This window comes from Apodemus sylvaticus, chromosome 2 (genome assembly GCF_947179515.1).
Source record: "Apodemus sylvaticus chromosome 2, mApoSyl1.1, whole genome shotgun sequence".
Taxonomy (NCBI): Eukaryota; Metazoa; Chordata; class Mammalia; order Rodentia; family Muridae; genus Apodemus; species Apodemus sylvaticus.
In genome coordinates this window covers 81,925,908-81,989,012 of record NC_067473.1, presented here as the reverse complement: position 1 = coordinate 81,989,012, position 63,105 = coordinate 81,925,908, and the positions used below count along the sequence as shown (strand labels likewise).

Sequence of the window (63,105 nt, the reverse complement as noted above, 5' to 3'; positions counted from 1 at the left end):
GTTTTAATTTTTTTTTTCTTTTTGAGGGTGGGGAGGTTGCAAGGGCAGAGGGCCTTGATGTGAAACTCACAAAGAATCTATTGAAAAGAAGGGGGGGGGGGGGGTAGAAGGGAAGGAAGGAGAAGAAGATGGACTTCAAGAGCCCCAGTCACAATGCTGTCACATGGACCGTGGATTAACCCATGAAAGCCTGTTAGGTGCTTCTGCTGCATCTAACACAAGTCATGGTAGATTGTGCAGGGAGGGCCATGGAGTCAAAGCTGTGACTTGCTCACAGTAATGAAATGTGCTGGATGACCCACCTGTTCCAAGCTGTCCTGAGACCAAGGCAGACTCCATGCATAGCCCTTCTGCCCGCTCCTCTGTCTAGGTTTACCAAGCCTCCAGCTGCTTGCAGGGACATTTTTCCCTTCCCAGCCACCATCCCACTCCCTTCAGGACTTAACCAGATCCTAGCCCACTCTCCACCAGCAACACACCAGCCACCAACTGTGGTCTTGAGGCTCAGTCTCCTCCCTCCCTTTTACATTCATCAGAGCCCTGCTCACTGCCTGACTGGAACCCTCCAGTTGTCCTGTTCAGGCCTGTGACACATGACCAGTCCACACTACCAGGGAAAACTTGTTTCAACTAGTGCAGGCACCAGACTAGCTGACCAGCAGAAGACCTAGCCCTAAATAGAGGCTATAGCCCTAAATACAAAACAGGAGAATTACACACACACACACACACACACGCACACACGATACACATTATCTCCAAAAATACAAGTCCTACAATCATAACCCTTAATGAAAATCACCTGGAACTCACAAAGAGTTCAAAAGAATGGTTGCATGCTCTGGTCAAGCAACTAGAAGACAAAGGTAAATGAAACAGGAGTTAATCCTATGACATAAAGTTCTGGGGGGAAAGAATAAAGTACCTGACCTCTGCAAATGGACATAAGGACCACTGGGAGTAGAATAGATTCACAGAAGCATTTGAAGGTGGACATGTACCTGAAACTCTCCATATAGTGTCTCTGAGTTATGCCAAATACCGACTAAGTGAGCTAAAAGCTGTTCCAGGAAAAACTATAAAGTTGGCTGTTGACTTATTCTGTATAGTCAACCTTTCCATCAATATAAAAATAGATAATAAAGAGAAAATTTTGTGGGGGCTCAAATTTTTTGTCCTTTGAGCCTTGAAAAGGTAGACCACAGAGGCAGGAGTACATGACATAGAACATTTATACTTGTGGCCAGGAAATAAAAACACACCACCATTCTAGTCTCCTTGAAAGGCAAGCTCCCAAGGGCCTATAGGCTTCCCACTAAATCAGCTGTGGTGGTGCAAGCCCGTAATCCAACTAATGCAGCACTTGAAGAGCTGACTAGAGACTCAGTTCAATATGCAGCACTACACAAAGTGCATGTGATGGCACATATCTGTAGTCCCAGCCCACAGCTACATGAGGCATTAAAGGCCAGCCTAAGCTAAAGACCAATAAAAACAATAATAAAATATTTTTTAAAAACTCATCTTGAGTGTGACAGTAGGTATCTATGGTCAAACTTCTGGAAGCTGGAGGAGAATCACCTGAGTCTAAGAGATTGATAATAAACTAGAAACTTTAAGACCCCAGTCTCAAAAAAAAATTTTTTTAAATCCAGACTTCATCAACATTTTAAATATAAACAATGTAAGCTGGAAATAATTCTGTGACTAATCAAACTAATTTAAAGATGAAGCATCCACATAGTATTAAACACTAATTTTCATAAAAGATAAAAGTGTCATATTGGCAAGTGGACCTAATTGATTGCCAGCACTCTCTTGATTAAACAGAGGACCCCCCCCCCTTTCTCAGGAAAGCCAAGGGGAAAGGACTTTAAAATAAATAGCTGTTCCTGAAAACCTAACATAGTGAGTAGTGGATTGCACAAGAGCCAATGAGTGCTTAGGGTTATAGTCCTGCAGACAGGCCAATTAATAAAATCTCCCCTACCCACCCCCCACCATTTCTCTATGTCTGTCCTCACTCCCCTTCCCCTCCCCTTCCCTCTCTCCCTCCACTTCCCCCTCCCTCTCTTCCTCCCCTTTCCCCTCCCCCTTCTCTTCATCCCCTTTCCCCTTCCCCCTCCCCTTTCTCTTCCTCTCCTTTCCCCTCCCCCTCCCCTTCTCTCCCTCCCCCTCCTCCTTCCCCTCCCCTGCTCCCTCCTCCAGGTTAGAGGGGTCCTGCTATGACCTGACTGGCCTGGTACTCCCCACTCTGATCCAGGATAGCTTCAAACTCCAGAGCAGTCCGCTTTACCTCCTCAGCACCAGGATTCTCAGCACTCAGCAGCACATCCAACTTTCCTATGTGGGTTCTGGGAAACAAACTCACGCTTGCACGTCCCCAAACTTCATTCTTCACAAATTACACATTTCATGAGGCTAACCTGGGAGACCCCTGAGGTCCTTTCCGTTGGGCTTAGGTCAGGGTTCATCTGATGGGAGCCAATGGTAGGCAGCAGACAGGAGGGTGAGAAGAGATGGCTGTGCCAGCCATGCTCTGTGTGTAGCTGGATGCCTTAGCACACACATTCAGGCAGCTCGGCTCCAGTGATTCCCAGTAAACCCCAGACCCTGGAGTGGCAAACAGCTTCCAGCTGTTACTTAGCAACGCTATCTTCAGGGGACCTCAGCTTCTTCTGCTCCTCGGAGCCCTGCCCACACCTGTGAATAGCCCTGTCAGTGAGCTTGTCTAGTGAGTTTCCTTCCAGGACCTCCCCCCACCCCAAACCCCACCCCACCCAGATGCCCCACGGTCCTGCACAATGTTCTGCAATAAACGCAATGGCTGACCTGCAGGGTTGTTGAGGGGACTTCCTTCCACTGCACAGTGCATTTTCATAAGATCCTCTCAACCTTCAAATGAAACTCCATAAAGCCAGATAGGATTCCACATTTTATATCAGAAAAAAAAAAAGTCAGTTTTCCAACAATTCCACCGAAGGAGTGAGTGCACAGCATTTGCATGAACTATCTCAGGGCAACATCAGTACAAAACAGTTTAAATTTGTAAGAAAGCCATTTCAAAAGGAAACCACCTGATTACTTCAGGGTGAGTGCCAACACCATTGGGAACAGAGGACATAACAGAGGCAGGAGCATGACTACCACAGTGTGGGAATGGGCTGGCCTGAATAACATTATTGCTTTTCTACAGCAGGAGACCCCAAACTGCTCTCCAAGACACAAATGGGTGGCAGTAAATGTCACCTTCATTTGTTGGGATCACACATTCCACTTTAGTCACAGTAAAATTTTCTGTTGGCTGACAGTGAAACCCAGCCATCAGACCTACATGTATCTACCCAAAGGAATACAGAGAGGAGAGAGAGAGAGAGAGAGAGAGAGAGAGAGAGAGAGAGAGAGAGAGAGAGGGAGAGGGAGAGGGAGAGGGAGAGAGAGGGAGAGGGAGAGAGAGAGAGGGAGAGAGAGAGAGAGAGAGAGAGAGAGAGAGAGAGAGAGAGAGAGAGAGAGCCCTGCAGGAGAGTGTACCAAAGATAAGGAAGAGCCAAGCAGATGATCTTATGTAGCAAATGTGGGTCAAATCCTCTACTCATGGGCTAAGACAGACTCCATTTGGTCTGTTTTTCCTGTCCAGGAGACTCCTGTGAACCTGTAAGTGACAGAGCCTACCAATTGGAGGGCTGCCAGTGTAGAGCGTGAACTGGAAAGCATGAAATGGAGATTGGCAGGGAAGGTGACTGGGTGGTTGTTGCACAGGGCCTGTTTTCACCCAACTTTGTGCAGAACACTGAGAAGAGCAATGGCTGCTGTCAAGGACTCTTGCTGGAACAAATGTGCCCTTTATCTTTCTGCCTGTGGTGAACACTTTTGAAGACACCAGCAGGATTTAAAAACAAATCGTTTCTTTAGGTAGACACCTGGGTACTTCTTCTGTTTCCTCCACAACAGCTACATCTTCTATGAAGTAATCTTCCTTTATTAACAGAACATCCCAGAAGACCCATAAATACAATTGGTGCCGCAGACTTTGTCATGCCAAGGCGCTCTGTACAGATTCTCTTTACTGTTACTGGAAATCCACCCAAGTTCTCACCATGGGCATCAGCCAACCCCACTGTAAGCACCAGGACCTACATGGCCCACCTACTACTGGCTACTCTCCAACCTTCCTAGAAATCCTCACACCTTGACAGCATGCTCGGCCATGGCAGGTCGCTTGGTGTCATGCGCTCCTTGGCACAAACCGGTCCGTGTCAGGCTTACAGTTCATCATGTTTGGCTTCCTGATCCTTGAGTTTAAACTCCTCAGCCGTGACCTTCCCATCTCCATTCCGGTCTTGATTGGTGAACATATTCTTCACGATCATTTCAGCATTAAAACCAGGAGCCAGTTTCCCTTTGCCAGTTGCCACTTGGGCATGAATGTACTCGGAGAACTGGAAAGGGGACAGGACAAATGTGAGAGTAGCAGAGCTGAGCATGCAGAACCAAGCCTGAGAACAACATGACCTGGGCTTCTTTCCTTAGATGCAGATGAGAATTCCCCGGGCTGCGGACTGGAGAGATGGATAAGCAGTTAAGAGCACCTGGGTCCCAGGATTCAGTCGGATAGTTCACAACCACCTGTACCCCCAGCCCCAGGGGATCTGGTGCTCTCTTCTGGATTCCTCAGGTGTCTGTCATGTACATGCACATACTCCCACATACATACACATACTTTTACAAATAAAATATTATTGAAAGTTTTTTAAATCCCTTGACTAGAGGACTTAAGAGTCCTTGGGATCAAGATATCCAATATGCTTCACCACCAGAGCAGCTTTGGCTTCCTGCAAAAACAGTGTTAGACCCACACATTCATTCATTCGCAATAGAAACCTACCAGCATCTACCATGTGCCTAGCATCATTCTAAAGTCACGGGATACAGCATAAACAAAACTGCGTTTGTGATGTTGACATTCTACATGAATATAGTAAGTAGATTATACTTTAAGTTATAAAATAGAATGTTCCACCAAGAGAGATGGGGGGTGGGGAGAGAAAGCAAGGTAATGTTAACATGGGAGGGCGAGTTGAAAGAATGAATTTGGTGGTCAGAATAGACCCTCTGAGGCCAGGGAGATTTTGTGCAAAGACTTGAAGAAAGTTGGGGAATGAGCCAGACAGTTTTCTGAGTCCAGTCTAAGCATAAAGAACAGTTGGTTTGGAGGGCAGACGCCTGCCTCATGGGTTCTCAGAACAAGGCAATGGACTGCGCCAGCTAAGGGGGTAGCTGGTGAGGAGGCGGCAGGCAGATGGAGAGGGCCCTGACAGCCATAGGGGAACTTCGGAGATGGGCCTCTGCAAGGAGCTATAGCAGCTCACAGAGAAGCTCAGGGTGAGACAGCCTTAGGGTGTGGCTAGGACAAGGACCGAGGTTCAATAACCAAAGAGGTAAAGCCAGTGATTAGAATGCAAAGTGGGGAAGTAAGCCTGGTGCAGACATTTATGCAGCAAAGCACCCATACACATAAAGAATGAGGGGACGGTCACAGCGGGAAGCTGAAGTCCCAGCTACATGAAAGGAAGATGGTTTGAACTCGAATATTCAGGGCTAGCCGGGACAAGAGACAAAAAACCTATCTCACAAAAGCAAAATAAAGCCAGGCACAATGGTGCCTACCTGTATTTCCAGCAGTCAGGAGGCTGACCGTGAGTTCAAAACCAGTCTTGGCTACAGAGCAAAGCCTCATCTCAAAATAAAAGAACAAATTTTTTAAAAAAAGAAGAATGCATTTAAACATACACACACACACACACACACACAATCAGGAACAGAAGAGGAACAGAACACATCTCTTGAGGTTTTGCTATAAAAGGAGCAAAGAAATGAAAACTCTGGGACGACATATCAAGATGACATGAAATACCTGTACTGGGCTTGATGGTATGTACTATCACCCCAACACATGAGGGGCTGAAACAAGAGGACACAAGTTCAAGGCAACCTTGGCCACATACTGAACTAGGTCTGAAACATAAAGGAGAATAGGGAAAACCAAACCAAAACCATGTGTCAACCTCAAAGGAATGTCTCAGGTCTAGGAAAAGCCGAGGGTGTAGGAAGACAAAGGGTGAGACCGGAGTCGGGCTTGAGCAGGCAGACAAGCCGAGGGTGTAGGAAGACAAAGGGTGAGACCGGAGTCGGGCTTGAGTAGGCAGACAAGCCAAGGGTGTAGGAAGACAAAGGGTGAGACTGGAGACAGGCTTGAGTAGGCAGACTGGAGGAGCCTGAGCTCTCATTCCATGCCCAGTGGCAGCACAACAGACGCTACCGCTCAGCTCCACCAAGGAGCTGTGGCCCCAGCTCAAACACTGGGAAGTTGAGACCTCTCTGCAGGTTCTTCTAAAACTTAGGAATGCTGTTCAGGTGGGTGTTGTGAAGGTAGAGCTGGAAAATGTGGAGAAACCATGAGCACCCAGTGACATAACCGGGGGCTGAACCCAGATCTGTGTATTTGAGACATTCCCAACACCTCTCGGGAGCTCTGTTCCTTCACACAAGGATGTGTGTAAAACACATGTGCTAGTTACCACCATTATGAGAGATCTGCATGGCCAGCTCTGTCCTTGGCACTCTGACTGGACCCCTGTCCCCAGAAGGCCCCTGAACAATGGACCCTCCTACAAAGGTCATTTACCTCTTCCAGGAGGACTTCCCCATCGTTATCCTTGTCGATTTCTTCAAAGAGGTTGGGAGAGACTTCCCCATTCCATATGAACATGTATCCCTCCGGAAGGCCAGACACAAGCTCCAGCAGTTCGATGTCAAACACTAGGACAGCACTGCCAGGGACCTCGCCATCTGTTCAACACAGCAGAAGGAACACAGTGTTACACGCAGGCCAGTGGTTGGGAGCGTCTGCCTGCGCTGTCCTCCCAGCCTCCAGCCGCCACGCCCAAGAAGCATTGTTAAAAATTGTAGGTTATATTTTGAAATTCACTTTTTTTATTTTTTTATTTTTTGGTGCTAGAGATTAAACCCAGGGCCTCATATATGCCAAGCACGAGCTTTTCCACTAAATTATATTTTATATTTATCGTACGTCCTAAGAAAAGTCTTAGAGAATATAGACATACTGTTTGAGACATTTTTCTGGGAATGAGAGGAGAGACAGTAAGCGATATATTTAAAAAAAAAAAACAAAAACAAAAAAACAAAAATTACCCCAGCATGCCCATCACTTTTACAAACTAGTGCCCTATGCTGCCAGCTGTCAGCAGTGTGAAAACACCCCGAAGGGGTATTCTGTAATCACAAAATAATAAAGTAAAATATCACCACTACAGGGATGCAGAGGCTGACTTTCCCAGAACTCAAAAGCAACCTGTGCCTTACAACATCTCCTCTGCTGACTCACAGGCTCCGGAGCATTGCACAGCAATGGCCAGCAGCGCTGACCTGGGCCAGGAAATCGTGCCAAAGAAGCAGGCAGCCTAACCCCAAAGCACCCGAAGCTCTCCCCTAGGGCCTGGCCAGTGAACCTACAGACCAGTGGTGTATTTTCCTAGAGCTGGCTCTTTCTCAAGAAGTCAGGAACAGTGAAATGGGTATTTGAACAAAATTTGCATGGTCTTTAACTAAAAAATGCTCAAAACTCCTGAATTTTTCTTAATTAAAAAACAACAACAACAACAACAAACCAGAACCCACAAACTGTTCAGTTCAGCGTGGAGGAAGCAGACTGCGGCTTCACTTCTGACCCACACGTTCAGATGGTGACTTTCCCAGCACTCCTGAACGCCATCACCCACTCACCCACACCAGCTTCCCCGTAGCCCAGGTGGGGCGGGATGATCACGGTCCGCTTCTCTCCCACGCACATCTCTCTGAGACCCATGTCCATCCCCAGCACGACCTGCCCAGAGCCCAGCACGATGTTGTAAGTCTTGCCTAAATTCCACCTGGAAAAGAGGAATTGAGTTCCCATCAGTGGTGGCAGAGGGAGTGCTAAGAAAGACGTACAGCTCTGAAGAAATGGCTGACAGGCTCGCAGCAGGACAAACTGCAAAACAACCAGGCTGCCTGCTTCTAAACTGGCAAAGACATAAAAATCAAGACAAAAGAACACATCCCGCAGTACAGGAGCGTGCTGGCACACAGCCTACTGCCATAAGGGATCCTACGGAAGTTCTGGAAAATATAAAGTGGAACAGTGAACTCGCTACATGGGTGCATTCCTGGTGACAACTGACTCTACAGTGTCTCCCAAGGAGTAAATTCTTTGTACATAGACAGGCATTTTATGAGGGTATATTGCATGTAATGTACTAAGGAGCCTGAATTTTATTTTATATATTACTGATTTATTTTGGAACACTATGTAGCCCAGGATGGTCTTGAAATAATTTTACAATCCAGGATGACCTCAAACTCCTGATCCACCTCCCTCAGACTCCAAAGTGCTAGCTAGCCCTGCAAGTAAGCACTGGGCTCAGATTTGAGATTAAAGGCCCGAGTTAGAATCCTGGTTGTGGCATTGGAGAGGTGGCCCGGCTATGAAGCGCACTTGAAAGCGCCCTGGTTCTGCTGCTTCATTTGTCTTGGGAAACGTTAACTTTGGTTTCTTTGTCTAGAATAAGAGATAATAATAGTCAATAATAAATATCTCTGACATGCTGGAAAGCAAAGAAAGAGTGGAGGCACTGATCCTGCTGAGAATTTCATTAGGCACAAAGTTCAGGGAGCCTGGGGATACAAGGAAAGACATTGTCCCCATAGCCTCAGCCATGACAAAAAAATCTACCACTTCCCAAAAGGCAATATGACAACTATCATGTTCTTCATTCCCAAGGAAGAAATATCCTGCCATCCCTTGGTCCCCATCACCAGCTGGTGACAAAGGAGCAGATGTCTCCTTTGAGTTACAGTCCCCAGGGACAACCCCACCCCACCCCTGTAGCCTCCACAGGCCAGGACCTCCACTTCCTTCCCTCCCTTGCAAGGCCCTCTGATGTTCGGGGCTCAGCAAGTCCACAATGACCACATGCTTATCCAACCTCAGGAGAAAATGACACAGAACCAACACCAGCACAGGATGTCCTGAGGAGAGGCCTGGGGAGGAGCCACCTCTGACCTACTGGCTGTCAATCCTCTCAGCAACCAGGAGTCTCCACGCTGGCCTTCCAGGTCCCAGCTGGAGTAGTACAGATCTCTTACTGAATAGTCCAGACCTTGCTCATGCGATAACAAACACCCAGTTGAAATACACAGATGTTAGTAGAACCCTGTAAGAAAACTACTTCATTGCTACTTTTCTCTGGAATCTATTGATTTTTGGTCATTTACTTATTTTGTGAGATGTTCAGAAACTGTGCTCACTCCTTGTATTCTCCCAATGCTGACCCCAGGTTTCCTGCTTTCTGGATCCTTGCCCAGTGACCCTTTGAAATTTCCATGTCTCCTCAAAGCAGCATTGTACTGGCAAGTTTTATGTCAACTTGACACAAGCTAGAATCACTGTCGAAAGGGCGTCTCAATTAAGAAAGGGTCTCAATAAGATCCAGCCGCAGACAAGCCTGTAAGGCATTTTCTTAATTAGGGATTTACTGGAGTCGGCCCAGCCCAGTGAGGGTCACACCATCCTGGGCAGGTGCTCCTGGCTTCTATTTGAAAGCAGGCTGAGCAGGCCATGGGGGGAGGGACCAAGCCAGCCAGCAGCACCCCTCCACCATGGCTGTTGGGACCATGAACATCCTTGCACCCACAGATCTCCAGGGAACCCAGGAATGTTAAGCACACAGACTGTTCTTTCAAAACCAAGGACATAACCTGTTTTTCCAGAAAGCTTGGACCTGGAAGTGATTTTGTGTTATCTGTTGGGCCAGCCCATAGCAAACTCCCAAAACCAAGACCAGAGGTGGCTAATTATCTAAATGACCTTTATAGCCAGAGGTTCCCCCAAGCTCACTCAAACATGACCAGAGGTGGCCAATTACCCAAATGACCTTTACATTATCTGTATGACAGAGAACAGGCTACAGCCTTCCCTAGGCCCTTGAGCTAGTCCAGGAAGCATACCTCTAAAACCCATCTTCTTGGAAGAAATGACAAGTTTCTGAATCAAGTTATAATGTAGTTATTCTTCCTTGTACAGCAGGGATTATATGACACCAAGAAATTTTTCTCCAAATTATAACTGTGTTTAAATTTGTTGTGAATAAACCCTCTGATATTAGACTCCCTGAAGCCTTATCAGGGTTGATGAAGTCAATCTGAAAACCAAGTTTTCACTGCCATCTCTTTGTGGTTCACTTCCTTGCCTGAACGTCGACCTGCAAGGTTGTCCTCAAATGGCCTCTACATCAGCTCCTGCCTCCAGGTTCCTGCTGTTCGAGTTCCCATCCAGACTTCCTTCGATGATGAATAGTGATGTGGAAGTGTAAGCCAAATAAACCCTTTCCTCCCTCCCCAACTTTGGCCTTTTGCTTTGGTGTTTCATCACAGCAATAGAAACTCTAAGAGAAGCAGTTATCCCTTGCCTTGATAACAAGTACCCGCACCCGTGAACTGGTTTGTTGATTGTACCAGTAGGGTTTGAAGTGGCACCAGGAAGGTAGGTGCCTGTCACCCTTCCCATAATTCCCTTATTTGGAAACTTACACACAAAGACCAGCAAGGATGTGTGGCCACTGCTCCTGTCCTTAGATTTACAGGTAATACAAATGACACTCGAGGCATATTTATTTTGTCTTAAAAAGAAGGTTCTCGGGGCTGGTGAGATGGCTCAGTGGTTAAGAGCACTGACTGCTCTTCCAGAGGACCCGAGTTCAAATCCCAGCAACCACATGGTGGCTCACAACCATCCGTAATGAGATCCGATGCCCTCTTCTGGTGTGTCTGAAGACAGCTACAGTGTACTTACATATAATAAATAAATCTTAAAAAAAAAAAAAAAAGGTTCTCAACTCCTCCACTGCTGGTGGGGTTGCAAATTGGTACAACCACTCTGGAAATCAGTCTGGTGGTTCCTCAGAAAACTAGGCACCTCACTTCTGGAAGATCCTGCTATATCACTCCTGGGCATATACCCAGAAGATTCCTCGGCATGTAATAAGGATACATGCTCCACTATGTTCATAGCAGCCCTATCTATAATAGCCAGAAGCTGGAAAGAACCCAGGTATCCCTCAACAGAAGAATGGATGCAAAAAATGTGTTATATATACACAATGGAGTACTATTCAGCCATTCGAAACAATGAATTCATGAAATTCTAAGGCAAATGGATGGAGCTGGAAAACATCATACTAAGTGAGGTAACCCAGTCTCAAAAGATCAATCATGGTATGCACTCACTGATAAGTGGATATTAACCTAGAAAACTGGAATACGCAAAACATAATCCACACATCAAATGAGGTACAAGAAGAATGGAGGAGTGGCCCCTGGTTCTGGAAAGACTCAGTGTAGCAATATAGGGCAAAACCAGAACAGGGAGGTGGGAAGGGGTGGGTGGGAGAACAGGGGGAGGGAAGGGGGCTTATGGGACTTTCAGGGGGGGGGCAGAAAAGGGGAAATCATTTGAAATGTAAATAAAAAATATATCGAATTAAAAAAAAAAAAGAAGGATTTCTGAGTTCAAGGCCAGCCTGGTCTACAGAGTGAGTTCCAGGACAGCCAGGGCTACACAGAGAAACCCTGTCTCGAAGAAAAGAAAAGAAAAGAAAAGAAAAGAAAAGAAAAGAAAAGAAAAGAAAAGAAAAGAAAAGAAAAGAAAAGAAAAGAAAAGAAAAGAAAAGAAAAGAAAAGAAAAGAAAAGAAAAGAAAAGAAAAGAAAAGAAAAGAAAGGAAGAAAGAAAGAAAGAAGAGAAGAGAAGAGAAAAGAAGAGAAGAGAAAAGAAAAGAAAGAAAGAAATTTTAAAAAAGAAGGTTCTCTGAATCTTGTGGCTCCTGCCCCATAAAAACACGGCAATTCCACAAGATATCTCAGTGGGCAGGAAGTCTGAGCTCTGCCCCTCAGATGCATATCCTACACAGACAAGATAGAATTTCTTTGTCTCCCAGCCCCACTTCCCCGTTCTTGGTCTGAGCAGCAGAGCAGAGCCAGGAGCACTGACCGCTCGGCCATTTTCATGTGTGAGCTCCACCATCCTTCCTACTGCCTCTGAATGCTTCCACAACCAGCCGCAAGGTCTGCTGTGAGCCAGATCTCTGTGAATCTGGGCCACTGATGGGAAGGATATATTTTGTCAATTCTAAAATGTGCTATTTTTCCCTCCACATTTTAACATCTCTGTGACTATCACTGACTGACTGACTGACTGAATGGATTTTTAGAGGTGCATAAAATAGTACTTATAATAAGAAAGGTTTGGATTTGATGAAATAACACTGAATGTGGCACGGTTTGCAGGACCTCAGAGTCCGAAGCCAGACTCTCAGAGCTGAAAGGCAAAGTGGCAGGTAAAAGGGAGGCTCCTCCGTGCCCAGTACAAACGGCTCGCCAACTCTGGACTCAGACACCTAAATCAGGCTCAGCATAAAAGTGGATGTTCTTAGACAAAAATATGAAGCCTGAAAATGATTCTTTCCCAGAGAAGACTGATTCAATTTCCAGGCACACTTGAGATTCAGAGTCATAGGAAGCAAACTTGTTTTTTACACTAATTTTTATGATTTTCAGGTTTATTTCTATCAACTAACATTTACTATATGATTCTTCAGTACTACAGAAACTTGGGGCAAACAAAGGAAAAACTATGAATTAGAAATCAGGTGTCTCACGGGGCAGTGATGGTGCACGACTTTAAACCCAGCACTTGGGAGGCAGAGGCAGGTGGATTTCTGAGTTCGTGGTCAGCCTGGTCTACAGAGTGAGTTCCAGGACAGCCAGGGCTACACAGAAAAACCCTGTCTCCAAAAACAAAAACAAAAACAAAAACAAAATCAGGTATCTCTAAAGTATTCAGATCATAACAGACACAAAAGTAATTTAAGAATGGAGGATCAAAAATACAGAAAGTGTTAGGAGACAGTAGAAGCAGGAGCAGTGTTCCTCCCAGGAATTCAGGGATGTGTTCGAAAACAGGAAGAACATATAAGTGGGGACAAAAGCAGAGAGGCCAAGCAACCCCTGTGTGGGACACGATGCTGAAACGTCTAGGACAAAGAAAGCCTCATGTAGCAGACTCTGACAGGCTCTTACTTAAAGGGCTCACAATGTGTCCATGTTTGCCTCTAACTTTCTGTCTCCCTTTGCAGCACTGGGATTATGGGTGTTTGTCCCTGCATCTGACTCCAAGGGTTTACTAGAACCGGGCAGCTCTGTAGCAGGAAACTCCATTACAATGCACTGAGCACTGAGAATGCTTACACCATACAATAAGGAGGGCTGGAACAAACAGCTCCTACCCCACATCTGACGGAGAGAGATAGACAGTGGGAAGTATTTATTACCAAATGTTCCCTCCACATCTGGTTCCCAGTTAACCTTACGTGGAGTCCAGCAGAGTCCCATCCAGAAGTGAGGCATTGTAGTGGTATTTGAGGTAATCCCCCTTCTTACTCAGCACCGAGCAGTCTGGAGGCTTGTAGTGGGAAGTGATGCTGATGGAATCTGAAGGGTTGTGGAAGTCAATCACGTGGATGTCGAACACCAGCACAGCTGAGCCAGGAATGCTCCCTGAGGGCAAGATGGAGGGAATCAGGGAATGAGCCCACCACAGCATCCTCGGCTCCCCCGGACCAGCGGGTGCGTCCTGGTAAGGACCATGGGGACCCAGGGACTTCTCAAACTCAGAGGTTCTTTGTTGGTACTGAATTTGTTGGTATAAGAATTACTTACAGTTTACAGAGGGTTGAGGAGCAGCAGGCCAGGTCTCTGCATTCTTACCTGAATCCAAAGAAGACTGAGACCACTGTTAAAGTCTCAGAAGGAGGATCAGGCACTGATATTTTACTTTTAATTTGTCTTTCTGAGATGGGGTCTTTCTGTGTATATACCTTTTTTGGGGGTGGTCGGGGGTTGTTTTGTTTTGTTTTGATTTTTGTATTCTGCAAAGGTGGAAAATTCCATTCTTTGATTTTTTTTTTTTAACTCTCACATAGTCAAAATTTTTACATTTTTTTAAAGACGGGATCTTATTGTGTAAATGACAAACCTCCAGATCATGTCCTGTATAAAGGACCCCTGAATCAGCCTTCCACCCACAGCAGCTCTTCCAGACTGATCCTTCATCAGCTACTGGTAAAGTTAATAAAAATAAATCCCCTTTAGGGAGAGGCTGTGGCCACGACAGTTATGTCAGTGGTGGACAGAACCACACACCTTGAGCAGGCCTGCTCGGTTACACACACCTCCTGCCCTTCAGCCTCAGCCTCATGACAGAGCCACTGAAGCTGGCCCCTGGGAGGGAGCTCTCACACTTCCCGATCTGTTTCTCATCCCAGCGTGACTACTCAGAATGAATCTCACTCCTCTGCTTCCCGTCATTATCTTTCTGTGGTATATGGGGGATGAACCTAACTTCTCAGGGTTTCTTGAGCCCAGGCTTTGGCTCCAACAACTCCAGTGACATCTTAAATACATTTAATTCCTCTGAATTGTAAGCTTTCAATTGGTGAGAAGGAGAAAGGTGTGCACCACTACCCCCTTACTCCAGCCCTTGAGAGGCAAAAGCAAGAAGATTTAAGGTCACCCTGATCTATATAGCAAATCTCAAGCCAGCCAGTGTTACACAGTAAGACCCTGTCTAAAACAAGTAAAATTGTTGAGCATGTGATTTTTTTAAAAAATCAAATCATGTAATTTTTAACCTTTGATATTTTCCAGTTCTACCCACTTGCCTAAGCATTTCATGAATTCATTGTTTTTAATGGCTGAGTAGTATTCCATTGTGTAAATATACCACATATCCATTCTTCAGCTGAGGGATATCTAGGTTGTTTCCTGATTCTGGCTATTATGAATAAAGCTAATATGAACACAGTTGAGCAAGTGTCATTATAGGATGGTTGAACATCTTTTGGGCATATGCCCAGGAGTGGTATAGCTGGGTCTTGAGGTAGAATTATTCCTGATCTTCTGAGAAACCAATATATTGATGTCCAGAGTGACCATACAAGTTTGTACTTCCACCAGCAGTGGAGGATTGAAACTAGAAAATATCATCCTGAGTGAAGTAACCAAGACCCAAAAGAGCATGCAGCATATGTGTGCACTTATAAGTGGACACTAGCTAGAAAGTACAGCATAACCATGCTATCATCAACAGACCCAAAGAAGCTAAATAACAAGATGGGCCGGAGGGAGGTTGGTTGAATCTTTCTCAGAAGGGGGGAAAATAGATACCAAATGGAGATCGGTGGAAGTGGGAACTGGGAGGGGAGTAGGGGAGAGATAATATGTAGGGAGAGCAAGAGAGAGAGAAGGGAGATCATCTGGGAGGCAGAGGCAGTCTCTAAGACATGCCAGAGATCTGGGATGGGGAGAGGCTCCAAAGCATATAAGTGGGAACTCTAGCTGAGATCCCTAGCAGAGGAGGATACAGATCCTAAAGTGACCACTTCCTGTAGCCAGGCAGGACTCTCAGTGGAAGGATAAGGACAGCAAACTACCACAAAGCCTTCAACCCAAATTGTGTCCTGCCTACAAGATGTGCAGGGAAAAACAGAAGAGACTGAGGGACCGGCCGGCCAATGACAACCTCAAATTGAGACCCATCTCACATGGCAAGAGCCAGTCCCCAGCTCTATTAATGATATTCCATTATGCTTGTAGACAAGAACCTAACATAACTCTCTTCTGAGAGGCTCCACCCCACAGCCAATCGAAAGAGATGCAGAGACTCACGCCCAAACAGTAGATAAGGTTTGGAGACTCTTACAGAAGAGTTGAGAGAAAGGTTAAAGGACCCAAAGAGGACAGGAACTCTACAGGAAGACCAATAGAGTTAACTAACCTGGACCCTTGGGGGCTCCCAGAGACTGAATAACCAGGCAAACAACAAGCACGGGAAGGAAGGAGGAAGGCCTCCTGCACATATGATGAGCAGCTGGCTCTTTATGCAGGTATCCCAAACAATTGGAGCAGGAGCTATCCCTGAGCCTGTTGCCTACCTGTCTGCAGATCCCACACCCCTAAATGGACAGCTTTGTCTGGCCTCAGTGGAAGAATATGTGCCTACTCCTGCATTGATTTAACATGCAGAGTGGGGAGGTTGAGGGACAGCAAGGTGGGAAGTGTGGGGTGGGGAATGGGAGGTAGAGGAGAATGGGGGGTTAGGATAAGGGGTGACATGTGGGGAAGGCTTCCCCTTGTAAGGGGAATGGGGAGAGGACTTTCATGAGGAGGTACTAAGAGGAGAGGAAGGGCTGATATTGGGTTGTAAAGTGAATAAATAAATAAATTTAATTTTAAAAAGAATACTCATTAAAACAAAGGGGAAAAGAGAGAAAGAAACACACACACACACACATATACACAAATTTTAAAATAGTTTCAGCAGTAGTAGGGAGACTTATGGTTGAGTTCCAAAGTCATCCTGAGATACATAGACACTGTCTCAAAAATTAAAATTAAAAATGTCAGTGCCTGACCTTCATTCTGAGACTTTAATAGTCTTAATCTTTTCTGAATTCAGGTAAAATGCACAGACCTGGCCCACTGCCACAGAATGCCCTGTAAGCTATAAATAATTCTCATCTGCACCAATGTTCAAGAACCTCTGAGCTTGAGAAGGACCAGAAATTTTTTTCCTAGGTGACTATGTTTAAAACAAACAAACAAACAAACAAACAAACAAACTATGGCTGGGCATGATGGCTCATGTCTTTAACCTCATGCAGAGGCAGGGGGATCTCTGTAGCTTCTAGGTAAGACTGATCTACAAAGTGACTTCAGGCTAGTCAGAAATATACACTGTCTGAAAAAAAAAAAAACAAGAGAAAGAAACGACTGTGTTAATGGCATGTGGTTAACTTAACCTTTCTCAGACATAGATGAATAAGTAGGCAAATACTAAATTTGATTGATATAAATAAAATAACCCCTTAATGACACAATGGGCAACAGGGCCTGCTACAGAAGAAAATGGAATTGGTTCCAGACCAGTACATCACTGGGATCTGCCACAAGTCCACAAAGCACTCTGCTGATGACTAAGTCAACATCTTTGACACAAACATCTTGATGAGCTGAGAAACAGACTCACACCCACTCAGTGAGTACCATATTAACTCCAGGCTTGCTTGTCAGCTTCTAGGAAGTGAATGTGGGTCAGTCTCCCAGGTGCCTAGCTAATGCAGAGACAAACATGCTAGTGTGGCCCTTGGTGAGGAGCCAGGCTGTGTGGGCAGAGTTATTGTTTGTCTTGTTCTCTGATAGGATCACAACACCTACTCAGAATATGGGCATGAGATTGCTTGATGCATCTTTGATGGACCAGCAAATGGAGTTTCTTAGCTTATAAAACCAGAGAACAGAGCTTGAACACAAGACAGTCTTGAGCCCCAAAAGGGCCAGCAAGGCAGACACCAAAGATTGCTGGTGGCCTGGCCCTGCAGAAAACTCTCCCACTACCTGGTCCTCACTAATTCCCCTCTCAATCTCTGGAACTTCTGGTTTGAGTTCTCAGTTCACTACATATGGTAACCAGCAATTCATTACATAATGGAGACTTGCCCTGTGGCACAGACTCCTAATAAAGCTTTGGGTCTAATTGTGGCTCCATTCTGTGGCCTTAAGCAAATTGTTCCACTTTTGTGGGTCTTGCTATCTTATCTAAACAGTGATTATAGTAACCCTTTCTTCTGAGTATGGCTGTCTGTGTGTGTGTGTGTGTGTGTGTGTGTGTGTGTGTGTGTGTGTGTGATTATACATGAACATGTGTGCAGATCAGAGGGCAAACTCTGGTGTTACTGTCCCATGAGCACCATCCACTTTTCCTTTCTTCCTTTCTTTCTCCTTTCCATTCTCTCTTTTTTTCTATTTTTTTTAAAGACAGGGTCCTCCAGCCAACAGTGCATACGCATATACAACACATGCAACATCCAGTAGACGTGCATATGTGCACATCTACATACACAACAACATATACATACAGTCCCAGGTACAAGTGGGTAAAATAGCAATTATTTTCCTCACTCTCTTCTATGAAGTACTGAAAAGACAGTTTGGAAGGATAGAATACCACAAGGAAGCTCACTTCTATAACAAGAAACCCACCCTTCAGAATGCAAACACACACAAGAGTCCAAACTCCTGGGCTGTCCTCACAGAACATGCCAGGCCGCAGAGAAGGCCAGAACATCTGGAAGTCTTATTGTGCTTTTACTAACCCTAGAGGTGAAACAGCTTCAACAGAACAAAATGTCGGCAGAGGCTGTGACCACCACAGGAGGATCACTGCTGCCATAGATCTTATAGAGACCCTCTTAGTGCCTGGCACTCCAGTGTGCTGAAAGGGAGCCACAAGCTAAGCATGCTAGGCACTTCCTTACCTGTTTCTGGGCCAGTGCTCCAGGGATCACCATGAAGTCCTATGTAACCCTCACAGAAGCCACTGCACGCTGAGCCGGAGCACCTGGGTCTAAGCTTCAAGGCGCCCTCCCCTACTACAACGTGCGGCTTAGGATGGAGCAGTCTCTTTGGATATTTCCCAAAGCACCATTTAATTATATGCTGAGCTCAGTCTCATACTTGATGGACAGCCAAAAGGAAAAAAAAAATGCTTTAAACAAATGGTTTTCATCAGTGTGGTCTTTTTTTAAACGGCAGGAGGGATTATTCTTCAAGTCATAATGAAATAAGAAGGCTCAGAAACTATCCACTTCTATGTGTGGTTGACAGAAACTAAAATCTGGCACAATATAAAACAATAGCATCAAGACTCTAAACAGGACACGAGCAAGGCCTATTTTACATATTTATTAATTTATTCATTTAATTGTCCATCCATCCATTCTATTCATCCATTTCATTACTGAAGATCGAAGCCAGGGCTTCATAGAGGCTATGCAAGCATTTTACCACTGCGTAAATACCTCATCTTTTTTCTTTTCTTCTTCCTCCTCCTCTTTCTTCCTCTCTCCCTCTACATTGGTTTCTCTTTCCTTTCTTTTTTAGGGCAGGGTCTCATGTAGCCTAGTAGGCCTCAAAGTCACTACTTAGGTAAGTTTAATGGTTTAAATATTTGGTCCCCAGTGGATGGAAGCGTTTGAGATGGATTAGGAGGCGTGGCCTTGTTGGAGGAGGTGTACAACAAGCAGGCTTTAAGGTCTCAAAGGTCCATGTCATTCCTAGTTAGCCCTTGTGCCTCCTACCTACAGCTCTACGCTCTTAGCTGTTCGTGGCATCATGCCCTTGCACTGCCATCATGGACTAAAGCCTCTTTCATGAGTAGCAGATTTCACACTGGCCAGAAAGAAAAGGCATGTGGGGATGGGAAGCTGATGCAAACAATCAGCTCTAGAAATGAAAACCATCAGTGGGACGGAGTTGGATTTACTCCTTGTTTTGTGTCTAGAAGTGACAACAATGTGGAAGTAGCCAGTTTGTGAGGAGGGCAGGTAATACACACCTCTTCCTTCTTCCCCATAGCCCAGGTGAGGAGGGACCACAATCCTTCGCCTCTCTCCAACGCAGACACCAAGTAAGCCTTCATCCATCCCAGGAATCACATAGCCCTGCCCAATGTATGTGTCAAAGGTGTGGTTCCGTGAATAGCTGAGAAAGAGGAAGGGAAAGATGAGGTCATTCATTAGGGACACACACAGCGGCTGCAGAAATTACTCAGAATCCTGATGCCAAAGGCCACGAGTAACTCCATACCCTAGAACCGCTAAACCACAGAATCTGAGGTCACAGCCCCTGGAATGAGGAACATGTGAGCATCTGCAGGAACTGCTCTCTGTATGGTCACATTATAAAAGGAGTGTGGGTGTGAGAAGCAGCCATGCAGTGGAGCTGATGGGAGCTGCCTCATCCCCTTCCCAGGTAGTTGCCTATCTGCCCCCGCCCAATATTCACATATTTGCATTTCCTTCCTCACCCTTCCTTACCGCCCAATTCTACTAGTCTTACTCTGATCCTTCCCTTCCCTCTCACACCCACAGCTTGTGTGTACAAAGTACTATTCATGTTTCCTGCTTCCTAAAATAACTAATGCTTAAAAGATTATGTTTTGTTACAATTTCATAGTGAGCCTTCCCTTTGACAGAAATTGTTTGGGTAGATAGTATTCTACTCTGCAAAAGTCGCGGACTGAGTCTGGTGCCCTCGGTACCACTCTAGCAGACAAAAGTGACATGTTAGCGACACCTTGACTAACTGAAGCCCAGCCTCTCCTCTTGAACACAGCAGATACTTCCACTGGTAAAATAACAAAACCCACTGTAAAAAAAACAACATAAAGACTGTGTAGAATAAATACAACCTGACTCCACCAAAAATTACTAATTCCATAGGATGGCCTACAAAGTGAATAAGATGAAATCCCAGGAAAGAACTCAAAAGAATAATTATAAATATATTCAAGGAAATCAAACAGAACACAAACTCAGGAATTGACTGAGAGGGAATAGAAATAAATGAACATGAGGAAGTCAATACAGTATATAATAAATTAATGTTATAATAATTTAATAAAGAGAAACCCTGAATAGCTAGAGATGGCTCAGTGGTTAAGACAGCTCCCAGACCAGAAGCCTAAACCTTCCTGTACCTTCCGCTCCATGGGATTGTGGCCACTGTTGATAGCTGCACTTGTATATACATAATGCACACACATAAATACATACACATGATTTTTTAACATACTAGAAAAAATCCAAACCAAGAAACTGGAAATGAACATTTCAATATAAGTTGGAGAGACTTGCCAGCAGACTACATTAAGAGGAGGACAGACTCCTGGAGCCTGAAGACCAGGCGGAGGAATTGGAATATTCAGACAATATCAAAGATAGATCATGTAACACAGCATGAATAGAGCTTCATGTTCAAGGCCTGTGATTTTATTTTCAATAAAATCATAGCAGAAATTTTCCCAACCGTAAGGGGAAAGATACTCAGGAATAGGTTGCCCTCAAAATGCCAATTAGAGAAGACCAGAGAACTTTCCCATGTTGTATTATAGTCAAAACACTAAATACATAGAACAAACTTAAAATGTAAGCAGAGAAAATATTTTCAACAATATCAACCATAAAAGGATTAATTTCTTCATATCAATAAGAAAAGGACAAATTACAATACCATTAATATAAAAATAGGTAATAATAATAATAAAAGATTTCCAAATAAATATTCAGAAACAATAACCATCAAATAACTTCAGCTTAAAACCTTAGGTATGATTTTTCTCTTGAAAGTTAACAAAGTTTCATTTGTTTTGCTACATGATTTGAACCCAAGCTAAAACTTAAGACAATCCTCCTGCCTCAGCCTTTTAAGTGTTAGGATTGAAGACATAAGCAACCACACCTGGTTCTTACTTCTTTTTTTTGTCTGGGCCTTACTTCTAAATGATGATACCCAGAGAATGTTAACAAAAGATGATATATATGAGGGTGGAAAAATGAAAGCATTTTAATTAAGAATACATTAAAATTACACACACACACACACATAAAGTATATATATATATACACTTTAACCCAAAGATTCTTCTAAGAAATAATCTTATACATGAAGACCTAGGCACAAAAAAATCACTACAACTCTTTTTAAATGTCAAAAGGTAGGAAAACCATAAATGCCCCCCAAAAACGATTGACTGCATATGTTTAGGACAGAATCCATACAATGGAATATTATATTGGTTAGGATGGATGAGATCCCACTGCACTCAAGTAGAAAACTACTAAAAACCTGCAGAAACAACAGTTATATCACCTGGGCAGAAATCCAGTTGCCAAGAAAATGATCTCTCCACCTCCTTCCTTCCTTCCCTCCCTCCCTCACTTCCTTCTACATAGGGATGGCCCATCCCTATGTTGCCCAGGCTAGCCTCTGACACCTGAGCTGAAGTAATCCTCTTGCCTCAACCTCCCAAGTAGCTGGGAACACAGGCACATGCCACTCTGCCAGGTTGAAATGGTCTTTAATTAGAAATGTAACTGCAAGGTGAAATGTAAAAAGTAATAAGAAACATGCACTGAGAAGATTTTTCTTGTAACAGAAAAGTATAAAGATAAGTCAAATGCAATAGGATGATTATATGAACACTTTATACCTGCCCAGTGGGAAACTACACAGATGTGAAAACTAAATGCACTCAGTGCACCAATGTGGGAAAATTTCCTATCAGGGAACAGAATTATATGTAAAGTATATAATCTTTTATGACATGTTTTATATATATATATATATATATATATATACATACATACACACACACAGAGACATACCATATCCATAAGCTATAAGCCAAAAGGGAAGGAATTAAGGCAATATCTGCTTGTATTTATATTAAAACATAGACACACACACACACACACTGGATGATAACGAAAGTATTCAAGCTGTATAAAGGGATGTGCACCTATAATCCTAGAATTTGGGAGACTGGAGCAGGAGGACCACTTTCAGTTCAGGAGTTCAAGACCAGTCTGAGCTACACAGGAATATCTGATGTCAAAAAGAGAGAGAGAGAGAGAGAGAGAGAGAGAGAGAGAGAGAGAGAGAGAGAGAGAGAGAGAGAGAGAGAGAGAGAGAGAGAGAGAGAGAGAGGAGAGAGAGAGAGAGAGAGAAAGAAAGAAAGAAAGAAAGAAAGAAAGAAAGAAAGAAAGAAAGAAAGAAAGAAAGAAAGAAAGAAAGAAAGAAAGAAAGAAAGAGAAAATTCTAAAAGACTTAGGTTGTAGCACTCAATGTGAGACCCTGAGGTTTAATCCCAAACTGAACAGTTTTAAAAGGATGAAGTGAGGGAGGAGAGAAATGGAGGAGAAGGAGGATGAGGAAAGGAAAAGGAGAAGAGGAGGGAAGGAAAAGGAGGAGTAAGAGAGAAACTTATAAAAATGGCTCAACTGGGGCTAGAGAGATGGTTCAGCATTAAGAGTAGGTGTTGCCAACAAATTGGGAAAAGATCTTCACCAATCCTACATCAGATAGAGGGCTAATATCCAATATATATAAAGAACTCAAGAAGTTAGACTCCAGAAAACCAAACAACCCTATTAAAAAATGGGGTACAGAGTTAAAGAATTCTCACCTGAAGAACTTCGGATGGCGGAGAAACATCTTAAAAAATGCTCAACTTCATTAGTCATTAGGGAAATGCAAATCAAAACAACCCTAAGATTTCATCTTACACCAGTCAGAATGGCTAAGATTAAAAATTCAGGAGACAGCAGGTGTTGGAGAGGGTGTGGAGAAAGAGGAACACTCCTCCACTGCTGGTGGGGTTGCAAATTGGTACAACCACTCTGGAAATCAGTCTGGCGGTTCCTCCGAAAACTGGGCACCTTACTTCCAGAAGATCCTGCTATACCACTCCTGGGCATATACCCAGAAGACTCCCCACCATGTAATAAGGATACATGTTCTACTATGTTCATAGCAGCCCTATTTGTAATTGCCAGATGCTGGAAAGAACCCAGGTATCCCTCAACAGAAGAGTGGATGCAAAAAATGTGGTATATCTACACAATGGAGTACTATTCAGCCATTAGAAACAAAGAATTCATGAAATTCTTAGGCAAATGGATGGAGCTAGAGAATATCATACTAAGTGAGGTAACCCAGACTCAAAAGGTGAATCATGGTATGCACTCACTAATAAGTGGATATTAACCTAGAAAACTGGAATACCCAAAACATAATCCACACATCAAATGAGGTACAAGAAGAAAGGAGGAGTGGCCCCTGGTTCTGGAAAGACTCAGTGAAACAGTATTCAGCAAAACCAGAACGGGGAAGTGGGAAGGGGTGGGTGGGAGGACAGGGGAAGAGAAGGGGGTTTGCGGGACTTTCGGGGAGTGGGGGGGCTAGAAAAGGGGAAATCATTTGAAATGTAAATAAATTATATCGAATAAAAAAAGAGTTAAAAAAAAGATTAAAAAAAAAAAAAAACTTCAAAAAAAAAAAAAAAGAGTAGGTGTTGCTCTCGCAGAGGACCAAGTTCAGCTCTCAGCACCTACAGGATGGCTCACCACCATACATAACTCTGGTTCCAAGAGATCCAATACATTCTGTCCTCTGTGGGCATCAGGTATACATGGAGTGCACATACATAAATGCAGGCAAAACAAACATATACATAAAATAAATAAGTCTTAATTGATTAATTAATTAAAATAAGTAGCTAACTCTAACGAGTAAATCAAGTAAGGCAAAGACAAGTAAATTGAACATGTTAACTTACTACTTAGTTGTATTTTGAACCATGGGACTACTGCTTTTTGTAAGAAAACAATTAATTAAAAATGTAGACATGATCTTAAGAATAAGAAGAATGTGTTATCCCAATTAAAGAAGTAGCATAGGAAATTCCCTCATTGCTGCTTTGGATAGGTAAACAAATTAGAAGTTTATTGCCTCAGAGACATGGAGGCTCTGTCACTTCTTGTTTATAGGAAGCTAAAGGGGTGGTTTCCAAACTAACATGCCACCTGAATAAACAAGACATGCCATACTTTGTCACATGCCTTGTGCACTGAAGCCAATGTGTAATTGCTGCTGAAGGGGCAGAGTAATTAGCCTCTGGAGCATCCATTCACAAGGGAGCTGAATGCCTCCAGCTGTCTGTCCTCAACTTCTACACAGCACTCTCGAGAGCTTAACTCAGCCATCATGGAGAATGTGTTCAAACAAGAAATAAACAGAAGCTGATATTCAGGGAGCTCCAACACCATCGAACATCAGGAAGCTACGACAGCAGAGATGGGCTCTTTGTCCACTGTATCTCTTTACCTCACTTCTGACCTCTCCACATCCTAGAGTCTACAATGGGGTTCAGCGTGGGAAAGAGAACAATGGGTGTCTAGGAATATAAATCCCTCCGGTTTCCTAAACCATATAAACCAAGAGACCCTGGCACCCACCTTGGAACAAACTCGAAGTCTGAAAACTGAAACCTGTACTGATGACTAAAATGAGTCAGGACTGATGGTATATTTCTACCACAGCCGGCCATGGTTGCTCAGACATCACTTAGCCAGATGTTCTGGTGAGTGGAGTAGCTTCCTTACCTGGAGTCAAAGAGAGTGCCATCCAGAAGCGTGCCGTTGTAATGATACCTGAGGAAGTCCCCACTCTGACTTCTCCTCTCGCAGTTCTCAGGGACGACCTTGTTCTCAATGGAAATGGTATCCTTGGGGTTATGGAGGTCCAATAATGCGACATCAAACACTAGGGACGCCTGCCCAGGGATGTCTTTTCCTAGAGTGAAATGGAAGGACAATTCATCCCAGACACAAAATTTAGGAAGTGCTTTAACCACCACTCATGCCCTCTAGGTTGGTGTTCCTCATTCCTTGAAGTTTTCAAGCTAAGGAAACAAACGCTCTGTTCTCCATGGTGTGTAACTACAGTGTGTAACTGTGGGCATCGCATAATGCTCAAGAGGAGCAAACTGACAGGAGCCACACCATACCACCATGACCACACCTCAGATGCTCAGGCCGCAATGAGAAGCTCTCTGTGGAATCCAAATCCATAGCTCCTATGGGCTCTGTCTGAGCACAAACGCATTGTAAACATTCAACTGTGCAAATTCCAAACTTCTCTCTGGAAAATACTATACATTCATGTTCCTTGAAACCAAGAGCCACATTTTTTAAATGTGTTTTTAACTTCTTTATCCAAAATGAGCTATTAACAAACAGAAATTAAATAGCAAATAAAAAATGAGACACATAACCCATAAGTAGTTTTTTTTTTTACATATTTTCTACCTCATTTCTGCATGGCACTGTTTCTCTTGGATGTTTCTAGGATGGGACATACTGGATACAGCCTACCCTCTGTATTTGTGGGTTCAGCATCTATGGATTTAACCAATCTCAGAGCAAAAATATTGAAGACAAAAAGTTTCATTTGTAAAATCAGACATGGTGGCATACAAGTGTAATCCTAGCACTAGGGAGGTATAAGGTGATGAGAATTCAAGGTCCCCCTCAGCTACATGAGTTCAAGTCCAGCCAGCCCAAAAATAAAATTAAATTAAATTAAATTAAATAAATTAAAATTTTTATCTGTACTAAACACATACACTTCTATTTTTTTCATCACTTTTAATTTTTTCATTACTCTCTAAACAATACAGAATGACAATTTTTTTTTCTTCTGAGTATTTGAGACAGGGTTTCTCTGGCCTTAGCCGTCCAGAACTCACTTTGTAGACCAGGCTGGCATCAGAGATCTGCCTGCCTCTGCCTCAAGAGTGTTGATATTAAAGGCGTGTGCCACCACTGCACGACAACAATTAGTTATATATGTTGTATAGCCATTCCCCCTGGAATTGAAACATTCCCTCTAGGTGTGCGAAGATTCAAGGGGTAAAAAAACAAACTTTTCAAATTTAGTGCTTTTGGTTAAAGAAAATAAAAGGGAGTTTCTTTTGCATCTTCTAGACTGAGGCACAAATGAACTCATAGACCATGACAACGTGAGCAAGACCTGCACAGTTCAAACCAGACAGAATCCTAGCACTGATTAGGGGAAGTGAATGCAAGTCCCACCTCTAATCAAGAAGCTATTTGCAATTGGTCCTACTAAGAAAGGGGAAACCAGTTTTCTCAAACTCACTGTTGGTGGTAATATCAACCACACTCCAGGGCACACTCAATTCCCAGGAGTAGCGGGCCCACACAAAATACACTACAGGTTTTTTGTTCGCTACTTGTTTTGGTTTGATATTTGTGTGTGTGTGTGTGTGTGTGTGTGTGTGTGTAATTGGTTTTCCTTCTTTTGTTTAGTTTGTTTTGATTTCTCTGTTGAGAGAGAAAGAACATGAAGCTGGGTGAGTAAGAAGATGGAGAGGAGCTGGAGAAGGAAAAAACATGAACATATGTTGCATAAGAAATGTACTTAGGGGGAAGACCCTTGAGGACATAGCCACAGGGAAAAGTTCCTGAACAGAACACCAATAGCTTATGCTCTAAGATCAAAAATTGACAAATGGGACCTCATAAAATTACAAAGTTTCTATAAGGCAAAGGACACTGTTAAAAGGACAAAATGGCAACCAACAAATTGGGAAAGGATATTCACCAACCCTACATCTGATAGAGGGATAATATCCAATATATACAAAGAACTCAAGAAGTTAGACCCCAGGGAACCAAATAACCCTATTAAAAAATGGGGTACAGATCTAAACAAAGAATTTTTACCTGAAGAAATTCGGATGGCCAAGAGGCACCTTAAGAAGTGCTCAACATCTTTAGTCATTAGGGAAATGCAAATCAAAACAACCCTGAGATTTCACCTTACACCAGTCAGAATGGCTAAGGTCAAAAACTCAGGCGACAGGAGGTGTTGGCAAGGATGTGGAGAAAGAGGAACACTCCTCCACTGCTGGTGGGGCTGTAAGATGGTACAACCACTTTGGAAATCAGTCTGGCGGTTCCTCAGAAAACTGGACATGACACTTCCGGAGGACCCTGCTATACCTCTCCTGGGCATATACCCAAAGGATTCCCCGGCATGCAATAAAGACACATGCTCCATTATGTTCATAACAGCCTTATTTATACTAGCCAGAAGCTGGAAAGAACCCAGATGTCCCTCAAAGGAGGAATGGATACAGAAAATGTGGTATATTTACACAATGGAATACTACTCAGCAATTAGAAACAATGAATTCACAAAATTTTTAGGCAAATGGTTTGATCTGGAAAATATCATCCTAAGTGAGGTAACCCAGTCACAAAATAATACACATGGAATGCAATTTCTGATAAGTGGATATTAATCCAGAAGCTCTGAATACCCAAGGCACAAATCGCATAACAAATGACTCCCATGAAGAAGTATGGAGAGGGTCCTGATCCTGGAAAGGATTTATCTAGCGTTAGAGGGGAATATAAGGACAGAGAAAAAGGAGGGAGGTGATTGGAGAATGGGTGGGGAGAAGAAGGTTTATGGGACATATGGGGAGGGGGGAATCTGGTAAAGGGGAAATCATTTGGAATGTAAACAAAGAATATAGAAAATAAAAATATTTAAAAAAAAACAATCTGTTTTGGTTTTAATAAACTCCTATTTTCATGGTAAAAAAAAAAAAAATGTTCTTAGAAAGGAAGTTTCTGCCGGGTGGTGGTGGCGCATGCCTGTAATCCCAGAAGTAGGCAGATTTCTGAGTTCAAGGCCAGCCTGGTCTATAGAGTGAGTTCCAGGACAGCCAGAACTATACAGAGAAACCCTGTCTCAAAAAAACCAAACCCCCCAAAAATAAAAAAATAATAAAAAAGGAAGTTTTTTTCATTTTGTTTACTTCCCACATACTGTTAAAGAGCAGACTCAATCCTGCAGGTCCACAGTGAGTGATCTACTACTCTCCCAGTACCAAAAAGAAAGTCTCAAAATCAACTGCAGAGTTGAAATTTTCCTATCATTAACATATACTCACTGAATATTTTTGCAGCTTTCCTAAGATATAATTTATATACCACATAATTCAAACATCTAAAGTATATAGTTTGATAGCTGTACATAGTGAAGTATTACATAAATACGCAGTATTTTTAAATTGTTATTTTAAACTCATACGCACTAATTTTGTTATTTAGATGATATCCAAAATATTTTGCCAGCACTTGGGAAGCTGAGTTAGGAGGACAGGCAGTTCAAAGCCAGCTTTGGCTACAAAGCAAGATTTAAGAGCTGGAGTGAATGCTCCCCCATTGGCCAAGAATGAGACAATGTGAACATCAATAAGAATAATTTATGTCTGGGGAAAGGACTGAGGGACCCAAAGAGATAGGGACTCCACATAAAGACTAACAGAGTCAACCAACTTGGACCCTTGACTGAGACTGAACCACCAACGAAAAATCATACAAGGGCTGGATGTATCCACCCACCACCCCTGCACATAGGTAGCAAATGTGCAGTTTGATCTTCATGCAGGTCCCCCAGCAACTGGAGTCGGGGCTGACCCTGACTCTACTGCCTGCCTCTGGATCCTCCTCTCCTAACTGGTCTGTCTTGTGTGGCCTCAGTAGGAGAGGGTGTACCTAGTTCTGTAGTGACTTGAGGTGTCAGGTAGTGGCACCTCTTGTAGTGACTCAGAGGTGAAGGAAGGCAGGGGAGATGGGAAAAGGGCCATTTGTGTGGGGGGGTGGGGACTGGGAGAAAGGGGGACTGCAATCAGAGTATAAAGTGAATAAATAAATCCATGGGATAGAAGATTAAAAAAAGAATATTTTATATCTTCCAGAGACAAGAAGTAAGACACATATGTGGTGATATTCAAAGTATTTCTCTTTAGTAGGGTACTCCATTGCCAGACTCTTTGAAGAAACAATATGCAGGACTGAGTTTGTAGTCAGTAGGATAGCACAGTTTGCATGCACAAGGCCCTAAGTTTGATCACAAGCACCAACAAATAAAAATAGCCCATTATAGAGGTTTGAATGAGAAAGCCTCCCCCCACCCATAGTCTGAGACATTTGAACACAACCTCCCACGTTGTAATACTGTTCAGGAGGTTTAGGTGGTAGAGCCTTACTTTGCTACAGTAGTCTGTCCCTGGGGGCCAACTTTGAGGTTAAAGGCCTCACACCTTCTAGCTGTCTCTGTGGTTTTTGTAAATGCATTTGAAGAGGTAAGCTTTCACCTCCCCCACGGTGCCATGCCTGCTGCTTATTGCCACAACGGACTCTTATTCCCTGGATCTGTAAGCCTAAATAAACCCTTCCTTCTGTCAATTGCTTCTGGGCATAGTGTCCTACTCCAGCAACAGAAAAGTACAACCATAAGAGCTATTTGCCAGCCTCAAGCATGAAAATATAAAACATGGAAAGGCTCATCCCCTCAGCCTCCCCTCTCCTCTGCCCTACAGACCACAAAGGCAGAAAACAGTATGGGAGATATTACATTGGTTATTGTTAAGTAGTATACCATTCAGCTTCCTCAATAGCACCATGTTTTCATTTTTATTCTTTTTTACCCTGATTCTTTAAAATAGGTTCTTTTTTACCAGGCTAGCCTTGAACTCACGATCCTATGACTCAGTCTGCCAACTGCTATCACAGGTGTATGCCACCACACCCTGCTCTCATTTCTATTCTTTACTCCATGTAAACCTACTACTTAAATACCTAAAGGTCTCTGTTGTGTCTAACCATCAGTACAACTGAATGAATGAAACTTAATATGAATAACTAATAAACCTTATTTATCAGTCAACACTCTACTTCTCTTCAAAGGACACTAATTATTTTTGCTTTCGAGACAAGGTCTTATGTGTTCTGGCTAGGTTCTAACTTACTGTATAGCTGAAGATGACCTTGAAATCCTGAACTTCCTGCTCTCATCTCCCAGGTACTGAAATTAGAAGTTCTCACCCCACCCCACCCCACAGCCACCCCCTACCTCCCCCCCCCCACCTGTGTGCTGGGGATCGAACCTGGGGTTTCATGAACCATGAAGTCAGGCAGGAACCATGGCAGGCAGGAGTTGATAAACTCCACAATAGTCACAGCCAATGGTATGCCTTGAGTTTGTCCAAGTAGAACACACACACACACAGCAAACAAAGGGAGAAAGCTGGGAAATATGTTAATTTAGACATCAGTTGGCTAAACCTTTACTTTGACGTTCATAAACTGTCTAGATCAAATCTTGCTTACAGATAAGAAACTGAGAGAAGTTGGTGCCCAGGGCTGCAGATGGCAAGACATGGAGGGAAACATCATCACTTCCCATGATACCGATGTCCATGAGCAAATGCAAGTTCTAGACAGAAGATCATCCCACCTAGCACTGTCCAACAAACCTCTCTGTAACTACGGAAACAAAAGGTATCTGTGGAGTAGTTCAGGGCCCTTAGCAAGGTGTGGCTCTCGCATACCAGAAATGTGAGGCTGTGACCAGAATTAAATTTTAATATTAATTCATTTTTGCCTCACTGTAAACAACCACATGTAATAGCCAGTGGCTACCATAGTTGTAGTGTTGGCCTAGAGCAAAAGGCATGGTATATTTCAATGGACACAAATGAACTGATCACTACAAAGGACAATGAGGCTAGAAAGGTGCCTCAGAGCTGGCCCAGGAGTTAAGGGCACGAGCTGCTCTGGCTGAAGACTCAGCGTGGGTTCCCAGTACCCACATACAGCAGCTCTCAACAGCCTGTCTCTCCAGCTCCAGGAGATCTGAACCCTTCTCCTGGCCTCTATGCACAATGCACTCATGTACATGTACAGAGAGGCAGGCACACACGCATACTCATCAATGAAAATAAACATACAAGGATGAAGGAGTGAAGCTCTGAGGAAGAGAAGGACTTACCATCTCCCTCCTCCCCATAGGCCAGAAAAGGGGGGATGGTGATGATCCGCTTCTCCCCAACACACATGCCCAGCAGCCCTTTGTCCATTCCAGGAATCAGCCATCCAATCCCCACGTATGTGTCATAGGTTTTCATGCGATTATGGCTGAAACACATCAAAGAGGTAGTGAGCAAGTTCCACACTGTTCCTAACTCACCCCTTAGGAATTTTGTTTCCCAACTCTCAGGTAAACACAAAGCCCACAGTCATCTGTAGAAACAGGCACAGATCCCATTTTTGCTCCCTTCACGTTAGGAAGAAGTGAGAAGTTTCTATGGATACCAGCAGTCAGCCGCTCTCCTGCTCACTGAGCACTCTGACATTATAGAAAATCTCAGAGGGCTCCCTAGTTTTTATCCTAGCCTCAGGCCTCTCTATAGTTCTCCCTGTCCCTTTCCATAGACAAATCATGTAAATGATTCAAACACCCGTGAGCTTCCATGGCAACCTGGGCCTTCACTTAAGTGCAGATCTCCAACTATGGTTTAATCATTTAAATGAAAGTTTTAATGTCTTCTAAGGTGTTACAGTCTGACCCTAGCACCACAGGGTATCAAACACTAACCAAAATTATATGAGGAGGGATTTGGTACTAAGTGTAGTTTGGTAGAATACATTTTCTGGTTTCCTAATGAGCACAGAAAGAAGACATGACAGAAGGAACCAAGGGCATTTCACACACTAACACCAACAGTGGCACTTACCTGGAATCGAACAGTGTCCCATCCAGGAACGTTCCATTGTAGTGGTACCTCACAAAATCAGACACTTGGATAGTCCGAGGGCAACTGGGGGGCTTGAAATACGTCTGAATCTGAACCTGGTCTTCAGAATTCCAAATGTCCACCAAGAGTACGTCAAAATGAAGAACTGAATTCGGAGGGATCACACCAGCTGGAAATTAAAGTGCGTTCACACTGAGAGACTGCCATCTTCTGGTGACTCCGAGGTTCCCTAGAAAGCAGCTGTTGAATAGTTATTTTCTCCTTGTTGAACTGCTCCCCACAGGAGGAAGTGGGTACAGCAGACTGGAGAAGCTAACTGACAAAGATTTACTAGGTTTCTCCCCAAAGTTGGAAAAGCATAAACAGTGGCTAATCAGAGGAATTGTGCCCTAAGGAGCTGCCTCCAAGCTGTATGGAGACCTCCAGAGACAGAGTTTTTATCTGGCACCACCCGTACTACCGTGGACTTTTTTAGTGATATAGCTGCTTGCCCCTCAACCAAGCTCCTGTAAGTCACTCCAATGAAATCATTAGTTTACAGGCTGGATTTAGTGGGATTTTTGTTCTACTATCAATGACCCAAGTACCTAAGTGGGTTAAATAAACATTTGCTCACAGCCCACAAGTAAGAAATTAATTGACTATCAACCATGAGAACAGAAGCCAAAAGAATTCAAACCCATCACAGATGTACAATTACAAAAGGCTGATTCTTCTTCCAAATAAAATTAAAGAGAAAGAAGAACTCTCCTCTTCCCAAGAGTTCCATAGATACTCCTGTGTTGGCACTTTCTTCTATCTCTAAGAGATAAACTTGTACTGGAAATGCTAACCATGGATGTTGGGCCTTTCTTTTTCTCCTATTAAAGATCCCAAATTCTCCACTCAGATTGGCTGGAGGGCCTGCAAATGTGTTTATAAATAACAGAATGAAGACTTACAAACTCCTTCACTTCCATAGGCAAGGTTTGGGGGGATCGTCACAAAACGCCTCTCGTTTACACACATTCCAACCAGAGCCTGGTCCATCCCTGCGATCAGCTGGCCCTTTCCCACAAACACATTGAAGGTAGAGTCCCTGTCATAGCTGACGATCCAGGAGGAAGGAGAGAGAAAAATAAAAGCATAGTTATTGCCATAGTGAAAACAGTTTCATGACAGTCATAGCAGCAAACAAAAGGCCTGCCAAGGAGTTACTGACCTGGCATTTGTCATCACTGGACAGTATCTTCAGGGTTGAAGTTCTTAGATTAATGTGAATATTGCCAACAAATCCGCTTAAAATTGCTTGCCACTGGGCTGATCATCTCAGGCCCAGATCCAGGGCTTTGAATTATCTCTCTCCAACACCTCCCCCCATATGGATGAGCCACTGGAGTGCATAAAGGGGCCCTGTCCTACAGCTCCAAAACTATAGGCTCTCCATGACACAGGGTAACAACAGAAGATCCCTATCCAAGAGGAATCCTAATAAGGTTCCAGGATTGATAGAGTAGCAGAAGCCAGAGGCCTCATACCAGACCAATGACTCACTGCAGTGAGCATTTGCAAGAATGGACAAAAGGGTATACTGGGGGACACACTGGAACGCACTACGGCTTCCACCATGAGATTTATTTTCTGTGTTGGGAATAACGTTGCAAGGGTGGAGAGAGTGTATTGGTGTGGGGGGGTGTGAGTGGACTCAGGGTGCATGATGTGAAATTAACAAAGATCCAATAAAAAGTTGGTAAAAAAAAAAAAAAAAGTTTGCCACACAAGCCTGAAACCTTGAATTCGATCCCCCTGAGCCCACAGTGGAAGTAGAAAGTCCTGAAATTGTCCTCTGATTTCCTAGGCACATTGAGGCCCATGCAATAGAGAGGGGGTACACATAATTAAATGCTGACACGTAAGGCCATAAATAACAAATCATGGCTGGGACTTACAACATTGTTTTTCAACATTAAATTAAGCAACAATGATTTATCTTCCAGGAGATGTACTGATTATGTGCTCTGAGAGATATATAAATAAAGGCCAAGACAAGGACTTTGTCTATAACTACTTTATAAACTGGCAGAGAAACCCATAGTTTCAAACACTGTATGTTTGAAAAATGACATCACATCCAGGTCTGATAGCCCATGTGCAGCAGTATCAGCTACAAAGGAAGCTAAGGAAAAAGGATCACAAGTTCAAAGGTAGCCTGGGCAGCCTTGTGAGACTGCCTTGAAATTTAAAGGGAAAGAGGTCTGGAGACACTGCTCAGTGGTGGAATCTAGCATTGCAAGGCTCCAGATTTAATACACAGTCCTGAAGACTGAAGAAAAAAATCAAGGTGGGAAAGGGGAAATGAGTGCAAAACAGAGAAAAATGAGCAAAAGAGACCTTGCTGCAGATCTTGGTTTACAATAAGAAGCAATGGAAACAACTCAAGGGGATGGCCCTGCCTTTGTTTTAGTTAGAAGTACAATCAATTTTCCTGTGGCCATCTTATGGATTCCCACTAGTCCATATTGAAGAATGCTCTCGGTGTGAGCTCTCAGAGGGAGGGGTAGGCCAATGGGGTGGCTCAGATGGTGAAGGTACCTGCTGTCATGCCTGAGAACCTGGGACACTGGAGCTCACATGGTGGACAGAGAGAACCAACTGCCACAGGACATCCTATGACCTCTTTATGTGCTATGGCAAGCATATGAGCTGGCAGGACACACACACACACACACACATATACACTACAGGTAACACATCTACAGTCTCAAGTGATACCATTTTCCATTTATACATATATAGGTACTATGGAAAGATCAATTTTTTAAAATCTGAGAGAGGAAGGGAGTTAGTAACTGCTAGCATTCATGATTCTGTGCCACCCTTCCTTTTGAAACATCATGTTTTCATAAGGATCAATTTGGTCAAACAATGGCACCAGCTTCCTCAGATCTGCCCTCTGTCCCAGCTCTTTCTAAATTCATATGCCATTTTAATTCAAGGTCAGTGAACAGATCAGGATTTCTAGCCTAGGCCACACTGGAGCACAAAGAAGTGTGTACACCTCCTGCATATGTCAACCTCGAACCTCCATGCCGGGCAAATGTTCTGCACATGTGGGAGCAGCAACAGCATCCAGGCAGGACGTGGCTTTAGAAATTGGCGGTTCCTCCGAAAACTGGGCACTTCACTTTCAGAAGATCCTGCTATACCACTCCTGGGCATATACCCAGAAGATTCCTCAGTATGTAATAAGGATACATGTTCCACTATGCTCATAGCAGCCCTATTTATAATTGCCAGAAGCTGGAAAGAACCCAGGTATCCCTCAACAGAAGAGTGGATCCAAAAAATGTGGTATATATACACAATGGAGTACTATTCAGCCATTAGAAACAATGAATTCATGAAATTCTTAGGCAAATGGATGGAGCTGGAGAACATCATACTAAGTGAGGTAATTCAGACTCAAAAGGTGAATCATGGTATGCACTCACTAATAAGTGGATATTAACCTAGAAAACTGGAATACCCAAAACATAATCCACACATCAAATGAGGTACAAGAAGAATGGAGGGGTGGCCCCTGGTTCTGGAAAGACTCAGTGAAGCAGTATAGGGCAAAACCAGAACAGGGAAGTGGGAAGGGTTGGGTGGGAAAATAGGGGGAGGGAAGGGAGCTCATGGGACTTTCGGGAGTGGGGGGTCTAGAAAAGGGGAAATTATTTAAAATGTACATAAAAAATATATCGAATTAAAAATTTAAAAAAATCTCAAAAATAAAAAAAAATAAAAGAAAGAAATGGATTCCTCTAGCTGACCCTGAGCCACAGCACTCCAGACCCAAATACCACCGGGAGAGAGCTGGCCTCCAGGAGTGGGGACAAGCCTGTGAGAACAGGTAAGACCACCACCTCTGTTCCAATTCCTGGCCCAAAAGGGACCCACCCAGAGCCATCAGGACACAAGAACCAAGCAACAGCCAGGGGCAGGATCCATCTGGTTTCTATCTGCACCCCCACCCCCACCCCCACCCCACATCCCCCACCCACCCCCACCCTACCCCACCCTACCCCACCCCCATCCCTCCCCCCCCACCCCACCCCCACCCCCCACCCCCCACCCCCAGAGCTGAACCTGTGCCACAGATCTCCATACCAAAATTCCTCCTGGATAGAACTGGTCTCCCAGGAGTACTAGCACATGCGCTTTCAGGAAGGACAAGCCACAGTCAGAGACAGCAAGACCAGCTAACACCAGAGATAACCAGATGGCAAGAGGCAAGGGCAAGAACATAAGCAACAGAAAGCAAGGTTACTTGGCATCATCAGAACCCAGTTCTCCCACCACAGTAAGGCCTGGATACCCACACACACACCAGATAGGCGAGACTCTGATTTAAAATCACATCTCATGATGATAGAGGACTTTAATAAGGACATGAATAACTCCCTTAAAGAAAAACAGGAGCGCACAGGTAAACAGCTTGAACCCTTTAAAGAGGAAACACAAAAAATCCTTAAAGAATTGAAGGAAAACACAAACAAACAAGTGAAGGAATAATTGAACAAAACCATCCAGTATCTAAACATGGAAATAGAAATGATAAAGAAATCACAAAGCGAGATAACCCTGGAGACAAAAAACCATGGAAAGAGATCAGGAGTCATAGATGCAAGCAATACAATACAAAAGATAGAAGAAATAATCTCAGGTGCAGAAGATATCACAGAAAACATAGACACAACAGTCAAAGAAAATGCAAAATGCTCCTAACCCAAAACATCAAAGAAATGCAGGATACAATGAGAAGAGAAAACCTAAAAATAATAGGTTTAAAAGAGATTGAAGACTCCCAACTTAAAGGACCAGTAAATATCTTCAACAAAATTATAGAAAACTTACCTAGCCTAAAGAAAGAGATGTCCATGAACATACAAAAAGCCTACAGAACTCCAAACAGACTGGACCAGAACAGAAAGTCCTCCCATCACATAATAATCAAAACACCAAATGCACTAAACAAAGAAAGAATATTAAAAGCAGTAAGGGGGAAAGTTCAAGTAATATATAAAGGCAGACCCATCAGAATTACACCAGACTTCTCACCAGAGACTAGATGAAAGCTAGAAGATCCCGGGCAGATCTCATACAAACCCTAAGAGAACACAAATGCCAGCCCAGACTACTATACCCAGCAAAACTCTCAATTACAATAGATGGAGAAACCAAGATATTCCATGACAAAACCAAATTTACACAATATCTTTCCACAAATCCAGCCCTAGAAAGGATAATAAATGGAAAACGCCAACACAAGGAGTGAAACTATACCCTAGAAAAAGCAAGAAAGTAATTTTCTTTCAACAAACCCAAAAGAAGATAGCCACACAAACATAAAAATAACATTGAAAATAACAGGAAGCATCAATCACTATTCCTTAATATCTCTTAACATCAATGGACTCAATTCCCCCAATAAAAAAACAGAATAACAGACTGGATACGTAAACAGGACCCTCCATTTTGCCGCATACAGGAAATGTATCTTTGACCTCAGTGTCAAAGATAGACACTACCTCAGAGTAAAGGGCAGGAAAACAATTTTTCTAAGCAAATGGTCCCAAGAAACAAGCTGGAGTAGCCATTCTAATATTGAATAAAATTGACTTTCAACCAAAAGTTATCAAAAAGGATAAGGAAGGACACTTCATACTCATCAAAGGAAAGCTCTACCAAGAAGAAGTCTCAATTCTGAGCATTTATGCTCCAAATGCAAGGGCACCCACATTCATAAAAGAAACTTTACTTTAAAAAAAAAAAAAAAAAGCAGGCTGAGCAAGCCATGAGGAGCAGCAAGCCAGGAAGCAGAAGCACTCCTCCATGGCCTCTGCTTCAGTTCCTGCCTTGAGTTCCTGCCCTGACTTCCTTCAGTGGTGCATGGCAATGTGGAAGTATATCTTGAACAGTTTTCCTCACCAACTTGCTTTTGGTCATGGTATTTTATCAGAGAAGTAACAACCCAACTGTACTGGCTGGTTTTGTGTGTCAATACAAGCTGGAGTTATCACAGAGAAAGGAGCCTCCCTTGAGGAAATGCCTCCATGATATCCAGCTGTAAGGCATTTTCTCAATTAGTGATCAAGTGGGGAGGGCCCCTTGTGGGTGGTGCCATCCCTGGGCTGGTGGTCTTGGGTTCTATAAGAAAGTAGGCTCATCAAGGCCGGGCAAACAAGCCAGTAAGGAACATCCCTCCATGGCCTCTGCATCAGCTCCAGCTTCCTGACCTGCTTGAGTTCCAGTCCTGACTTCCTTTAGTGATGAACTGCAACATGGAAGTGTAAGCTCAGTAAACCCTTTCCTCCCCAACTTGCTTCTTGGTCATGATGTTTGTGCAGGAATAGAAACCCTGACTAAGACACCAACTAAGACAATAAAATTCTAAATGTCAAAACTGAAGGAGAAACCCTTTCTAGCACACAGAAATGAACACTCCCAATAAACACAAAAACAACACTTGCCGGCAGACCTGCCCTTCCAGAGAGACAAGGGAGAGTCTTCAAACAGAAGAAACATGGGACAATACTTTGATCTATCCAAAAATCCACAATGAAAATGGCAGATATAAATATAAAACTAATTTCCTTCATTTTAATTAGTTTTAAACACCACTCATTGTCTGAGGCAAAAACAGATGTGCTCCATTGTATATACATTGTGCATCCAGATGTAGAAAGTGGTGGTACAGAGAGGACCGGAGGGGGATGAAGTACTCACTGATCAAAGATCCCTAGAGATGTAGCCATGGGCCTCACGCATGCCAGGCAATTACCTTTATCCTGAAAATGATTCCAGTTTGTTACCAAGCATGACCTCAGGCTTGGAATCTCCCTGCCTCAGCCTTCCTACAAGGAAGGCTTCCTACAAGCCTTCCTACCGCCAAGCCCAGCTAAGCAAGGACTGTCTCATTTGCTGCTTTGGGCTCCACTGAAAACATCTAGGGTTTTTGTTTCTTTTTCTTTTTTTTTTTTTTTCCTCTTTTTGGCTTTTTTGAGACAGGGTTTCTCTATATAGCCCTGGCTGTCCTGGAACTCACTCTGTAGACCAGGCTGGCCTCGAACTCAGAAATCCACCTGCCTCTGCCTCCCAGAGTGTTGGGACCACCGCCCGGCTGGGTTTTTGTTTCTTATTTAAGCACAAGAGGTCAAACTGGGCTCAGAACAAGTAAATAGCATTATCTGCCATTCACTGATTCTGTGCATGTTGACGATACTTCCTAAACAATCGGGGCAGAAGATGAACCTGGCTTCTAAACTTGAGGGTCTAGCTTGTTTCCTGACATGAAGGCCCTCTTCTACCCTGAGGCTTTATTTGCAGCCAACACACTAGTGGATCTCAGTCTCCTCTGAAGCCAAGATGTCTAAAAGAGGCTCAAAAAACAATTACAATTGTCTACACAGATGCCTTGCTCCTGTGACACGTCTAAAGGGCTTAAACGGCAGCTCATGGAAGAACATTCCTGCATATTTCTCCCAGGTGGCTCATGGGTCTATCATTTCAAAGGCTCAGACTAAAAGGCTTTGTTCCCAACTCTATATAGACTATAAGCCCCAACCCTGAAGTCAGAGGACAGACCGGGTGAGCTTGTAGAATCTGACAACAGATGTCAATGGGAGGAGGGCTGCAGTGGGGGGCAGGGGACACAGGATCAGTGGCAGTGCAGGCAAACTTGGGGCTGAGGGGGTCAGTGCAGGTGATCTTCAGGGGTGACTGCAGGACATGTGGCCAAGCAAGTGAACTGGCGAGGAGGGGTGGAAGGAAGCTGTCCTGGGAGAACTGGTTCCTTGGGAGTAATAAGGCCTTTTCACCTTTTAATCACGATTGAGGCTATTTACCAGGTATCCCCTTTTTAGGGAACTTTTTCCTTTCATGGCTGAGCCAATTCATATAAAAGTTTAATTACTTTATAGTTTGTCTCATAACAAAGGCTAGACAATAAAAAGCAACATCACACACACAAAGAAAGAAAATAAATGCATTCCTCATCTGCAGAATGTGAATACAGTTCCAAAGCTTAATACAATTTTTCGAAGTGCACACACATCCTGTCGTAATAGTATTAATTCATTTTCTAAGAAGTTTACACATTTAGCATTGAATACTATTAAAAAGTCCATTAAACTGAAATTAAATATTCAAAGAATAGGTTTGGCAATAGAGAAACATTGTAGGCACAGCTAACAGATCACAAATCATTCCTCTTAAAACAACATTAAGCATAGAGAAATTGCAAATTAAATTGAAAGTGTTTCTGGGCTTTTATTTTATTTACTTGTTTTTATTTAATAACTTATTTTATATATATGAGCGTGTTGCCTACACGTATGTCTATATACCACATTCATGCCTGGTGTCCACCTCAGCTCACCTGGAACTGGAGTTATGGACAGTTGTAAGCCACTACGTGGGTACTGGGAATCAAACCTGAATCATCTAGAAGGACAGCTGTGCTCTTTGACACAGAGCCGTCTCTCTGGTCCTATTGTATTTTGAGAACTTCATACATAAGCACTGTATCTACATCTCTCCTACCCCTTTCCTCCCCCCCCCCCTCAAGTCCTCTCACACCGCCTCCCAAATTCACACTCCCTTATTTAATCATTATTGTTATATGTTATACATATTGGGGGCGAGCCAGGGGAACCGAAGCTGATGAGGAAACTGGGTGTAGGACCCTTTAAAGGGGGCTGCTTCTTGCTCCAAGGAGTTTGAGGGCCAGAGAAGGAAACCTACTCAGGTGAGGGACCGAGCCAGACCAATCATGGAAATGGAGCATGAGAAGGGAGGGAGCTAGGGAACCTATTAAAAGGGCAACCCAGACCTCCTGAGTGGCCTCTCACCTCTAGGGCCCCTTGAGACCACCTTGGTGGGAACTATTCGCTCTTTTGTTCTTTCTGGAGCTCATGATCCTTTCCCTGCAAATGCAGCTCTGAAAGCTCCACCTACCACTTTTACCTTCTGGGATCAAGCCAAGTTCTCCACTGTTGGGACCCTCTGACTCCTGTCATCCTCTTGGCATCTGCCACTATTCCTCCTGCCTGTGATTCAGTCTTCTACTTTTCCCAGAGGTCCAGTTCTCTGTCTGTCCCTGGATGACTGTGCCTTACCCTAATACTTCTGTGGAATTGTGTGTTCATGTGTGTGTATATATGTGTGCACGTGTGTATGCATGTTTATACATTTAGCATTTCTTATATAAACACGTTTTCATGTATATATAAGACCACTTAGGATTGGACATCCTATGTGGGAGCTCACCCATGGAAGAAACTGAATCTCTTAGCAGGCACTGACCGTGTGTATCTCCTTTACCTAGGGGTGAAATCATGTGACATTTCCCCCAATCAACACCTAGCGTGTCAGCTGCTATTGTCATTATGCTAGATTTGATCAGGCAAGCATTCTGCTGATACTTCATAGGTGTGTTTTCCCTAAAAGGCATTATATGATAGCAAGCACCCCCGGTCTCTGGCTCTTACAATCTTTATGCTTTTCCCTGAGCTTTAGGTATAGGGGCAACATTGCAGATGTATCAGTCAGGGTTGGACACCCACATTCACAATTCTCTGCACCATGGCCAGTTGTGGATCTCTATAATAGTCTCCATCTGTTAGGGGGAAAGAAAATCTTTTTTGATAAGGTGTGAGAGCTACAGTCATCTGTGAGTATAAAGGTAATTGTCTAGAATGCAGTTAGAAATTATACTGTTTTAGGAACATGGTGGTTGTAGGTTCTTCTCTCATGTCTAATAACCTCTTGAGCCCTGAGTAATTGGCTAGTTTTACTTTACCAGGCATGATTCCCTCCTGTTGAACAGGCCTGAAGTCCAACTAGACAGCCATTGGTCACCCCCAAGATAAAAGTGTCTCTATTGCACTACTAGAGATAGCAAGCCAGGCTGGTCATTATAGTTGTTTGTAAGCTTTACGACTGGATAGCACTACTGAAGGCTTCCCTCCCTTGACAGCTTGCACAGCACCTTCCTTCTACTCCACTGTGTCCTGATGTAGGCAGTGTCTTCAGCAATCGAGTCCTACCTTTAAAAGCTGCAAGGAAACCAAGGAAAATAGCAGTAGCCCATATTGTTCTAGGACTATCGTGCATCCCTTTGACCTACAACTTGTTGGAGGTTTCCCATTCTGGCACTGGGATCAGGTTCGATGAAAGCATGAATGTGCATATGCATGTGTGCGCATATATATGTTTTAAGGAAGCTCATATAGTAACATGCTGCTCTATGTCTTTTTCAAACACCCTTGGTGTTATTTATCTCTGCTTCTTCATTTCCCCTGGATTAACCGTTCTTTCTCTCCACAGCTGAAATCCCTGAACACATTTTTCCCATTATCCTTCTTCTCTCTCTCCCCTCCTGCTATGTCCCTTTCTACTAGTTACCAAGCATTTCATCTGTGTTAGGCTTACTTGCAAAGTAAGCTCTTCACAAAGAGCTTGACTCTATCTAATCCTTGAATCCTCATAATTCTTACACAACACAGGTTGTGTAATGCTTAGACATTCAGGCTCCCTGGAAGTTAATTTTTTTTTCCAAGCTCAAAAAGTTAGCCAAGTGGGGAAAAAACAAAGATGTTGGAATCCATGACTATCTAAGTCTCAGCTCCTGGCACAAACTCAGGAAGGTCAGCAGCCTCACAGTATTGTTAATTCCTTTGATGATTGGCCTCATGATGTTAATTCCTTCCTTTGATCGCATAGCACTGTGGAACAATGATGCAGAAATGTGTTACAGGCACTAAGGAACATAAGGCTCTAACAATGCAGGACCAGTGCTGTCTGTTGCTTAAAGGGCATTTGGAAAAACTGAAATTGTCCTAGGTAGATTTATGCTGATCATGGCAACTGGCACAAACTCATGTGAAGCATCAAGCCCAGAAGTGGTCATAAAAATCACTTCTGCAAATGCTGGAATAAGATTGTATGCAGCCTGTCCCACTGCCCAGCTCATTCTCACCTTTTATAGACGTCCCAATCAGGTCCTACAGGAAACAGATGGCTTACCCAACCAGGCAGTTCCAGGAAGGCTTAATGAAAAGACTGTGTGCAGCTGACATTATACTCAATGGTGAAAAAACCAGATGATTTCTCCCTGTGCTCAGAAATAAAGTAACGATGCCTTCTTTCCCACTTCTATTCAACAAAGCCCTGGAAAAACTGGCGAGGCAAATTCAGCAATACAAAGAAGCAGAAGCACCCACACTAGGGAGAGGCACAGTGTTCCTACATTAACACAAGAAACTGTAGAAACCCCTGAAGAGCTTGCTTTCTCTGAATTAATAAATTACTTTGACAGTGTGGCATTATACAAAGTCAATAAGCAAAAATGAGCTGTGTTTCCCTTCTACGAGTAGATAATAAGAAGTTAATAAACAATTCTATCTACAAAAGCAAAAAAAAAATGTTTGCTAGAAATTAAACCAAGACCCAAAAGAACTACACACAGAAAACTAGAGAAATATTGCTGAAAGAAATGTAAGTGGTCTGGCAAGGTGACTTACCTGGTATGGACACTTCAAACCAAGACTGACGACCTGAGTTTGATCCCCAGAACCCACATGGTAGAAGGAAGAACCAACTCTTGCAGGTTGTCCTCTGACCTCCACACATGACTGTGTGAACTGCACACTCGTGCACATATAAACTCGTGATAAAAAATATTAAAACAATTTTAAGCAAGAACAAATTAAAGAGGACAAAAATAAAGACACCCTACCTGTGTTCATGGATTAGAAGATTAATCTCATTAAAACACTTGTAGCACCCAGGTGACCTATCAAATTCCCACTGGCATCTTGCAGCAGGAGAAAAATATCCTAAAATTCACCTGGAAACATCTACTGATTCAAATAAGCACAATAATCCCAAGAAAGAAGAGCAGGAACGCTCTAGTTCCTGACCTTTAACTGTGGAAGACAACAGTAATGAGAACAGTGTGCCCCGCATTTAAATTACAGAAATGAATGAAACTGAACAGAGAGTCTGGAGTGAATCTTTTCATACATCAGCAAGGGATCGTGGATAAAATCACCTGGTGGTGACATTCTAGGTTCCAAAAAGTTGTGTCAGAAACTACAGATATTTAAATACAAAAGAACAAAATTGGGTCTTTGCCATTAAATGCAAATGATATTAAAGACATACACTTAAGATCCAAAGTTACAAAACCCCTAGGGGGAAAAGAAAAACATGGAACCAGGCATAATAGTACATGCCTATAAATCCCAGCAATGGGGATAGTGAGGCAGGAAGATCAAGGAATTAGAGGCCAGTTTAGGCTTCACCCTTAAAATGCATCTCAAAAAGCACAGGGAAAGCCTCTCAGCACTGATTCTACAATGATTCCTTGGATAGTACCAACGGCACAGGCAGCCAAAGCAAAAACAGTCAAGTGGGATTGTGTCAGACTTCAAAACTCTTCACAGTGCAGGAAATAATTGGCAGGGTGGAAAGACAGCCTGCAGAACAGCAGCAGAGAGACGCAAACCACTGTCAGGTTTGCCTCTGAAACGTCTCTCTCTCCCATAGACTCATGTGCTTGCATACTTACTCCTTAGCTAGTGATGCTACTTGGGAAAGTTACAGAACCTCTGGAATATGAGGCCCAGCAAGTAGGCATAGGCCACTAGAGGTGGCCCTTTGAAGGTTCCAGCCACTCCCAGTTCTGGTCTGTGTTCTCTCCTTCCTGATCTATGAGATGTAAACAGCTGCAAGCCCCACTGTCCAAAGCCACTATACTACCTGCAAATTAACCCTTTCCTTCCTAAAGTTGTTTCCGCCAGGCATTTTGTCATGGTGATAAGAAAGGTAAGCAATACACATACAAAAGATGAATGTTTAGAATATCTAAGAAGTCTTGCAACTCAACAACAATAAAACAACCCAACTTCAAAAAAAAAATGAGCAAACTACTTGAATAGACATTTCTTCAAAGAAGGAAAACAAATAACTAACAAGCACCTGAAAAGGTTTTCATTATTACCAAGCACCAGGGAAATACTAATTAAATCCATAATATATTTCCAGGGCTCTTTCCACATGCAAGCTCCCCTCTGGCGATTGTATGTGACTAACATACTCACCTCCAAATAGACAAGTCAGGTTTCAATGAGTGAGTATCTGCTAGTGACCAATCACTGGCCTTAATTCCCTTACCTATCATTCTGACTCAGAACAATGGCTAAAAATCAGTTTTGAAACCTGTGCTGTCTGTATGGTAGCCACTGAACAGGAATATGTAACTACTGAGTAGGAATGTGCTACGGTGTTGCCAACCAGGGTCTAACCCAGAGCCTAACATGGGTCTCAAGGAGCTTGGGTTCCCGGTTCTGCTGTGATCCACAGATGGCCCCTAGAACACCTCTCTAGAACGCAAAGACTATCTCCATCACCCTAGAGAGATCAAGACCTGCTGGCACTTCTCCATGGCCTTGGTTTTTGTACGAGAAAGTTCCACAGACAGCACTGAATAAGCCCTTCTCTCACTAAGGGCTGAGCGAAGTCAGGGTATGAAGCCAGTAGCCCAAACCCTACCCTTTCCCAGCAGGCTCTATAGCAGGTACATGGGGGGGGGGGGGAGCGGGGGCAGATACCAAACCATCTGGAAGCCAGGCCAGAGGACTTCAAATGCAATCTTCATAGGCAGCCCTCTCCTGCCTCTTACCTCAGGGCTATGCTGACACCACTACCCTCTTTCCCTCAACTCTACTTTGTGTACCCTCAAGATACTTTCCCTCAACTCAACTCTGGCTTTCTTTGAAAAGGTGCCCATTTCTGCCCCCTCTACTGCCCCTGGGTCCTGAATCCCAGGCTGACTTCAGTGGCTCTGTAGCTGACAAGCCAGGCCAGTCACTGCACTTCTCTCGGCCTCCTCAGCTTCCTCATCTATAGCAGAATTAAGGCGATTGGAGAGAGGAAAAAGAGTGTGTGCTGCTCTCCTAGGAGGACCAAGTTTAGTTCCCAACACCCACACTGGGCAGCACACAAGCACAACTGCCTATAACTCCTGTCCCAGAGGCTCCAGCACCCTCTTCTGACCTCCATGAGCACCCGCACATACTTGCTCATACACACAGAAACATAGATATTTTAAACAGAATAGGCTCAATGTACCTTTAAAAACAATTGTAGCAATACTAACAAACTACCTCAGGACATGAAGAGAAGCCACTAAAAAACAGAAAATAAACACTGTACATGACCATGTAGAGAAAGACAAACCTTGTGCACCATTAGTGGGAATGCAAAACAAGTCAACTTCTAGACAAAAGAGAATTTCATTTAAAAAAAAATTAACTCAAAAGTCCACGAAGCTCCAAGAATCCTAATCACCCAAAAGAATTAAGAACAGAGGCTGGCAGGGGTATCTGCATGGACATGTTCCCTGTAGCATGACCGATTAGAGCCAAAAAAGAGAAGCAAATTGAACATCCGTCAGGTAAGAAATGGGAAGCGTGCGCAAAGTGAAGGAAATAGGTAAAAACATGAATAGAGGATTTCCCAGCATGCAATAAGGACACATGATCCACTATGTTCATAGCAGCCTTATTTATAATAGCCAGAAGCTAGAAAGAACCCAGATGTCCCTCAATGGAGGAATGGATACAAAAAATGTGGTATATTTACACAATGAAATACTACTCAGCAATTAAAAACAACGAATTCATGAATTTTTTAGGCAAATGGTTGGAACTGGAAAATATCATCCTAAGCGAGGTAACCCAGTCACAAAAGAATACACATGGAATGCAATCATTGATAAGTGGATATTAATTAGCCCAGAACTCTGAATACTGAAGACACAATTAGCATATCAAATGATTCCCATGAAGAAGGAAGAAGAGGGCCCTGATCCTGGAAAGGCTTGATACAGCATTGTAGGGGAGTACCAGGACAGAGAAAAGGGAGAGGGAATGATTGGAGAATGGATGGAGAGAAGTGGACTTATGGGACATATGGGGAGGGGGAAACTGGGAAAGGGGAAAGCATTGGAATGTAAACAAAGAATATAGAATAGAATACATACATATATATATATAAAAGCATGAAATGCTACGTGTCACCTGTGTATCTTGAGGGCACTTCATGAAGGACATGGACTAGCCAAGAAAGATAAGCACTATGTGCATGGCTCCACAAACTACATGGGTTAGACATGTGGCTCATGACTTTATCACCCCAGTACCTGGTTAGCTAAGGCAGGAAGACACCAAGTTTGAGGCCAGCCTGGGCTACATAGTGAACTCCAGCACCACCTGAGCTATATAGTGAAACCCTGTCTTAAAAATAAAACATAAAAAAAAATAATAATTTAAACTCAGAGAAACAAAAGTAAAGTGTGATTATCAGGAAACTGAGGTGCAGGGAAAATGAGGAGGAACTGTCAGTGCATCTAAGGTAAGAGTTTTTAAGAAACAAGAAACCCTAGAGATCCTCTGCATACAAACATGCATGTAATTCACACTACTACTACAACATAAATGTTTAAATGGTTACAATGGTAATTTTGTTTTTGAAAGAACAATAGCACAGGGGCTATGTGCACAGATGTGTGCAAATGTAGAACAGCACCAGGGGCTATGTGTACAGATGTGTATATGCAGAACAGCATAGGGGCTATGTGCACAGATGTATGCAGATGCAGAACAGCATAGGGGCTATGTGCACAGATGTTTGTGGATGTAGAACAGCACCAGGGGCTATGTACACAGATGTGTGTGGATGCAGAACAGGACAGGCATTAAGTGCACAGATATATGCGGATGCAGAACAGCATAGGGGCTATGTGCACAGATGTGTGCACAAGCAGAACAGCACAGGGAACAGTGTACCAGCAAAGCTAAGAAGGGAGTGGCTTTATTATGCTGCAAACTGAAGTTAGTACTTAAGAAAGTGGGGGGTGGGGCAGTCTACCTAGGGCTGGGGATGAAATTCAGCAGTGGAATGCTTTCTTAGCTACACGAAGCCCTGGACCCCATTCCCAACATCACAAAGAATCACTTGATGGCTCAAACCTGTGATCCTGATACTAAGGAGGTGGAGGCAGGAGTATCAGAAGTCAAGGCCATCAAGTTCGACTCTGACTCAAAAAGGAAAAATACAAATAACAACAACAACAAAAAGGCAGATGCAGCCATCCCACAGTTGCTGAAGATAAGTAAAACCCATCATTCTCAACTCAGGAAGTTGTCTACACAGAAGCATACATTATTTTCCAACATATTACTTAACATAAATAAGCACTTCGTATCTCTATACTTACAGTGTTAATAATAGGCTGCACCTCTGAATATGGGATTAGGCAAGGTTATAGCAAGAAAGAACGTTTGCTGGAACAAATGGCAAGCTGGTGGGCGGGTACACGCCTGATCCAACCAGTGGGAAACTGAGGTAAGAAGACTGAAGCCATTGAGCTACACAACAAGACCAGACCTCCAAAAAATATAAGAAAAATAAATAAATGAGGGATGGAGAGATGGCTCAGTGGTTAAGAGCTCATACTGCTGTTGCAGAGGACCCAGTTGGGTGGCTCACAACCATCTGTGATTCCAGTTCCAGGGAGTCTGATACATGGCCTCTTTGTGTACCTGCAAGTGCAAACCCATACTCAAATGCATACATATAATCTAAAATGAAACAAATAATTTTTTAAAAAATTAAGTAAGAACAAGTAGTGACAGAAAGCTGTAAAGTTACACATACCTCCACTTCAAAAGGATGAAAGGAATAGTAAAGATGGCCTGAACAACCCATGGATGGCAACAAAACTTGGGATAATTGAAAGCAAATAGGAGAACAGAATGCTCTTACTGAAAAGAATCTATAACACAGGATGGCCAAAGACCCATCAACAGACTGGCCTCCTGGAAAGGCTGGAGCAGGACAGAAGGAACTTTACTGTGCAACAAGGGACCACACCTGCCCACATGTCCCTTCTCAAATCTCAGAAGCTGGGCAGCTAGAATTTTAAGTTATAAAATTACCTAACCAAGATAGATAGATAGATAGATAGATAGATAGATAGATAGATAGATAGATCGAGAGAGAGAGAGAGAGAGAGAGAGAGAGATCACTATTATTTATTTGTTATGCTTGGAATTAAATCCATGGCTTCACATTCTAAAATATTTTTAATATGTGTCTTAGTCAGGGTTTCTATTCTTGCACAAACATCATGACCAAGAAACAAGTTGGGGAGGAAAGAGTTTATTCAGCTTACAGTTCCACATTGCTGTTTATCACCAACAGAAGTCAGGACAGGAACTCATACAGGGCAGGAACCTGGAGGCAAGAACTGATGCAGAGGCCATGGAGGGGTGCTATTTACCGGCTTGCTTCCTCTGGCTTGTTCAGCTTGCCTTCTTATAGAACCCAGGACTACCAGCCCAGGGATGGCACCACCCACAATGGGCTGAGCCCTCCCCAGTTGATCTCTAATTGGGAAAATGCCTTACAACTGGATCTCATGGAGGCATTTCCTCAAGGGAGGCTCCTTTCTCTGTGATAACTCTAGCTTGTGTCAAGTTGACACACAAAACCAGCCAGTACAAGTATGTATGAGTGTTTTGCCTGCATGTATATCTGTGTGCCACATGTGTGCCTGGTGTGAATGCCAGAAGAGGGCATGAGACATCATGGGATTACAGAGCACTGTAAGGCAGCATGTGAGTTCTGGAAATTGAACCTGGAAGAGCAGCAGTGTTCTTAACCATTGAGTCATATTTTTAGCCCAACTGCCTCACATCTCTATCATTGATCTATACCTCCAGCCTATATTATGTATTGTATTTTTTTTTTAAATAAATTCATGGGGCTAGAGAGAAGAAGGCTCAGTGGTGGAGCATTTGCTACTCTAGCAGAGTGGGAGACTTGAGTTTGGTTCCCACTACCCACATGGTTGCTCATGATTACCTTGTAACCCCAGTTCCAGGGGACCCAGTGCTCTCTGCTGACCTCCACCGGCTCCAGCACGCACCTGCTGCACGCGGTGAATTCTCACGCACGTTCACATATGCATAAAAATTAAAAATAAATGTTTTTAAAACTAAAATTAAATGGCATATGTTTATACCATTCTTTGCTGAAATCATTCTTATTTCAGATCCAGAGACAAAAGAGAAATGACCATCCCAGAGGATGCAGACAATTCATCTCTCAGTTCTAGTATACACATCAACTAGGAGAAGAAAGTTAGCTTGCTTTAAATTCTAGTTTAGGATTCTGTTTGGACCATTAAAGCTGAAAACAATGTTTTTGGACACTATAAAGACTACCAAAGCTGGTAGAGCAGCCCCACCCACTCCTGCAGCTGAGGCAGGAAGAACACATGAACTTGAGGCAATCACGGGGTGACACTGGGAGATTCCTGTCTCAAAAATAAACAGTCCAAGCATGGTGGCAAACACGTGCAATCCCTATACTTAAGAGGCTGTGGCGGGAAGATGTCAAGTTTGAGTCCAGCTGGGATAGTACAGGGAATTCTCCCAACCCTATCTCAAAACAACACACACAAAAAAGAATATCCAAGACTGCCTCACCTGGGATCTGTTTCACATAGCAATTGTGGTCCTGACATAGCAGCCCTTAGTGAACTAAAGCCTTGCAGGGTGACTCGCCCCATCCCCTGGAGACATCCCTCCACTGAGAATGGATCCAGCTGCAGACCTAAAGAGGACCAGCAAGGTCTGACTTCCCTGCCTCCCTAGACTCCCAGAGGTGGCTAGGCCTCCAGACGCATTGTGCAAGAGTGTTTCTCCCAAACAGCCACGTCTACCAGCAGCGAATGGGACCTGGCAGGGTAACGACACCAGTAAATGATCTGGCAAGCTACCTGTCTACTGCCCAGATGGAAAAATAAAGGAAGGTCCCAATGAAGGAAGAGAAGGCAGAAAAAGCAGGCAGGGCATGGGATAGCCTCCAGCGCACTAAAATACTGAAAGGAAATGCTTCAAAGCAGAGTCAAGCTGTCACATTCTGTTAAAGAGTATTACTCCTAGGCAACTGCACAAATTAAAAAGTTGCACTCCCATAGATAATTCTTAACAAGGGTCCAGTCAGAAAAGTAGGCCCAAATCAAGCCGCTCATATGAATGCATAGTAACCTGCAATGCCCCACAGAATCAAAGTCCTGCCAATAAATCTTCTCAGGGTGGGGTGCCTTGTCAACCTGCCAGTGGCCTCCAGGGACCTTCATAGGAAGAACACTTTCCCTTAATTCAGAAGCAGCCCCAAGGCTCAGACGTCAGCAGCAGCACCCTCAAATCATCTCCTATGTCACTGTACATACATGCTTTAAATACTGCAAGCCTGTGTGAGCCTGCCCTGACTAGTCACTACTCATGTCTCCATTCCATCCAGGTGCTACCCAGCCCAGTGGCTCTTCTCAGAGGACCAGGCCTACTGAAGCAATGAGCCTGGGTCCTACGGAATGCCTATACAGGAGGCACCTCACCCAAATGCAACCAACCAAATTATCTCCCAGGAATCTGGACTTGAGGTAGAGTCTGGTCAATCATTCGTACAGGAGGGAAAGCTGGCTCTCTTTTGAGGAAACCTCCTATGCAGTTCCTTGGGGATCTGGAGACAATCATCTCAACTCATGTTTCTGGAATTTCTCACAGCATCAGAGATGATTCCAATAAATTCCCTCTGCACTCTGCTCTAGTCAGCTGGAATTGGCTTGTGTTCTTTTCTCAGCCATAACAAAGACATGGTTTTCCTCTGTCTTTATTCTGTTATATCCCAACATTAGAAACTTAATTGAAGGGCTGGAGAGATGGCTCAGCGGTTAAGAGCATTGACTGTTCTTCTGAAGGTCCTGAGTTCAAATCCCAGCAACCTCATGGTGGCTTATAACCATTTGTAATGAGATCTGACTCCCTCTTCTGGAATGTCTGAAGACAGCTACAGTAAACTTACATGTAATAAAAATAAATAAATCTTTTTTTAAAAAATCTTTTAAAAAAAAGAAACTTAATTGAATATTATGCAAAATAATTTTTGCAACGAGACTAATCACTAGGGTTCCTTACTCATACTCCATCCACTGAAGACCTCCCAGACACTACTTCTCTTCACAAAAGCCTCTAATAGCTATCAGGACTCCTATGGAAGGGTTCTCCACACCTGACCAGCTCTAGAGCTCCTGCCTCCTGATCCAGCTATCAGGGACATTTTAATCTTTTTCTGTTCCTTGAGCATGATACTATTCATGCCCACGTTTCACACACACACATCTTTCTCTCTTAAGCATACTCTCTACATTGAAGAAATAAAATACTGTCAATGCTCAGGACCCATCTCAAGCATCTGGTCTCCCTCCAAAGGCTTCCCCAGTAGACAGAAAACTTCTTCTCACTGGAATCGGCAGAGGCATGGATGTCTGCCCCTCACTTGGCAGCCTCTGTGAGCCAGCTGACTTACACGAGACACAGAGAGTTTACCATGGAGTCTAGAAGTTATTTATTATCTACATGGACAATGTAATCAGACCTGTCTGAGCCTGGCGCTTCAGCCCCGACCTCAACCTCCCTCTGCTCTCTCTACCACTATAGCTCTCAACAACTTCCAGTTTACTGTGTAACTTGGAGTAGATGTGTTTTCCCAGTAGAAATGTAAGCTTCAGAACGTTCTGTTTTAATCACTGTTTTAATCACTACCACATCTCCAGAACCTAGAATAGTAGGCACTCAATAAGTATCTGTTTAATGAATAAACAAATGGGTGACTGAGTAGAAATGCAGTGAACTGAGCTCCAACAAATCTATAGCTCTTTTAGAGCAACGGTTCTCAAAGTCCTACGTTCTAGACAGCTGGATCAGTAAGGAACTTGTCTCAAATGCAAATGCTTCTTGGGCCCACACCCTGAGAGCTAGCAAACCAGAAAGTGTGTAACAAATCTCTGTAAGTTATTTGGATGCATTCAGTTTGAAAACTTTGGATGCATTTAGTTTGAAAGCTTCGAGCAGCACAAGTTGGCCTACCTACCAACACATACAGTGGGCATCAATCAAATGCCTGCACCTTGGAGGTTTGCAGAGAGACCTGAAGGCTGCCAATGACCCAGAGAGAGGACTTTTTGCCAGGATAATGAAAATGGAAGCATATTTAGTCCCAGAAGGAAACCAGAGCACCCAAACGTGCTGCTTCCCTTACTCTCGTGCCTAGAAATGGAATGGAACTCCTAAGATGAAACGGGAGGCTGGCCAGGAGCCCCACAGCACCAGCAGGTGGAGCTGTCATCCGCTTGCCTCTGCAACAGTGCACACAAGAACACATTCACAAGCCCACAGAGGTTAAACACAGCCACGTCCAAAGCAGTGGCCAAGGGCTGACAGCCCTAGTCACCTTTGAAACTGTCCACATGCAGAAAAGGCCCATTGGCTTCAAGTGTCTGACGGAGACACAGAAAAAGAAAGCAAAACAACAACAACAACCACCCCTGGTACAAGGTTCTCTTGCTGTTTATGACTCTACCCAGAATACAAGTCCTCATTTTCGTTTCCTCATTAACAGTTATTGAGGGGCATAAACATCATCAGAGAGACAGCAAGGAGCTCTACCCACTGAGCCATCTCAGCCACCTGACAGCTGCCATTTTCTTCTGGCAAAACCACCAAGGGAGCCAAAGTACAAATCCTAGATTTTTCCCCTCTACACACACTTTGTATAAGGCTACCAAAGATTTGGGCTGGAGAGACGATGGCTCAGTGGAAAATTTCATACTGCTCTTTAAGCAGGCATGGGTTTGGTTCCCAACATGCACGCCAGGCAGCACAAAACTGCCTAGAACTAACTCCAGCTCTAAGGGATCCGACACCTCTGGCCTCTGAGGGAATACTGGACATGCATGTGTCCATATCCACACACAGACACATAATTTAAAAATAATAAAAGTCTTTTTTTTAAATTAGGGAGAGAGAGAGAAAGAGAGAGAAAGAGAGAGAGAGAGAGAGAGAGAGAGAGAGAGAGAGACTTTCACCTTCAGATCCCAACATTCCACAAATTCCAAAGGAATAGAGACCTGAGAGGGAAGCAGTGAAAGTGCTCTTTGTGTCTGGCCCTTCCCATCCTGTCTCCCCTTGGCACCTACTTCTCCCCCCCCCCCATCTTCCCTCCCCCTGTTCCCCCATCCAACCCTTTCCACTCCCCTGTTCTGGTGTTCCCCTACACTGCTGCACTGAGCCAGCAGAACCAGGGACCACTCCTTCCTTCTTCTTGGACCTCATTTGACATGTGGATTGTGTCTTGGGTATTTCAAGCTTCTAGGCTGATATCCGCTTATCAGTGAGTGAATACCATGATTGATCTTTTGAGACTGGGTTACCTCACTTAGGATGATGTTCTCCAGCTCCATCCATTTATCTAAGAATTTCATGAATTTATTGTTTCTAATGGCTGAATAGTACTCCATTGTGTATATATACCACATTTTTTGTATCCATTCCTCCATTGAGGGATATCTGGGTTCTTTCCAACTTTTGGCTATTATAAATAGGGCTGCTATGAACATTTGGAATGTAAACAAAGAATATAGAAAATAAAAAATACATATAAAAAATGGTGTACAGAGCTAAACAAAGAATTTTCACATGAAGAACTTGGAATGGCTGAGAAGTACCTTAAGAAATGTTCAACATCATTAGTGATTAGGGAAATGCAAATCAAAACAACCCTGAGATTTCACCTCACACCAGTCAGAATGGCTAAGATAAAAAACTCAGGAGACAGCAGGTGTTGGCGAGGATGTGGAGAAAGAGGAACACTCCTCCACTGCTGGTGGGGCTGAAAGATGGTACAACCACTCTGGAAATCAGTCTGGCAGTTTCTCAGAAAACTGGGCATGACACTTCCGGAAGACCCTGCAATACCACTCCTGGGCATATACCCAGAGGATTCCCCAGCATGTAATAAGGATACATGTTCCACTATGTTCATAGCAGCTACTTCTGAAAGGGAAATCTGATCCCTGAGCCCCAGGACTCAAAGTCTTTACGGACTTTCTACTGTCTTCAGACAAGGTGCAAACCTCAATAGTCAGAAAGCAAGATCTCACCAAAGTCGGCTGGCTCCTGGCGGTTACGTTGATTCCTATAAAGATGCACAACTCTATGCAGATTAAAAGTTTTATAAAGTCTATTTAGTGTTTTTAAACCATTCCCTTCAGCTTCCTCCTACTTCTCCCACTTGTCCCTGTCCCACTCTCACTGAGACCACACCGACCGGGCCTCGCTTTGCGACACCGTGCACCCCACTCCACACCCTGCTATCAGCCTTACCACCTCCCCTTCCAAATTTTGCTCCTCAGCTCCTCCCTTGTACATTTTGCTCTTCCGTAGGTCTTATCCCTGTAATCCAGGAACTCCATGCTGACCACCCACCTCTGGCACACACAGAACATACAGTTAAGCCCTCTGTGTGGGTCCACTGCTTCTTGCTTTTCTTCCACCATCTTTATGACAGACTACAGAACCCAGATAACTGGCATAAACTGCCTACATTAAGATTCCCACGTGACCACCCAATTCTCGGCTGTCTTGATATTCTCAGCCTTACTGCCTTAATCTGTAATGAGGTATCATCCTCACTGTCTTCTGAGCATAGATGAATTCTTCTGAGATGAAAATAATTTTACCCTGCGAAGGCAGTTTTATGAGGTAAAACTAGGTATGGCCTCTTGTGAGAGAGAGCAGGCTCTGCTATTCTTCTTGTGCCTGTCTCAACATTTTGTAATTACTTGCCTGTGCTAAATGTCAGTCTCAGAGAGAAGCATCTAAGACTAGATCTCTTAAGGGTAGACAGTGCATAAACGCTATGGTTGGACCATGGTGGTCTTACCACTGTCCTTGTAGTCATCCTTAGAGAGTAGAACTTGTTCTAATGGGAACTATTAGTTACTGTCAGCTCAACAAAAAATTACTTTATATTAAAGGAATAAATCAAAGCTATACAAATAACCAATGAGCACATGAACAGATGATCAACCTCTTTACAGATATAAAGATCAAAGCCTTATGAGGGGCCAAAGTCTTACAATGCAGTTCTGGCTATCCTGAAACATGTTAGGTATACCTGGCTAGCCTCGAACTCACAGAAAGACCTGCCTGCCTCTACCTCTTAGATGCTGGGACAAAGGGTATGCACAACCACATCCAGAAAATATAATTTTTAAAAAGACAACTAACATCTTAAAAAGAACACAAAGAACTAGGAACACTGACAGAGGGGATGACAGGTGAGTGAATTACAGAAAACAACTGGTCCTATACATTCCAGGAGAGCTGCATAGCAGGGGAATACCTCAGTTAAGCTTGGTATAAAAACTACAACTGAAACAACGGTATGACTAGGTCTGGGGATATAAGTCAGCAATACAGAGCTTGCCTAGAATGTACAGTCCTGGGTTCAATCTCCCTGCATGTCCCAAAAGATAATTAACACTAAGGATGACCATATCTAAGCATTTGCTTTGTGCCACATATTACCGACAACCGTTAACGTTTTTACATACTCACTATCTGGAATTTCAAATAGAGACAATCGCAGCTGCTTGTATTGTACATAAGCCCATTCCCGCACACAGCAGAGGCTCCGCAGTTCCCTGCCTAATAGAGCGGTTCACCACGAGGGCACAGCCTAGGGTTAGTAACAGCAGCCCTAAGAAAGAAGCAAGGCTGAAGCGAGCTGAAGACTTAGGACAAGTTACAGGGGCAAGCCCACAGGGCTGCTCCAGGCCATCTCTCCCGCAGTTTTTGTAAAGCCGGAAGGGGAGGGCAATGGAGTTACACTCAGGAACAGCATTTGAATTCCCATAACCTGAATCCAGTATTTGCGCAGATCTCACTAGTCTTGGCTACTTCGTTGGTAAAACACGGTTCTTCTAGTAACTCCCCAAAGATTTAAATGGGCTCATGCATATTTATATACATACAAAACAGAACGGTGCCTAACAACTCAACAGTTCAATATAGTGGCTGCGATTACCGGACACCTACCTCCCTCTCCCTCTCCTTCTCCTCCTCCCGGTCATCTGAGCTAAGGCTGTGTTGACTAGACAATCCAGGGATGAAACCCAGGGACCAGTCAAGAGAGACCACCAAGGAGGTGGGCGGGCATCACCCACTCTTGGAGGTCTCGCTGAGTGGCCATTTACAGATCTGAAAAACCTTGCGCCGCTGTGAAAGACAGAGAGGAAAGGAGGAATTGTCCTGTCCACAATCTCAAGGTCCCACCTACCGCTGTGGTCCCGGAGAGAAGGCACAGCCCACCTCCGGAGGCATGGGGAGGGCGGCAGAGGTGGTGGGGGCAGGCTGGTGGAGGTCCTTGGGGAGTGTTGGGGGGGCACGAGGTACCTGGAGTCGAACTTCTGGCCGTCGAGGAAAGTCCCCACGTAGTGGTAGCGCACGAAGTCGCCGCTGCGCACCGTGCGCGGACACTCATCAGGCACGAAGCTCCGCTGGATCTGAAGTTCCGAGCTCACAGCCAGGCCCAACACGGGGGCAGCCTGCCCGGTCACCCAGAGCAGCAGCAGGAGCAGCGACCGGCGCCGCCAGCCCCGGGCCCCGAATGCCATCGCACGGCCTGGACAAGGGAAGCGAGGAGCAAAGCTGGGCGCGCCGCGGCAGCGATGCAAACGTGGAAAGGTCTCCCGGCTAGCCCCGGGCCGCTGCGCCCGCCCCCCGCCGCCCGTGCCCGCCCCCTGCCGGGCGGAGGGGAAGAGCCGCGCCCAGCCCGAGGGGCGTCGACCCACCAGGAAAATGAAGCTTGGGAATTCCTCTGCCCTCCCCGCCTCCAGAAGCCGGGAGAAGATCGCTCCGACTGCCAGGCCCCTTGCCTGAGCACTACGGGTCCCAAGAGACGATATGGAGACTCCTACGTGGCAGCGGATCCAGTTTCCCTTTGCTGCTCTGGGAAAGGAAGGAAACTTAAAAGAATCTTTTTAAAAACTTAGTTACTGGGGGTGTACATAATAAATAGGCTGGAACCATCCCTCAGGATGTTTTTGAGATGCTGTGAACTCATGGTTAGTAAATGTAAGTTCCTGAACATGTGACAGTTTGGGGCCAGGGCTCCAGATCCCACAAGCTACCACTAGTTAAATGCATCCTCGATTTATTAAAACTTGAGAATATTAAAAGTAAATCAACAGAGCTTTCTCAATTTGTTTTGGAAAGCTACCAAATAATCCAGATACCAAAGCCTGGTAAAGACACCAACAAACGAGAAAAATAAGCAATTGACACCAAACAGGCTTAATTAAAAAGAAAAAAAAAGCAAAGGTGCTAAATAAAACGTAAGCAAATGGAATACAACAGCTATGTGAGTGAGCTAACAAAGTTTCATAGACTTCTGCAAAGAGAAAATAAGGTATTTAAAAAATCAGTATAAAAAATAGTATAGAGCTTATTATTAGAATCCAGCGATCTAATAAGAAACTATAGATGGCCCTCAAAAAAATGGTAGTGATCAGTTTTCCTAGTTGGAAAAAAAAATTAAAAAACTTGGAGTGTCCTAAGTTACTGAACAAAGGATAAAGGAAACAAGAAATCCATACTAACTTAACTTCAAGTTAAATCAACAGAGAAAAAAGAGAAAAGAAAAGGCGCTCCACATTGCTTCCCAGGACCCTGAAGATCAAGTCCACAATCTGCTTCTAGAATCAAGCAACCTGAGAAGCAATCAAAACCTCTCTTTACTCTCAGCTCTTAACTGTTGAACCACCTCTCCAGGGCTCCCTAACTGCTGGGCCACCCCTCCAGGGCTCCCTAACTGCTGAACCACCCCTCCAGGGCTCCCTAACTGCTGAACCACCCCTCCAGGGCTCCCTAACTGCTGAACCACCCCTCTAGGGCTCCCTAACTGCTGAACCACCCCTCCAGGGCTCCCTAACTGCTGAACCACCCCTCCAGGGCTCCCTAACTGCTGGGCCACCCCTCCAGGGCTCCCTAACTGCTGAACCACCCCTCCAGGGCTCCCTAACTGCTGAACCACCCCTCCAGGGCTCCCTAACTGCTGAACCACCCCTCCAGGGCTCCCTAACTGCTGGGCCACCCCTCCAGGGCTCCCTAACTGCTGAACCACCCCTCCAGGGCTCCCTAACTGCTGGGCCACCCCTCCAGGGCTCCCTAACTGCTGGGCCACCCCTCCAGGGCTCCCTAACTGCTGAACCACCCCTCCAGGGCTCCCTAACTGCTGGGCCACCCCTCCAGGGCTCCCTAACTGCTGAACCACCCCTCCAGGGCTCCCTAACTGCTGGGCCACCCCTCCAGGGCTCCCTAACTGCTGAACCACCCCTCCAGGGCTCCCTAACTGCTGGGCCACCCCTCCAGGGCTCCCTAACTGCTGAGCCACCTCTCCAGAGCTCCCTTTCAGCTTTTCCCCAATAGTTTCATGGCCTATATTTAAGTCTTCAATCCATTTTGAGTTAACCTTTGTATACAGAAAGAGCTATGGTTCTAGCTTATCCAGCTGGAAGCATATCAGTTCCCCAGCACCATTTACAGGAGAGAAGGTCCTTTATCCAGGGGGCATTCTTGCTGCCTTGTGAAAAAATCAGATGGTTGTGTGTACATTTGCGCACTGGGGATAGAACTCTTGCCTTAAAAATGCTTGGTAATGGATCCTAGGCAAAGGAAAGCCTTTTCAGAGACTCAAGCAGGTAGGAGGATCTGGGTTTAATACCCAGTACCTGAGTGGTAGCTCACAGCTGTCTGTAACTCCAGTTCCAGGGGATCTGACATTCTTTTCTGGCCTCTGTGGGCTTTGCAGATCTGGTACAGAGATATACAGACAGGCAAAACATGAATACAACTAAAGTAAATATAAATAAAGATTATTTTTTAAAAAGAAGCCATAAAGAAACACTTCAGGATATTGGTCTAAATCATGATTTTTATAAGACTGCAAAAGCATGGCAAGCAGAAGTAATAGACACATGGGATTGTATTAAATCTAGAGTTGGCATTTAAAAAAAAATTGTGTTCAAACAAAGGAAACAACGAAGGTCCCAGCCTCCAGAAGGGAGGATGCACTTGTATCCTGTGCAACCCCCGAGGGATTCATTTTTAAAATAGAAGAATCTCAATTTGTCACCTCCCCCAAAATCAACGCTAAAACGTTTGTGTGTACTGGCTAGTTTTGTGTGTCAACTTGACACAGGCTGGAGTTATCACAGAGAAAGCAGTTTCAGTTGGGGAAGTGCCTCCATGAGATCCAGCTGTGGGCATTTTCTCATAATTCTTGATTAGTGATCAAGGTGGGGAGGGCCCCTTGTGGGTGGTGCCATCCCTGGGCTGGTATTTTTGGGTTCTATAAGAAAGCAGGCTGAGCAAGCCAGGGGAAGCAAGCCAGTAAGAAACATCCCTCCACGGCCTCTGCATCAGCTCCTGCTTCCTGACATGCTTGAGTTCCAGTCCTGACTTCCTTTTGTGATGAACAGCAATGCAGAAGTGTAAGCTGAATAAACCCTTTCCTCCCCAACTTGCTTCTTGGTCATGATGTTTGTGCAGGAATAGAAACTCTGACTAAGACAACGTTCTAATTAAAAATACTCAAGGGGCCTGGAAAATATGACAACGACAATCTGCCTTACATGTGTGCAAGGTCCTGGATCCAAATCCCAGCTCACAATAAAACAAGTAAATGTATAAATAAATGAGTAAACAATTAGACATTTCTCAAGAGGATAAATGAATGTGTGTGTGCGTGTGTGTGTGTGTGTGTGTGTGTGTGTGCATGTGTTTCAAGGTTTTTTATTTACGTTCAACAACACCAATCAAAGCAATACAAATCAAAACCCTAATGAAGAGGCCAAAGACAAGGCCCGGTAGTTAAGAGCACTTGCCGCTCTTCCAGAGGACTCTGGCTCAGTGCCTACCACCTACATGGTAGCTCACAACAATCCGTAACTTTCGTTCCAGAGAATCTGATGCCTTCTTATGGCCTCTGCAGGCACTATGTGCACATATGGTGCACAGACATACATGTAGACTAAACAATCCTACACATAATTGTTTTAAATAAATAAAATTTTAAAAAACATATAATAAGGTATCACTTCAATTCAGAATGGCTGTCATCAAAAAGACAAAAGCATGCTGTGAGGATGTGGAGAGAGAAGCTTCTCACATTCTTAGTAAAACTGTAAGTTATCATCGCTATTTTGGGAAATAAGAGGTTATTCAAAATCTAGAAGTGGAGTTACCATCTGAAATGGGCCTGGTAGCACAAGCCTATAATCAAGCTACTTGGGAGCCTGAAGCAGTAAGATTGGAAGCCCAGGACCTGCTCATGCTGCAGAATGAATCCAAGTCAAGGAACCTAGTAAGATGCTGTCTCATAACGAAGAGTGAGAAAGGGGCTGGGAATACTGCTCAGTGTAGCACTTGATCCAATATCCAGGACTACAGAAAGGAAAACAGGAAGTGCTGGGACTCTCATGTGATACAGTTATTACATACACATACTAAGTATACCTGGAGGAACTGAAATCTCAGTCTCAGTAAGACACCTGCACTAGCAAGTGTGTTGTGACATGCTTTAGAAGGATGAAATGAGATCTTTCGCAGAAACAAGGATGGGTCTTGGAAGCATTGTATTAAGAAAAGCAAGTCAGTCAGTCAGAGAAGAATAGATATCACATGTGTTAACATGTAGTAATTGAAGAGTTCCTCTCAAAGTAGAAAATATAGGAGATATATACACATATCAGTGCATGCCTAACCTGTCCAAGGCTTTGGATCCAATGTCCAGCAGAAAGAGAATGGACAGGAGGAGAAAAAGAGGAGGAAGAGAAGGAAGAGGAGGAAGAGAAGAAGTCTCCAGAACATGGGAAGGGTAAGAAAGAGGGGAACTTTGGAAAAGGGATATTCGTGTGTTGGGGGATGGTTTTTGTGCATTGTGTAGTCTAATTTCTATACTCAGATATCTGGTTAAAATTCAGAAGATTTCATGGCCAACCATCTCCAGTTTCTAGGTCTCTGTGTTACATAAAAGTTCTTTTTCCATTGCCTGGTTGGTTAAAAAACTGACTTCCATTTCCATTAACTGACTGGTTAATAGAAGAGCTAATCGGTCTACTAGCTGAGCAGAAGAGAATAGGTGGAACCTCCTATCCCAGTCAGGGGTCCCAGAGAGATGAGAGAGAAGGCCCATGGAGAGAAGAGGGTATGAAGATATCATGTGGAAGGACAAGGAAGAGTCACCCTGATCCCACAGATAGAGCAGAGCGAGCCAGAACAAGACTCAGATTGCAGACGAAGGACTGGGGCCGGGAAATAGACAGCGGAGAGCGTGGTTCATTTACACAATGGAATACTACTCGGCTATGACGAATGAGGACATCCTGAGTTTTGCAGGCAAATGGGTGGAACTAGAAAATATCATCCTGAGTGAGGTAACTCAGACCCAAAAGGACATGCATGGTATGTACTCACTACTAAGTGGATACTAGCCAAAAAGTGCAGAATACCTAGGATACAATCCACAGAACTTTAGAGGATTACCAAGCAGAAAGGCCAAGTGAGAATCCTTAGCTTAGAAGAGGGAAGAAAATAACCACAGGAGGCAAAAGGAGGGAGGGATCTGGGTGGGAAAGGAGAGAGGGAGGGGAAAATGGGACCAGGATCAGGTATGTGGGGGACAGGAGAGAAGCCCAGAGGGCCAGGAGAATGAATGGAAGTAAACAGCCTCAGGGGTGGGGGTGGGGGACCCTCTAGAAAGTATCAGAGATCCGGGAGGTGAGAGACTCTTAGGACTCAATGGGACCTTAGATGAAATGCCCAACAGTGAGGAGAGGAAACTTGAGTCCACCTCCAGTTGATAGGACATCAAGTGGAGGGATGGGGTTGCCATCCAC

The 63,105-nt window shown here is 44.0% G+C and overlaps 1 protein-coding gene across 1 annotated transcript; it reads right to left on the bottom strand.

Annotated features, from left to right (window-relative positions):
• Positions 1 to 3,486: 3,486 nt before the first annotated feature.
• Fkbp9 (FKBP prolyl isomerase 9) lies at positions 3,487 to 57,931 on the bottom strand. Its single transcript, XM_052173794.1, has 10 exons — positions 57,602 to 57,931; positions 33,149 to 33,294; positions 32,187 to 32,376; positions 31,442 to 31,587; positions 25,174 to 25,363; positions 19,566 to 19,711; positions 13,483 to 13,669; positions 7,804 to 7,949; positions 6,686 to 6,849; positions 3,487 to 4,439 (listed from the first exon to the last, which is right to left on the bottom strand). The coding sequence occupies exons 1-10, from the start codon at positions 57,820 to 57,822 to the stop codon at positions 4,263 to 4,265; spliced, it is 1,713 nt and encodes a 570-aa protein (XP_052029754.1). The 5' UTR covers positions 57,823 to 57,931; the 3' UTR covers positions 3,487 to 4,262.
• Between the last annotated feature and the right edge of the window lie 5,174 nt (positions 57,932 to 63,105).

What these genes read in the sequence shown, in the direction of transcription:
- Fkbp9 (XM_052173794.1), bottom strand. Translation starts at nt 57,822, where the DNA reads ATGGCATTCGGGGCCCGGGGCTGGCGGCGCCGGTCGCTGCTCCTGCTG. An exon ending in CTATGGGGAGGAGGGAGATG is followed by an intron (nt 25,364 to 31,441) that starts GTAAGTCCTTCT and finishes ATTTCACTCTAG; the next exon opens with GAAAAGACATCCCTGGGCAG. An exon ending in GGGAAGTCCTCCTGGAAGAG is followed by an intron (nt 4,440 to 6,685) that starts GTAAATGACCTT and finishes TCCCCTTTCCAG; the next exon opens with TTCTCCGAGTACATTCATGC.